The 72,089-nt window shown below is 43.0% G+C and overlaps 1 protein-coding gene and 2 pseudogenes across 1 annotated transcript; all 3 read right to left on the bottom strand.

Moving 5' to 3' along the window:
* Window positions 1-4,604: 4,604 nt before the first annotated feature.
* On the bottom strand, window positions 4,605-5,306 carry LOC118997494 (proline-rich protein 23A-like; annotated as a pseudogene).
* A 20,636-nt stretch (window positions 5,307-25,942) lies between these two features.
* On the bottom strand, window positions 25,943-26,755 carry LOC118997483 (proline-rich protein 23A-like). The gene has a single exon (XM_037061164.1). The coding sequence runs from the start codon at window positions 26,753-26,755 to the stop codon at window positions 25,943-25,945; it is 813 nt and encodes a 270-aa protein (XP_036917059.1).
* A 22,529-nt stretch (window positions 26,756-49,284) lies between these two features.
* Window positions 49,285-49,865, bottom strand: LOC118997482 (ferritin heavy chain-like; annotated as a pseudogene).
* Window positions 49,866-72,089: the final 22,224 nt, after the last annotated feature.

Here is a 72,089-nt window from a genome sequence, read left to right as displayed (position 1 = left end):
AGAAAGAGCATCAGGTTTGGTACGGTGCCTTGGTAGGGTAGGTTTTCTAGGAAGTGTAGGGGAATGCGGCTTGGGTGTTTGTTTGGGGCCCGGTGGCCTTTATTCGTGAGGGGGAAAAATAGCCAAAACGCAATCTCATAAATTGCTTGCTTACTTTTAGAGGTAGCGTATGTCTAATGTCTTCTAAGATTTTTCCCGGACGCTATGAAAAGCCTTTACCCCATCTCCCACCACTCCTAATGCAAATGGTTCTTGAAATTCTTTCCATTCAGGAGAGAAATTAGAAATGCAATTTTTTAAAAATAGAAAAGCCCTTACAATATTTAAGTTACATTTTGTTTTGTGAGCAGTCAGGCTGTGGTAATTAATAACAGCAAAATTTATCATGAGATTAACTTTTTGTATTCAAACTTGCTACCTGACCCGTATTACATTGTGTGCTTAAAAATTAAGTTATTCAGTCCTCATTGGTGAGGATCAGAGGAGAGAAGGGAATTTTACAAAATTAAATATTTGGTATGTGTTGAATTAGGGAATTAAATAGTATTGATAGGTTTAACTTTAAAACAGAGATCTTTGACTTTTTACCTATATACTTTGTGCAAAAAATCCAGGTGTGAAATTGTTGGGTTGTAAGTGTGTGGCACCCCAACAATAGTAGATAAGTCCAAACTGCTTTCTTAAGTATTTATCCTAATTTATATTTCTGTATCTGTGGGTAAGTTTCCCTTTGCACCACATGCTTGACAACACTTAGTATGGTTAGATTTCTAAGCATTTTTCAATCTGATGGTGTAAAATGGATTTTCATCATGTATTTGTTGTATTTCTCTGATTATTCACGAGGTTTTCATATATGTATGGCCATTCATATAACATCTGTGTGATGTGCCTTTTCATTGTAGTTGTCTTTTCTTTCTGCATATGAAAATTATTCTCTTTGAATTTGGTATTTGGTGGTCTTACAAACACCAAATTCATAGAATATGACTATATATTTTATATAAAAATAATTTAAAATATATTATATATATTAAATATATATATTTTAAATGTATCAACCTTGGAAGTTGTGTTTCCTGAATGAAGAAGAAAGTTGTGCTTCTAGGGCATACCATAATATGTTCCAGAACTTTCTATGTTCTTGGAAACATGCTCCCTTTACCCTCCGGTGCTGGAAGTCTTACCACTTCTGTCTGCCGTAGGGTCATGAAGACTGATCTCCTCATGCCTTTTATTCTTGCTCATGGTAGGAATCTGTTCATCCCTCAGATTTCAGATTCAAATCTTCAGGTACTCAGTTTATGGTATTTTCTCACTACCCCCTATCTTTATCTTCTACATCTTTTCATCTGCACTCTGAGGCTCATAGCCAATCACAACACTCAAAAAATCTTCACCTTCCCTTTAACTTTATATTAAAATTGAAACCTGCTCCTTCTGAGTACAGTGTTTTCTCTGAAGGCTTCTCAAGTGAAGGCTGTTCTCTCTCCCACACCTTAGTGAAATGTCTGGAGGTATGATATATACATATTTTTTGCTCCTTATTGGTGCTTTCCAACCATTTCTCTATTCTTTCTGAATTTCATGTCATCAGTATAACCACCCTCTATTCTGTCTTGGTGTAGTGCTTTACTCTCTTTCCAACTCCGGGGCTTGTCTCCCACACTTTTAAAGTATGTTTATTCTTGGGTTACTGTCACTCTCTCCCATATTGGTGCCATCCTAATTCTTGGTGATTTCAAAATACACTTAGGTTTCTTGAACACTTAGGTGGTTGTTCCAAAACACTGGTATATCTCCATCCTCTACCACTCCCATGCAATCCAGACTTGCGTATCTTCAAGATAAATTTAAGACTTGGTATATTTAAGATAAATTTAAGTCACATTTTCTTTTGTATTATGAGTTTTTTCTTTTGCTTGTTAGATTACCTATTGGGGGAATTCACTTTCCTCTCTGGATTTGTGATATGTCATCATTTTTGGCATTGGAGGATTTCTGATACACTTACAAGCTGAAATATGCCTTTAAAATGTTAAAGTGATTTTTATGTATCAGTTTCAAGAATGTTGTTCTTGAGGATATTTGGACTATTTGGCTCAGATATTGTTGAAAATCGATGTCCTTAGTTATTTCTAGTATAGATAATGAGGCTTTTGCAGTAGTAGACAGCTTTTCAAACAGGGTTCTCTTCCCTCTTCAGAATAGAAGATACTTTGGCTGGCTATTAATTGATGTGGAATGGGGGGAAGGAGGAAGGATGGTTGCGTTGTGGTGGGAATTGTGGACAAGATGCTAGTACAGGGGGATTCCTTCTATTGGAAGCAGAGATAGAAAATATTAAATCATATTAAACATAGACATTTACTTTCAAAAGCAAGACACATACCTCCAGGAACAAGAAATAAAATAGAAAATCCAGTCTCTGAATGGACAGCTGATATTTGGTGTGTTTGTGGCACTGAGACTAATGGGATTTCTGCTCCTTTGAGAGGGCTGAAAATTGGCCTACTGCCAATCATCAGAGTTTGAAAAGGCACTGAGCGCTATTTTATGGCAGTGCCTGTGGTTGATCAAGGAAAGCCAAGCTGAAACTAAAAACGGCCACTGGGTGATTGCTTGGGGCTTAGACCTATGGCTTTCCACAGAGACGAGTTAAAAGAGTCCCGAAAGCCGTGGTGCTGAGCTGTGGTCCACTAGGAAGTGGAAACTAAAAATTATAACTGTGGAATGCAGAAGATGAATTCCCACTCAAAATGTAACCACTAATGAAAATTGAGGCAACCAACAACATGAGGCAATCCAGTGTGATTAAAATGAAATAATAGACTTTACCTGTGAGGAAATTGAATTAACTGAGCTATTAATTAATGTTAAAAAATTTTAAAACATAAAGGATGGAATACCTTCCATGAAACAAAAATAGGAGTTTATAATACTAACTGGAGAAGTTTGAAACAAGATGAAGGAAGTAAAAATTTTGAAAAGGAAAAAATATACCATCTACAAATGAACACTTTTAATAGAAGTATACAAGAATACTGGAAACAGTTAATAAAATTAGTTAATTGGGTTAAAGAAGAAAGAAAGCTGGAATTAAGGCATACACACATGATACCAAGATGTTAAGAGCAATGGGATATTGAGCACTACCTTATATATACTATATCTGATTGGATTTCCAGAGATGGGTGTGTGTGGGATATTCCAAGATATAGAGCCTAAGATTTTGTGGGATTTCAGCCAAGAAATAATTTCCCATATTGATAGTTAATCAAATTCTACCCAGCTGAATAAAAATAGAATTTACCCCAGAGACATTATAATAAAACTGTAGGACCCCAAAGGAAAAGAAATATTTTAAAATATGCTAAAATGAACAGCTGAATTAAATTTAGAAGGAATAACATTGATTGGCAGGCTTTTTGCTTTCAAAATCAACAAAAATGGCATAGCAATGGACTAACATATTTAGTTAAACATCATGTTATAATTAATGAATAAGCAATAAAACATTTTCAGACGTATAAGACTAAGAGAGTTTACCACACAAAAACATGTTCAGGTTTACAAAACCAAGACAGTTTACCATACATTGGACATGGTGGAAAGAACTATTAAAGAATATACTTCAGCAAGAAGAAAATTGTGGCTAGACTTCAGGAGTGGAATGTAAGAGTGAAAAGGTATAGAAGAATTGGTAAAACATGTTGGCAACTCTAAATAGTATTGATATTAAAAAGATAAAATCATGTTGTTGACTTCAGTTTGGCCACCAGTATTTTATTTTTTAAATAAAAATGTGAAGCAAATATGATAAATAAATTTTTAAAAGTTAGAAGTTTGGTTTACATAGGGAAAAACTTGGGGTAGAATTTTAAAGTTATGAAATAATGTGGAATAGCAGAAATGCAAACATTTTACATCAGTCTATAGGTAAAAATCACCAGATGAACAGATTTTTAAAAGGAAATATATATCCCAAATGCACGCTTGAAACATCTGATTAAATCCAACAGCTATTCATAATGAAAAGTGAACTGACTGGAAGAGAACTTCAGCAGGTTAAGAGGTAACTATGAACAAACATCATGCTATTATATCAAGTAACCATTATACTATTTTGCAGTTTTCCAGAAGAGCAGCTGGACACATCAAGAAAGAGAAAAGCCATAACCTAGAATATAAATTAATGGGAAAACATACAAAGAAAATATAAACATGAGAAATCCAGTGGTTTCTTGATTTGGGAGAAACAGGAGTAACAATATGGGGATGGAGTAGAGTTTGAGGGAAAATAACTGATACAAAACGAAGGGGAATGGAGGTGCCTGGGAATGGTCTTGTGAAAAAGCCCAGACGTATGAGAACAAATTGTCTGTCTGGTATACCTGGGCAGATTTTCTATTTCAAAGACGAAGTCTCGAATCTGCTTTCTCTTCCTTATGACTTCATTTGCGTAGTATAGCCAGTCTGCGGGGAGGGAACTTTTGCAAATGAAGTGCTCAGTTTCGAGGTTGTAGGATAAACGATGTTGGAAATCCCATGGGGACTCCAAGTGGGTAGCTAGAATTGTGTGTGTGTGGGGGGGAGGAGGCAGTTCATTCCTGGAACAGGCGTCTCCGGGCCTTGCGCGCTGGACCGAGAGGACGCTGGGGTTGCACGTGGGGACCTGGATTCAGAAAGGAAGGTAGAGGTCGGAGCGATGAGCTGGGAAAGGGCTCCAGAATGTGGAAGTCCAAGTTGCCGTAGGGACTAGGAGAGCGTTTCAGCAGTGGATAGGGGTGTATTCCTGAAGCGAGGGCGCTCTGGAGGGACTGTGCGGGTTGGGGCCGATCACCCCTCTAGCGGACCGGCGGAACCTAGCGACGGAGTCTGCTGCAGCGTCCATCCAGGGAGGTAGGAACTCGGGCTCCTCATCTTCATCCTAGGCCTCTTTTTGGATGGCGATCTTTAGGACACAAGCACGGAAGAATCCCTGCAGGACGGCGACGTCTTCCCTGAGAGCGTCCAGGAGAGCGCCGACTTCCAGGCTGTCAGGCTGCCCTACCAAGTATTCGTCTCCGAAGCCCAAGAAGACCAGGGGGCCAGCATAAGTGTGTGCCCCCCCCCCCCCCCCAGAGAGACTTGCAGGACCCACGTTGGCTCAGGCTCCAGCACAAGGTAGACGTCGTCCAGGGGCAGCTGCAGAGCACAGCCCGGAGCCAGGACCACCACGGAGGTGAGCGTTCCCGCGGCTGGAGGCCCCGCGGGATCTTGCAGGCTGGGCGCAGCCTGGAGTCGGGGCCTGCGGGCTCTTCCATTCAGTGGTGCTTGGCGGAGCCAGGTCCTTCGGGCTGCGGTCCCCACCGGGGCGCAGGACAGGCCCTGACGCTGGCCATTACCTCCGTGGCGCTGCAGGTGGCGCTCTCTGGGCCTGGCACAGGGGGAGTGTCACTCAGTGACAAATCTCAATGACAGGTGAGGCGGGCGGGGGGCAAGTCCTGAGAGCTTGAGGGTCGCCTGCCGGGAGGCCAGCATTCCAGCTTGTAGGAAACCCACTAATCTTTTCCAAATCTTTAGCTCCTCACGCTGACCCGTGCGCGCAAGAGGTTGCAAATGACACGCTGGGAACCAGAGTCTCAAAACTTCATGCTAGGCTCCGCCCCCTCAGAGGCTCCGCCCCGTGGAAATCGCGGTATCTTTGCCTAGGCTATGGTTGATAGGTCACTGTAAGGAAATACTTCTGTAGGCCTCTAGGGGGCAGAACACTTGAGTAGCTCATTCTTTGGGGAAGACAAAATGATACTAGAACTTCAAATATTACTTACCTCTAGTGATGTTTGTCTGTGATTTCAGGCATTCTAGAGAAAAGAACACTCAAATAGACCACTCCTTTCCCAGCATAAAATGGACCCACCCAATGCTCCATGAAATTCCTTTAATGCTTGTTCTTTAATTTCAGGTTAAATGGAAACTATTGATTTCTTCTTAAGAGGATTTCTGTTTTAACACTAACGTAAAATATTTGTGGCAGTTTCTTCTTGAAGGTTAAGGCTCTTGTAAACTATTAATAATACCAATATAATTAAAACCATCTTAATACAACCAAATCATTTTATTGAGCATTTATTAGATGTCCATCATTTTATTGAATGTTTAAAATGATTTTTTAAAAGCAAGCATGGTTGACATACAAGAAACTGTACATACTCAATGCATGAAACTTTAATTTGGAAATAAGTATATGTCCCTGAAATCATTACAGTAAATACCATAAACATATCTACCATCTCCAAAGTTTCCTCCTGCCCTCTTTGAAAAAAAAAAAAAAGATCTATTTCAGTCTTCATGACAGGTGAAGCTCAGAGTGTAAAGCAAGTTATTAAAAATTAAATAACTAGTTTGTGTTAGATGTAGGAATCAAATGCAGACTTATCTGGTTTTAAATCATGGACTCATTACTCATATTTATTGTGTATACCTAGGAATGGATTGCTAATTGGTACTATGTATTCCTTTTCAAGTTAACAGGTCATGCTTCCCCCTTTTTTCCCCACAATGTTTTTCATAGTTTACACTCCTGTGACCAGAGCATATTTCTGTTTCATTACATTCTTGCAAATGTTTCTTATTGCCAGCTCTTAAAGATTGTCCATCATGGTGTACGAAAATACTATTTTACTGTTTTCATTTTTCAATTCTGAATGCTAATCAAGGTAGATAATTTTGTCATATGCTTATTGGTCATTCTTATATCTTATTCTTTGAACTATTTCTATCTTTAGTCTGCTATTTTACTTAAAAAATTGGATTTTGACTTTTCCACCAGTTTATAGCACAGGTGCCTTCTTCAAAAACCAACTCAGCACCTTCTCAAAAAGGCCATTGCTGACCATTTTATTTCAAATGGCTTTCCCTACTTACTATCTCATCACTCTCTCTCTCTGGCCTTAATAATATTACCACAATGTGTAAAGAAACAAAACATTGTTTAAAAAATGGGTTTTGGACATGCTGTATACCAGTCATTTGTCAAATATATGTGTGGCGAATGTCTCTGTCATAGTTTTGAAGACTTCAGCACTTGATTCACTATAATTCTCACACATTTTATACCTGGCAAAATTTGCCATGACTTTAATTTTCCCTGCATCTCCTCTGCCCCAAATCTTGGCCTCTTAGTTCCCTTTCCCTTCAACAGTTTTGTCCTCCCTCCTGTCTCATGGATTCATACTCTGGATTTTGTCATTACTTCAAATGGTAACTCAATTTCAAACATTTTATTTTCAGAGCAACCCCTCCTAACTTTCTAGCACAGGTCTCTAAATATTCAAACTCTCCAAGACCTTCCTCCCCTGGACAAACCCAGGACCCTGCCACTCTTTCCCTGAAACTGACACCGGCAGGTCCTCACTTCCCTCCTTACCCAGAACTTAACTTCCATGGACAGTCCTTGTAATCATTGCCATGGTCATATCTTCAGCTCCCTTTCTTCTCTGCTACTTTCCTGGTTAATGTATCTGCTACTCTGTGCTTGCACTTGTGCAGCTGCATGGGGCTGGAGAAAAACACTCAAGTCCGTGGACCAGTCTCACTTTACACTCATGATTGTTAACCTCAAGTGGGCCCCAAATGCTGCCCAGTGATCTTGCTGTGATGCTCTATTTCAGTCACTCTCACTTGTTCTAGATGAACATTGCATGCTTTCTCCTCTCTCTGCAAATCTCCAGTGCCTCACTCCTGATGTTCTCCTACATGGTCACCTTGCTGCTTTTTCCCTGAAACAATAGAAGCAATCATAACATATCTCTACAAATTCCTTTTATTACATCTCACCATGCCCCGGGGTCTATATATTCTGCCTTTTCTCCTTTTCCCATGGATGAAATATCTGGGCTCCCAGCGAAGGTCACTTCCTTCCCTTGTGCAATTGATCTCATTCCATGTTACCTCCTTAAGAACATCACTCTAGAATTACCCCATCTCTGCCCAGCACCATCAAATTTTAGCTACCTTCTCTGAATCAATATCTTCAATGTATAATTGAGAGGTAAACGCTCCCATCTTAAAACAAACAAAAACTTTCTTGACATGACTTTCTCCTCTAGTTTCTACATCAATTTTCATTAATTTTCTCTTTCTTTATCAACTAAAACTCTTGATTAGCCAACTACACTTGCATTCTCTCATTTCTCTCCTCTCACTCTCTCTTGACCCCACTGTAGCCAGACTTCTGTCCATGCCAGTCATCTGTAAACACTCTCATGGAAGTCACCAACGACCCCCCACATTATGAAATCTAGTGGTTAATTCTTTCTTCCCTTGAGTCATGAACATGTGAGACAGGCCATCACTCTCTTCTTTGAGGACTTTCTCCCCTGGCATCTTAGATCTCACACTCTTCCCGTCTGTCTCTGGTTTTTCCTTCTCCTAAGCTGTTTGCTTCTTATTCTGAAGGCTGGAATATCCCAGCACCTTGTTGTTGGCTTTATCTTTTTTCTACCAGCCATCACTTTCTTCCTTGAAGGGCCATGTGTAGGTTGGTAGCTCCTTAATATAAGTCTCCCTGCTGTTCCTTTGCCGTGAACATCCAACTGCACTGTCAGCATTTTCTCCTGGATATTTAAGTTGAATTATATTTGTATGTCAGAATAGTTGAAGATTGCCAGTTTTATACATATCCATCTAATAATAGGTATCCAAACTTCAGGTTCAAATTGAGCTCCTCTCATTTCCCCATTCCTGATCCTTTCAGAGGGTTTTCCATCACAGTAATTGGCAATTCCTTCCTGCTGCTCAGGCCAAAAACAATGAAAATTATCCTCGTGTGTCTTTCTTTGACATATCACCTCTATCCCACCTGGATATCCCGGAACATAGTACTTCTTACCATACCTCCTGCTACCACCCTGCTGCCACCTTCATCCTTTTCGTGAATTATTATAAGCCAGTACATCGTTTCCTTACATCTCTGCTTTGTCCTTTTTCAGGCAGTCTCCACACAATAGCTAGGGGAGTTCTGTTAAACCTCAGGTCAAATCATGTCATTCCTCTGCTCAAACATCTCCAATTGCACTCAGGGTCAAAGCCAGTGTTTTTATATCAGCTTACAGGCTCTGTATGATCTGGACTCCCCAGCCTCATTATGTCAGACTGACTCTCCCCATGCTCCTTCTGTTACAGCTCTGTGGCCTCTCTGCTTTCCCTAGAAATTGACAGGCATACTCATAGAGCTAACTATCGCTCTTCTACCCACCTAACTGCATGGTTCCTCACTTCTTTCAGACCAGTACTCAGAGGCTCCATCTCTGAGGCTCACCCAAGCAAACCATCTAAACAGTATTCTCTGAACCTTCCTTTTCTCCCTTAACCTTTAGCACTTATCAGTGTTTAATGCACTGTGCATTCTCTTGATTTATCTTGTTTATCCTTTGTATTATTATCTTCACCAGAGTATCAGCTCACCAGGGCAGTGATTTTTAACTGTTTTGCTCTTTGCTATATTCCCCATTTTGGAATGCTCTCAGCTCTATAGAGGACACTAAAAATATATATTGAATAAATGAATAGTTTTCATCACTTATGAGTATTTTCATTCATTATGAACCCCTTCAAATATTGTGCTCCATTCCATTTTCTGTTTCCTCCCGCAGGAATTCCACTAGTCACATGTTAGTACTCTGTTTTCTCTAAAAACCCTTTTTCTCTTTTTATTATTTTTATGTCTGTGCTCTTCTATGATGTATTATAGGTGGTTTCTGTAACTCTTCAGCTGTTTCCAATCTGTTTAAATGCATAAATTCGATTCCTATTTAAATGCTTATATAGCACAGCTCCTGATGTTCATTTTAACCAATTTTTTAAAGAGTACTTTGCTGTTTTGGATGGTTTCTTGTTCCTTAGCTAAATTTGTTCTCTCTTTTATTTTTTGAAAAGTGTATATATATCTTTACAGCCTTATGGATGTGGTGAATATTCTAATTGTCTGAGGGGGCTGGTTTTGTTATTTCTTTTTTCAGATCTCTCATTTATGTTGTCTTGTTTCCTAAGTCTCTGCTTTGGATTGTGACATTATGCTCATTGGAACTTTACTTCTGAAAGAACTTTGAGGTCTAGGAACAAGGGGCATGCTCTCAGAGAGGACTTGGGTTGCTGTGGGAAGTACATAGAAGCATTATCAAGTGGAGAACCCTTTAAACTCAATTCTCAGTCTCTCTCTCTCTCTCTCTCTCTCTTGTCCCAGCTGCCGCCTGTTGCCTTTCTCTACCTCTCCTCTCCTTTCCTTCACTTTTCCTTCTTTCCTTTCTTCTTCCTCTCTTACGTCTTCCTTTCATTTCTCATAAATACAGTGTGAGTTCTAGAGCAAAGTCACACGAGGGCCACCCTTGGTTTGCACCTCCACCCCTTGGTGGAGATTCAATGCCATCCATATCAAAATCCCAATGACATTCTCTAAAGAAGTAGAAAAAAAATCCTAAAATTTATATGAAACCACAAATGACCCCAAATAGCCACAGAAATCTTGAGCAAACACAAAGCTGGAGACATCATACTTTCTATTTCAAAATACACTACAAATCTGCAATAATCAAAACAGTATGGTGCTGGCATAGAAACAGTCATATAGACCAATGGAACATAACAGCCCAGAAATAAATCCCCACATTTACAGTCAATGGAACTTTGACAAGGGTGCCAAGAATACACAATAGGGAAAGCATAGTCTCTCTAACAAACGGTGTTGGGAAGACTGGATATCTACATGGAGAAGAATGAAATTGGACCCTTATCTCACAAGTATCCAAAAATCAACTCCAAATGGATTAATGATTTAAACATAAGACCTGAAGCAGAAAAACTACTGGAAGAAAACATAGAGGAGAAGCTTTTTGACATTGGTCTGGGCAATGATTTTTTGGATATGACATCAAAAGCACAGTAAAAAAAGGAAATATAATCAAGTGAGTTTGCATCAAACTAAACAAAGGAAAAATCAACAAAATAAAGGGCAACCTCCAGAATGGGAGAAAATATTTGCAAACCATATATTTGATAAGTGGTTAAAATTCAAAATATATAAGCAACTCAAACAACTCATTAGCTAATAATAATAATAGTAGTAGCAGTAATAACCTGATTTTAAAATGGGCGGGTCCTGACTGGTGTGGCTTAGTGGGTTGGGCATGGCCCTGCCAAGTGAACGGTCACTGGTTCAATTCCCAGTCAGGGCACATGCCTGAGTTGGGGGCCAGATCTCTGTTGGAGGTGTGCGAGAGGCAACCAAGCAATGTTTCTCTCCCTTTCTTCCCCTCTCTCTAAAAATAAATAAGTAAAATCTTTTAAAAATAAAATAAAAATGGGCAAAATATATAAATACACGTTTCTCAAAAGACAACATACAAAAGGCCAACAAACATGAAAGGTACTTAACAGCACTGGTTATTAGGGAAATGCAAATCAAAACCACAGTGAGATATTACTTTACATCTGTTAGAGTGGCTAATTGAAAAAGATAAGTATTGACAGGGATATGGGGAAAAAAAGGAACATTTGTACATTGTTCATGGGAATATAAATTGGTAAGCCATTATGGAAAACAATATGGAGGTTCTTCAAGAAATTAAAAATAGAACTACTATATGACCCAGCAATCCTAATCCAGAAATTAAACTCAGCATCTCAAAGAGATATACACACTCCCCATATTCATTACAGCATTATTCACAATGACCAAGCTATGGAAAAAAGCTAAATGTCCCTCAGTGGATAAATAAAGAAAATGTGATATATACACACTCTCACACAGTGGAATATTAATCAGTCTTTAGAAAGAAAAATCCTGCCATTTGTGACAAAGATGAACCTGGAGGACATTATGCTTAAATGAAATAGGCCAAACACAGAAAGACCAATGCTGTACTATCTCACTTATGTGTGGAATCTGAAAAAGTCAAACTCATAGAAACACATAGTAAAATGATGGTTGTCAGAGGCTGGGAGGGGGTAGGAAATAAGGAGACACTGAAGAATGAAAAGTTTCAGTTATGCAATATGAATAAATTCTGGAGAGCTAATGTATCCTATGGTGACTGTAGCTAACAATACTGTATTGTATACTTGAAATTTGCTAAGAGTATAGATCTTAAGTGTTACCACCATAAAAGAAGTAACTATGTGAGGTGGTGTAGTGATCATTTCACCCCATATTAAACATCAACTATTGACCTGAAATGTATACAATTTTTATTTGTCAATTATACCCGAATAAAGCTTAAAAAATTAGAAGCGGACAGCTGACCTAAGACTTTCAGAACAACCAGGTAACCTCAGATAGTTCCCAGCTTCTGCCCAAGACATCAAGCCAAGATTCCTGTCTATTTCCTATTTTCTTTCATATTTGTTTGCTTATAATCATTCTTCTCATTTTCTATAGTTCCCTGGTGTCATCTATTCATAATGGCCCTTTTTGTCTTTTCTTTTATCCTTAATATAATTGTTAGGTCAAAACAGAATCATTCCAACAGCATTCTTAGATTATCACAAACTATCTTCACTGCCTTTAATTGAACTGATTGCTGGATATACCATCCATCATCAGATACCCATGATAAAAAATCTGGGGCAATTTCAGTCTCATCAAATGAGACCATGGGAAATTATAGCCAATGATATTTCTAATTGCACCCACATGGACGAATTGTCTTATACAAATCAGTCTATGACTCTGCTAGTGCCCTTGGCTGCAGAAAAAAAAATTATAATCTATTAGTCAGACCCTGGGTAATTCTAAATTTAAATTCAACAACTTTGGTAGGGTGGCGAGCCAAATACCTGCTAACTGAAAGAAACTAATAGAGATCCAAATACATAACTCAGGCTAATGTAAGCCCTTGGTTTTGATATCCTGTTGTGAACAACTCCTTTTTCCTTAAATCTCCATATGACCCTACTTTGTCACAAGGGTGCCTGATCCTGTTTGTCTCAAGCTAATTCATCATACACTTTAGAAACAGTATTGTGAGACTTGTCTGTACACTGAGACCCTAATTCTGTAAATTACCCTGGGGAAATTTTGACTCACAGTTTATGCAAATAAGTAGAGCAATTTTTCCATTGGTGAGAATCATACAAATACTACAAGAAACTTATTAACTCTGGCAAAATCATTAATGATACCACCTCTATCCTAGATGGAATACAGATTAGTCTCAACTTATTGGCACAAGTGGTAATGGACAATGACTTTACTCTAGAGTTCTCATTAGCTGGTCATTATGACATTTGTACCATTGTTAATATTTTTGCTGTCCTGGGAATAACAAACAGACAAGGTGGAATAGGCTATATATCAAATCAAGAGAAAGCTACTTGGTTTTCTAAACCTGATCCTCATTCTATATGGGATTTGTTCTCTTGGCCTGAGCTGGGTAACTGGAGTTCCTGATTCTGAAACAAAAACAACTAATTATTTTTGTTTTTGTCACATTGGTCATGATGCTGTTCTGTTGCATCCTTTCCACAGTCTTCAATGCTTTAGCACAGCCACCTTCTCATCGATGATAGCCGTGATGATACAAAATACCAAGAACATCTTGCACTATGATTGAGTGTGGAGATAAAGGAACAACCCTAGCAGTGAATATCTGGATCTCTACCCTTCCCTGAATTGATCCCTCTTGCAAGCAAAAAAATGATCAAAAAGAGGTAGAGGAGGAAGTTGAGAGACTCAACATACAAATGAACAATAACCAGATCCACAACTTCTGCACCAACCAGCCCCAGAAGCCAAACCAGAATCTCTACAGCAACTAACCCGAAGTGGTCAGACCTGGTCCATGACTGCTGGCAAGGGCAGAATTTCCGCCCTCTCAAAGAAGCTGAAATCCCCACTGCCACCACATGGTTTTAGCTCCAGCTCCTTGAGGGAACCCCAGTGTCACCTATGCAGTTAAAGTTTGAACTCCCTCTCCATTTCTGGACCCTATAAAGTTATTTATTTTGAGAACTGATATCTATGTTAAATATTTTCCTTACTGTCTACAGGAGAGAATATCTCTCCCCATACTGACTATCATCTTGGCCAGAATTCATGAACACACATACACTTACCTATACCATGTGCCCTCCTGTAGCACAGAATAAAGAATCAGCAGTTAATCACCCTCAAGTTCCTGACCAGAATAATGATTTTATTTCTGCAAATAGTACTTTTATTTTTTCAAAGCATCGCACTCTACACATAAAGAAATAACTGAAGACATTTATTTTGGACTGAGTGGCCAAAAATACTCATGAACTAAAACATGTAGCCCTGACAAGGATGGCCTAGTGGGTTGAGCGTCATCCTGTAAAGCCAAAGGTCATCAGTTTGATTCCAGGTCAGGTCACATGCCTGGGTTGTGAGCCCGGTCCTGGTTAGGGCACGTGCAAGGGGCATCTAATCAATGTTCCTTTCACATATGGATGTTTCTCTCTCTCTTTCTCCATCCCCTCCCTTCTCTCTAAAAATAAGTAAATAAAAAGCTTTTAATGTAAAAGTAGTGGATACATCTTGCAAACATCCTATAAAATGGCAAATACCTAGCAAATAAAAGAAATATTGAGAGACCAAAATGATAAGAAGTCCATGGTAGCTTAGAGCTTTGGTTTTATTAACTAAATATGGGGATCAGGGGGCAAACCTGAGTATACACAGAATAGGAAACTGCATCAGAGAACCCCTAAACAGATCTCAGCTACCCAAATATGATTTCATCAATGGGTAAATGAAAGCACTCAATCTTCACAGAGAAATGGTAGGAACTTTTGTCTGTGTTTACCTTGTCTCTGAATGGAAGGTGAAATTAAGGCTCCTCTGAAAATTCACAGTCAAGGCAGGAAATACATGTTTGACACTCAGATGACCCATTGGGATAAGTAAGGGTCTTGGTCACTCCACAAAGTAAGGTGGAGGTGCATGGATAGTTCAGACTATCCATCACTTAGGATAGTCTGAACATTTTAATAATATTAATTCTTCCAATCCATAAACACGGGATATCTTTCCATTTATCTATCTTCTTTAATTTCTTTCATCAATGTTTTATAATGTTTAGTGTAGGTCTTTCACCTCTTTTGTTAAGTTTATTCTTAAGTATTTTTGCTTTTTGTTTCTATCATAAATTGACTTGTTTTCTTAAACTTTTTAAGGTAGTTTGTTGTTTGTGTATAGAAATGATACTGATTTTTGTATTTTGATTTTGTATCTTGCAACTTTACTGAATTTGATCAGTACTAATAGTTTTGTTGTTGTTACTGTGGAGCCTTTAGGGTTTTCTACATATATAATCATATAATCTGCAGCTAGAGATAGTTTTACTTCTTTCTTTATGATTTTGGATGCCTTTTATTTCTTTTTCAATTTTAATTGCTCTGGGTTAGACTGCCAGTCTATGTTGAATGGAAGTAGTAAGAGTGGATACCATTGTTTTGCACCAAATCCTAGGGAAAGGCTTTCAGCTTTTCCCCATTGACTAGGATGTTGACTGTAGGCTTTCCACATGTGGTCTTTATTGTGTTAATGTGTGTTCCTTCTATATCTATTTTGTTAAGAGGGTTTTTTTAAACTAGGAATGGAAGAATCGTGGTTCAATTCCCAGTCAGGGCACATGCCTGGGTTGCAGGCCAGTTCCCAGCAGGGAACGCACAAGAGGCAACCATACATTGGTATTCCTCTCCCTGACCCTTCCCCTCTAAAGATAAATAAATAAAATTTAAAAATTAAAAAAAAACTAGGAACGGATATTGAATTTTTCAAAAGCTTTTTATGTACCTATCGAGATGACCACATAGTTTTTATCTTTCATTCTGCTAATGTGGTATATATCACATTGACCGATTGGGATATGTTGAAACATCTGTGTATCCCAGGGCCAAATTTCACTTGGTCATGTCATATAATCCTTTTGATGTGTTGTTAAATTTGGTTTGCTAGTATTTTATTGAGGATCTTTGCATCTATGTTCATCAGGGATATTGGCCTGTAGTTTTCTTTTCTTGTGGTGTCTGCCCAGCTTTTGTATCAGGATTATGCTGATCTTATAAATGAGTTTGGAAGTGTCCCCTCCTCTTCTATTTTTTTGGAAGAGTTTAGGAAGGTTTTTATTCTTCTTTGAAAGTTTGGTAGAATTCACCCATGAAACCATCTTTGTTAGGAGGTTTTGATTACTGATTCAATTTCCTTATTTGTTATTGATCTGTTCTGGCATTCTATTTCTTCTTAATTCAGTATTGTATGTTTCAATGAGTTCATTCATTTCTTTTAGCTTATCCAATTTGTCGGTATATAATTATTCATAATAGTCCCTTAAGATTCTTTTTATTTCTCAGGCACCGATTATAATGACTCCCTTTTTATTTTTGATTCTATTTATTTGAATTCTCTCCCTTTTTTTCTTAGTCAAGCTAAAAGTTGGTCAATTTATTTTTTTTTCAAAAAAAGAACTCATAGTTTTGTTGATTTCTCTATTGTCTATTTGACTTGTTTGTGCTCTAATCTTTTTTATTTTCTTTCTTCTTCACTTTAGGTTTTGTTCTCATTTTTCTAGTTCTTTGAGGTATTAAGTTAGGTTTACTTATTTGAGATGTTTCTTCTTTTATTTTTTTTCATTATTTATTTATTTATCTTTTTAGAGAGGAAGGGAAGGAGAGAAGGAGAGAAATATCAATGTATGGTTGCCTCTCGTGAGTCCCCTGCTGGGAACTGGCCTGCTACCCAGGCATGTGCCCTGACTGGGAATCGAACCAGCAACTCTGATTCGCAGGCCGGCACTCAATTCACTGAGCCACACTAGCCAGGGATCACTTCTTCATTTTTTAATCATTGAATAATATTCCATTATTTGCACATACCACAGCTTGTTTATCCATCTGCCTATTGAAGAACATCTTAGTCGCATTCAGTTTTTGAAGCAATGGATTTTTGGTGGTTCTCATTAAGTTGAGTTAAAGTCTCAAGGGCTCGTCTAGATTACTTGTGCACAAATTGACACAAGAGCTTTTTGTAGTTAAAGTTGTCTAGAGAAAGAGGCTGATGAATAGCTGTTTCTAGGTTACCGAAACTGTTCACATTTAGGTTCCCCAGGAGAGGGACTCTTTCTGAGGACTTAGATCATAAAGAGGATTTCAACCTTAGGAAATATTGGTACCAGTTGTCTATAATATCCAGTTAAAGCCAGAAATACCTTCAATTGTATTTTGTGAGGGGTGTAGGATATGTTTGGATAATCTTTAGTCTGTCAGGAGAGAATATTTCCCCCTCCTGAGCTGGGTCATGCCCTAAAAATAATGGACTGTCGTTTGGCAAAATTATAACTTATCTTTGGAAACTTTGTCTTTTTTTGCTAAGCCTGGGGGGAAGTAAATGGAATCCTTTTACAGCCTTCATTGTTCTCTAAACAAGATAGGAAATTTTCTATACATTGTGTTAGAACTTAAACCACAAGAAAAATTTAGATCTTTTAAGTCTTGATTGAGGACCTGGGGAAAAAAGAGAGGGTCTTGAGTGAACTGCTGATGCATGACTGTCCAGGTGCATTATTGTTTTCTCCAGATGAAGGTAAAAAAATGAACATATTGTTCATATTGTTCATTGTTCATTTTCTCCCAGTATTGTTCCTATATGGAAGCATACTACAAAAAAATAGGCAGAGCCAAGAGTCACTACAGTGAAGAAAGTGGCTTCAGGTGGAATTGATGACAGGATGGTATTAGGGTAAATTTCCACCACAAAGTGAGGTGTACCTATTTTGTTGATGGCCTTAAAGTCTTAAATAAATAGACATATTCTTGTCTGGTTTCTTTCTAGCAAGATGAGAGTGTTACAGGGCTGGGTATGAGAAGCCTTTTATATATAAGTCCTTTTTAAATTTATTTTTTATTGATTCTAGAGAGAGGGGAAGGGAGGGAGAAAGAGAAACTTCGATGTGAGAGAGAAACATTGATTGGTTGCCTCTTGCAGGCATCCCAACTAGGGTCCAAACCCACAAGCTAGGCATGTGCCCTTATTAGGAACTGAACCAGTGACCTTTTGGTTTGTAGGACAATGCCCAGCGAACTGAGTTCCACCAGCCAATGCTGTATATAAGACCTTTAACTATCGGTTTGAACTCTTCCTTTGGCTTAAAGGGATATTACAGAAGTTTGGGTCATGGTTTGGTAGAATGTATCTGAACTTTAATAAGTTCTGCTCCCAGTATTGTTCCTATATCTGTGGAACTTCTAGCCCATAGAGGTTCAGGTATAGTGTCAACATCCTTATCAGGGGTATGGATCACATAAAACATGCAAAGGTATTTTCAGAAGACACAATTGCTTATGAATAAAAACATTCTCTGAAACCTCAAGAAATAGGTATGCTTTTAATATAACAATTCTGTGTGTAAAGTAAGTCTAGAGAAAGAGGCTGATGAATAGCTGTTTCTAGGTTACCGAAACTGTTCACATTTAGGTTCCCCAGGAGAGGGACTCTTTCTGAGGACTTAGATCATAAAGAGGATTTCAACCTTAGGAAATATTGGTACCAGTTGTCTATAATATCCAGTTAAAGCCAGAAATACCTTCAATTGTATTTTGTGAGGGGTGTAGGATATGTTTGGATAATCTTTAGTCTGTCAGGAGAGAATATTTCCCCCTCCTGAGCTGGGTCATGCCCTAAAAATAATGGACTGTCGTTTGGCAAAATTATAACTTATCTTTGGAAACTTTGTCTTTTTTTGCTAAGCCTGGGGGGAAGTACCTATTAAATCTATAGGTATGTTATCAAAGAGGGAATGAGGTAAGGGAATGTTTCTAGTCAAGGGCTCAAGGATTATAGTTAAAGGCTCAGAGATAGGGGAAATCTATGAGTTATTTGAAATATCAACCACCTGTGTGATACATTTTACTCCAAGAAAGTAGCTGAACAATGATGACTGGGTTTAATAGAGAAACAGTAGCATTTTGTCAATTTTTATTAGAAATGTTTCAGGTATAGTTTTTAGGAGACTTTGCCCAAGTTTTCAGGCTTGTTTTTGGACTCCCAGGTTTATTGTGATAAGAGAGATTCTGTAGGTCCTTTTCTGGGTCAGTCCAATCTGCTTTGCCATCTAGGAGTTAGCAACTGCAGTTCCGACCAATATGTAGATGAGCCATAAAAGTCAGGCAATTCTGGGTCTTATGCATCCAAAAGAATACTCAACTCTTCTATGAATATTTGCTGGTCTTATCTTTCCTAATAGCTCTCAATTCAGCACAGGTCCAGGGTTTAAACTCTACAATAGCCTGAATACCTGAAACATGGGTGATGGATCTTTAGAGGCAACTACATTATGGGTTCTTGCAAGAGTTGTTGAGAAAAGGTAGGGGCCCTGGACAAGGGGAATTGGAGGAGGACTCAATGGAAGTGCAGAAAGGGAGAGAATGGCAGGGTAAGGGAAAGAGAATTCTGGGATGGGGAAACAACTGGAGGGCAAGAAAGGAGGATTTTCCAGGGAAATGAGTCTAGTTTGTTGCTGTTTGCCAAATTGCTCTTTAACTTTGGCCAAAGAATCTATTAATAAAGCAGCTTTCAGTTCAGAGTTTTGTTTTGAGGCCTCTTTATTCCCAACAAAAAAGTCCTGCCCATTGAGCCTGAGAAATCCTATTCCCTTTCTTTTCTAAGGCACCTCTCAAATGAACAGTTTTGTTCAAATCAAATCATCCTTGGTGAAGTTATGCCACTTCAAGAGATAGGCACAAGATTAGGATTATAAAAAGACTACATAGAAGAAGCAGTTATTTTTCCTGGAGGAGGAGAGGATTTAGACTTAGATTACCCCACAAGAGCTGGCAAAGGTAGATAAAACATAGTGCTTGTGCGCCTTGTGTCTTTAGCCACCAACGCGATGGTTGGCTGCCTCTGAGCACACATCTGACAGTCTGCACCCCTTAGCAGCAGTCAAACTACAGAGAACATTGTTTATGGATCAACCCAAAACTTTCAGGCCAAAAAGTCAGGACAGACAGCTTCATTTGGTTTTATTGATGGGCCACAGCAAAGTTTCTCCAAAGGGAGGCCAGTCTAGTGAGAACAGCAAACTCACCAGACTGTGATGTTGGCTTGAACAACAGGCGTATAGGACCTGTTACTGTTATCTACCCTCTAGTTCTTGTTCTCATGACAGCATTTTCAGCCAGCACAGTGCAAAATGGAAACATGACAGAGAGCAAAAGGAGATGAAAAGCAACGGCTTGATTCCATCAAGGATGCCAAATAACCAGTAACAAAACCTGGTTCCACACTGAGAATAAATAGCCAAGGAACCAATGCAATGAGAGAGTTCAAGCCTGGTGCTGACTTGCCACATTGCTATTGACTTTATGACCCAGGAGTTGCAAGGTGCCTTCATGGGTCTGCACCTGGTTGAAGGCTGAGGTCCATGGCAATGGACAGTGCAAGACTATATCACACTGGAACTTCCAGGAAAACTGAAAATAAAGAAAGCCCCCTTAAATGAGAACAAGCAGAAGCTACTTATTTAGAGCTTGTTGCAGCCATAGTGTCAACCCCATCACCTGCCTTTGACAGAGACTTATAGGCAGGCAAGGGAGTAGGAAAGCTCTAGAGTGGAGAAAGGGAAGACTTCAGGCAGGTTTGACTGGAGGTTGTTGGCAGGGGGAGGCTGGAGGCAGGCTAACTAGAAGCAGGGCATCCTATGTCATTGGTTTGGTTTGTGTGCTTTGTGTCTTAGGCATAGTGTATTTGGCTTTCTTAAGTTGGTCCTGAGTTGGAAGTGGGGATGAAAATTAGAAAATCTCACCAAGTCCTAACCATTTGGGGCCAGTTTCTGAAGAGGTTACGGTTTTCTTTCTGGGTTGCTACAAAGGTTGTGGGTCAGAATTCTATTGTCATGTATGGTCTGGTCATTGTCTTATATATTCATTCTTTTTAAATCCCATTATCCCCATGGCTACCCTGGAGTCCAGCTCCCTAATGACATCCCCTATCACCACTGGCCAAGGCTGCCCTACTGAGTTTCTCAGTGATACTGGTGCTTTCTAGTGCATTCCTTTTTTTAAATTTTAAAATTTTATTTATTTTAGAGGGAAAGGGAGGAAGAGAGGGAGAAACATCAACATGTGGTTGCCTCTCACACGCCCCCTATACCTGGCCTACAACCCAGGCATGTGCTCTGACTGGGAATCGATCTAGCAACCCCTTGCTTCTCAGGCTGGCACTCAGTCCACTGAGCCACACCAGCCAGGGCCCACTGCATTTCTTATTGTATTGCTACTCAGTGTCCCTCTAGGCACTCCCACACTTCATAGTGGCTGATATATTATCCGGCCTTAGGTAGTATATCCACTGTATCATACCCACTGCTCTGAACCTTTTGATTCTTTATTCTGTCTGCCTTTCAATTATGACATTTCTACTTAAGTTTGTGTTGGACATCCTTTTATCCAAGCTTCCAAGAGTCACATATCCGAATGTGAATATTGTCTTCTTACAGGTCCTTGCCAGGGTGTTCATTCCTGTGTCATGAGAGAGTGCTTCTAAAATGATAAACTCTCCCTTGCCCAAGCTGACATTCGGCACTCTCAGTCCTATACTGGGCTTCTGCTGGTATAGGCTGAGTGAGTTCTGTAGCTCTTCAGGCTATATATATAGTCCCCTTCCTTATGTACAGGTCTAGCATTTCCATGGCTGGATTAGATTGTGCTTTAGTTATTGGCTTGGTGGCTAAGAGAGGAGATGAGGTTAAATCTTGAGGTTGGTGCATATTGTCTTGGCGGGCATCATTTTAAAACAAGGGAGAATGGCCAACTCTTTACAGAGAGGAGTGGGACACTTCTGTGGGCCAGGAGGATTGAGAAGGATCTGTGGATTTATGATATTCATGTGTATCTTACCTGACTGTCTCTATGCAATGTTTCAGGACCCAATTAGGCTGCCATTTCACCATCACAGTTTGCGGAGTTTGAGAATTCAATCTTTTATGATTCTCCACTATTTACAGTAAATCCTCAGCCAGATCCTCAGTTTTTTCACCCCCATAGCTCCAGGAGACAAAAGGCTATAGGTATGTCACCAAGGAGATTGTCTTGATCTCATAAGTAGGTTTTTATTGGTAATTAATCATGCTCAGCCTTTCATTTTTTCTCAAATGCATTAATTGCTTCAGCAGCAGCCATAGAAATCCATGCTACTTATCAATATTAGTTCTTGTAATTACTATTGCCAAATTTCTCAAATGCCTGGGATATTGCCAATGTTGGGATATTGCCAATTCCTTTCTACTAGTATCCCAGTAAGTTCACCACTGATTAAAATCTTACCTGATTTGCTGGAACATCTATGGGCTACTATTGCTCCATGATTCAACTCTGAAATCCATTTCATTGGCTGCTTCCTATGATGACTCCTGGCACCAGCTGTCTTAAATTGATTTGGGAAAACCCTAAGATGGGGATTTGCATGCAGGAACTTAGAGGAACAAAGAAAATACAACTGGACAGGTGAAGAAGTTGAGCTAGGATGTAGTTGCAACAAAGGCCTCTGCCAACCCACTGAGATCTCTAGAATTGGGATGGTCCTTCATTGTTGTCTTGAACCAAGTGAACTGGGCCTGCGCACCGCTTGTTCGAACAGTCATTGGCATGGACTATTCAAGGAAGTTGAGGATAATTCCTGGAGAGTGACTCAGCTGCATTAGCTGCTAATAATCCTAGCAGTCCTAATGGGGTGGGGATATGGACATTTCACCCCAGTATCACTACAGCACTAAAATTGGAAATTGGGCCATGAGTGATTGCTTGAGGATGGGAACTGTGATTTTTGAGTGGCAAATTGTATGAACTCCATTTGGGAGGTTCTGAGTTCTGGATCTTAGGGAACCATGAAGAAGTAAAGGAAAAATCTCTACTGTGGAACATAAAATGAACTCCCATTTAAAATATGTCCATAAAACAAAATTTCTTTGCTTAGGAGAAAATCAGTCTCATTAAATGTTGCCAAATAATTGGAGATTTTATGTCTGAATTAATGGAATTATTGATACGAAAATTAAAATAAGAGTGTTTAAATTCTTCTAGCGATAAAGTAGGAGATAACATTCACAAAACAAGAAGTTTATATGACATTGACCAAGAGGTGTGAAAGAAAAGGAGCAGGTAGATATATAAAAAAAAAAACCCCAAGTAATTAGAAGTCTTGAAAAGGAACAATGCAGTACTTGAACAGAATTTAAAAATAGAAATAACAGAATTAGTGAATTGGAAGAGAGAAAGTAGATTATTATAAAAGGCACAAAAACATAATTTAGATATTAAGAGGCACACTGCTAGGAACATTAATTAAGCAGCTCCAACATTTCTTTACTGGAAGTTCCACAGATTGGAGAGGGGTTCAAAAGTTCAACCCATATTAATCCATTCTTTTTTTAAATTTTAAGAAAAGAGTTAATTCTCCAGATTTAGAAAGCTCACTAAATTGTAGCAGGCAAAATTTCTGCCATTAAAACACACCAGGTTGAAACTGTACAACACCAACATCAAGAAAAATACCAAAATAAACAGCCTAATTTCATACAAAGGAATGGCAATACAAATAACAGAAGACATCTCATCTGTGACAATAAATGGTAGGGAAAATAATGTAGTGAGAGACTATAGGCATCATTTTAGAATTCCAAACCCAGCTAGAATATTACACAAGTTAGAAGGTTTAATTGAAATATGTACAGACATATAAAACTAAGATTTATACACAGGCCACCACTGAAAGAATTTGAAAGACTATATACCTTGATAAGAAAAAAAAACCCCAAAACAACAAAAAACGAGGACATAATGAAGGAATGGAATGCAAGAACAGAAGGTGAGCAGACATTGGCAAAGCATTTTGGTAAATCTAATAATTATTAATGTGTGACAGAAAAAACTAGCATCTCGACATTAGCTTTATCATTAATTTGTTTCATTATAAAATATGAGGCAAATATGGCAAAATAATGACATTTTAAAATTAGAAGTGGTGTGTATATGATTGGAACAAACAAACAAAACAAAAAAGAACCAAGGGTAGAATTAGAATTGTATAAAATAATGTGGAATAAACAAAATGCAAAGATACTTTATCTTTAGAAGATCTATCAGTGCAAATGAACACATTAAAAAAAAAACTACAAAAAGTCATCGTACACATACAGAAAAATTTGTTTCAAAATTTAACATCTAAATGACCCTGCAGTTAATGCCTTTCCCTTTTACATTCTCTTCTCAAGCCCTCAGAAGGGCATGCAATTTTTAAAATTCCTGAAGCCCCAAGATTGATCTCATTTGCTCTGTTGCCAGGTTTCTGTATGTACCCAAAGAACCAAAGATTCTATGTGGCTACTTTATGTATACACATAAACAACAAAATGCCAACACTTACAATAACCTGAGAAAGTCTTTGTAGTCAGTCCAAAGCAAACAAAACAAATATTCAAAATTGTTATGATCTGAAAGACAAAAAACTAACTTTTTCAATAGGATAAGGGTTATCTACCAACCATGTACAGAAAAGATGATAATTTATGGCAAAATTTAGAAGCATGTGAATTAACACAAGTTATAAGACAGGGATGCCCCTATTTACTGTTCAATCTGGACTTGAAGTAATATCTAATAAAAAAGACAAAGGAAAAATAAGATGTAAGAGGCTTGTCAAAAAAGAAAATTTCTCATGATTTGGAGAGAGTATTGTCTTTATCAGTCAAGCAAGAGAATCTACAGATAAGCCATTAAAGAAATTAAATATTTATGGTGATACCAAATGACCACGAGAATAAATTATTTCCATATGCCAGCAACAATGTACAAAATACATTTGGGATCTTAGAACTATAAAAACACAAAATCTTTAGAATTACTTTTCCAGGACAGAAAAATTATATGAAAAATATATAAGAAGAAAAGAATGGAAAGGATTTGTTTTTTGGGGGGAAAACCACCCTGCCCTCCAAACCCAACAATATAGTTAAACCATTTGCTAACCTAGTCATTAAAAAAAGAGGAGGGAGCATGATCATTGTTCCCCATTCTGTTTGTTTTGTATCCAACACACATTTGTTCACATATAACTATTTGCTAGGTGCCCCCCAAAGGGGCTAGAGCCATCATAAAGAAAAGTTCAGAATGGTGAAGCTGTCGTAAACTAGCCATGCACACGAAGACTAAAACCCATTAAACAAAAGAAACACAGTAACTACTCTAATTTGGGAGAAAAGAGGTACAGTGGTAGGTTGCTGGAGAAAGAAAGGATTTTTAAGAGAAAATTGCTGGTCCTGAAGTTTGAAGCAAAATTAGGAGAAATGGAACTGCTTAAGGGTGACCTATATAGAGAAAACCACCTAAGCAGCCCTCTAAATGTCTAAAAGTACATTGTATTTTTAAAAATTAAATTTACTGGGGTGACATTGGTTAATAAATTATATAAGTTTCAATTCTGTAATACATCATCTGTATTGTGTGCTCACCATCCAAAGTCAAGTCTCCCATATTTCAAGCAGCATTTTTTTGCTGCTTTGTGACCTTCCTTCCAAATGTTTTGCCCAACTATTGACACAAAATTCTGCAAAGCAGCCGGCAGAAAAGGAGCTGGCCCTGGCCGGGTGACTCAGTTGGTAGGAGCACGCCATTCTGTACACCAAAAGGTTGTGAGGTTGGATTCCCATCAGCGCGCACACCTAGGTTGCGGCTAATCTCATCAGGCGCCAAACAGAGGCAACCAATCGTTTTTTTTTTTTGTCTCTCTCTCTCTATCAATATCAATAAATCTATCCTTGAGTGATGATTTAAAAAAATTAAGAGCATTGTCCATCCTTGGTGATTCTTGTAGATCGTGCAAAGGGCACACAGCTGGTATCAAAATACCTTCTCACGGTCCTGAGCGGGTACGGAGGGGCGGTGGGGGAGTTCATTCCTGGAACAGGCGTCTCCGGGCCTTGCGCGCTGGACCCGGAGGGCGCTGGGGTCGCACGTGCGGACCTGGACTTGGAGACGGAGGTAGAAGTTGGAGCGGCGAGCTGGGGAGGGGCTCCAAAAGGTGGAAGTCCAGGTTGACGTAGGGACCAGGCGAGCGTCTCAATGGACTAGGGGTGGAGGCCTGAGGCGAGGGCTCTCTAACGGGGCTGTGCGGGTAGGGGCGGAACCCAGCGACGGAGCCTGCTGCAGCGTCAACCCAAGGCGTCAGGAACTCGGGGCCCGCATCCTCGTCTTCGTCGTAGGCCTCTTCTAGGACGGCGATCCCTGGGCCACATGCGCGGAAGAATCCCTGATGGACGGCGACGTCCTCCGCGGAAGCGCCCTGGAGAGCGCCCGGTTCCTGGCAGTGAGGCGCGTGGGCCTGCCCTCCTGAGCGTTGGTCTCCAGGACTCAACAGGGCCTCCGGGACCAGCAATAGGGTGTGCCCCCCGAGAGACACTTGCAGGACCGACGTTGGCTCGGGCTCCAGCACCAGGTCGACGTCGTCCAGGGGCAGCTGCAGAGCACAGCCCGGAGCCAGGACCACCACGGAGGTGAGCGTGCCCGCGGCCGGAGGCCCCGCCGGATCTTGCAGGCTGGGCGCAGTCCCAGCCCGCGGGCTCCTCGGTTCGGAGGCGGGCCCGCGGGCTCCTCGCAGGCCTGCGGGCTCCTCGATTCGGCGGCGCTTGGCGGAGCCAGGTCCTTCGGGCTGCGGTCCCCACCAGGGCGCAGGATAGGCGCTGGGGCTGAGGAGCCGACCGCCCATCACCTCCATGGCGCTGTAGGTGGCGCGCTCTGGGCCTGGCAGAGGGCGAGTGTCACTCAGTGACAGGTCTGGATGACAGGTGAGGCGGGCCGGGGGCGGGTGGGGTGCAGGACCGAGCGTCGCGGGGCGAGTCCTCAGAGCTCGAGGGTCGCCTGCCTGGAGGCCCGCAGTCAGCTTGTAGGAGACCCGCGCCTAATCTTCGAATATTTAGCTCCTCACGCTGACTGTGGAGCGCGTGGCACCGCTGAAAAGGTCGCAAGTGGCTTCCCGGAACCAGTCTCACCTCACGCCAAGCCACGCCCCCTCAGAGGCACCGCCCCGTGGAAATCGCGGTATTTTTGCTGCCCAATGGCTGGGCCTGTGGTTGGTAGGTCAGAGTAAGGAGGCCTCCGGGGGTCTAACAGCCCTGACACTCTAGGCCCGACTTCCAGTGTCAAGTTCTCCTCTTCCTTGAGCTGACCTCAGACGCAGAGAAAGCGATGAAGCCCCACCAGTAGAATACTCTCCTGTCCGACCTCTTCCTGTGAGGCCCCCTCACGGTAGTGACTTGCGCTTTTCTTTTGGTCCAATAGTTGTGCGCATTTTTGGATGATATCATTATTCCTCAGTTTGCCTAAATGTAAATTACGAAAAAGTAAATTACTAATAAATTGTAAGTGGTAAATTACCTTCCAGCTGTGTCGAAAGGGAAAGTAACGTAGAACCGAGTGTGTTAATGCAGCCTCTGTATGATCAATTTATGACTATACTAGATACTATATCATTGCAGTACTATAGTAATTATTATACTACCGTAAACTGAAGAGTTTGGTTTAAGCAATAGTTGTGAAGTGTATCTGTTTTAAGTCCAATTTACAGGTGTAAATGCCATGCAGACGGATTTTGTCCAGGAGCTGAATGTAGCAGAGCTTTTGGTCTGACATACATACCAAATTCCACTTAAAATGTTGAAGGATCGGGGCTTTTGATCTTAATGTCAGTTTAAAGGTGGTGTCAGTCTGCATGGCTTTTGGCTGCAAAAGGGAAGGTGTGGCTCAACTCGTTATCTAGTATTAATAGCAGTGGACATGCGACTCTGGTTTTGGAATATGTAATACAAAGGACAACGAAGTATTTCCTTCCATCCGTATCTCTTAACCACACGACTACCCTCGTTGTCCCTTTTTATAAAATAGCATACTATATAGACTTACATTTTTAGGGCTGCATAGTATTCCTTTGCTCAGAATTATATTTAAATCAGACCTCTCTTGGTGGACATTTAAGCTAGTTGTCTGTGACTTGGCAGCATTGACATTCCCTGGGGAGTTTGTGGAAAACACAGATTTTTTTGCCCACCCCTTAACCACTGAATCAATTCTGGGAGCGTGAGGCCTAGGTATTCTCTTTAAGTACTTCCAAAAAATCGTTTTATGAAAGTGTAAGATATCTGAATTGATTTTCATTTAGCAGTTGAGGGCTTCAGGTTTTGGGTTCGGTTTATGCTTCCTGTCAGTTCCCTGCTTGTTGGTGGCAGAGTCATAAGGGAATTTAAGCTTCTTGGGCAGCATTTTGGGTTTTTCCCTGCACTACTGACCAGCATCTACTCTTACCGCTGAGTTTCCCATCTTCCTGCCTGCGAGGTCGGAAATTCCCCAGAGGCGGTGCCACCTTGTGCGGGGCACTGGCTGGGAGAACCTGCGTGGGCCCTGCTGGGGTGGGCCCGCCTGGCCCTCCTGGCCAGGCCCCAGCAACCCGTGTTTCCACTTGGCAAACGTGAACACCGCTGGAACCTATACCTAGACTCCCAGGTGATGGGAACAGCTGCTTTTTTCCTGGTATCTGGGCAGAAGGTGGTCGTGTTGGGAGGAGCTTGCAGGAAACAGCTACTTTGGCCCTGGAGAATTCTGTCTGCGATCATTGAACATTCCACATTCAGGGAATAATGAAGGCAACATTTAGGAGAGTGAGGACGGGTATGACATGGCGTAAGGGACAGATTGACGAGCTCAGCGCTGTCCAGGACTCCAGGAGGAGCTCTGTGTTCCTGGCCTACCCAGTACTGGGGCTCTGAACTGCGGTGGCGCCTCTTTGGTTGGTGCCACCTTGTGCCTGCTGCTATCCTGTGAGCTCCTCATTGTTCTGTGCCCTGTGAATCCTTACTGTGAACTCCTCTTCCAAGGAAATGTGGTCCCAGCCCCAGGACAGAAGCAGTTAGTAAGGGTCCTGGAGTAGATGCACCAGATTTTCTCTTCTTGTAAGGTCAGCTTTTTAATTGGGCAGTCATAGCCGAGTCGTTTCGTCCTCTAGGCCTCATTTTCCTTATATTATAATGGGGAGAATGCTGTTTACTGTGTGGGTAGCAGTGAGATAAGGTATGCAGAATATCTTTACACCATAGTATGTGCTTAGTAAATACTAGGTATTTACTGTTTATTATGTTTATAAATGTTTAAATGTCTGTCTCTCCCACGACAGTGTCAGCTGTGTTCCCCAGCATCTTAAAGAGTGCCTGTAATGTAGCAAGTACTTGATGAATTGTAACAAATATCACCATTATCATCATAGTAAAAGGGGATCTAATCTGTTACAGAGTACTCTTCTAGGTGCTTTCATGGCATAATATCTATGATTCAGAAATGGCTTGCCAAGCACCTAACTTTCGCTCTGCCTGATTTTGCTTTCCTCCAAGATGTCCAAAGATTGTCAGGGTGGATTATCAGACCCGACTATGTTTCTTGGATCACTTGAGAGTAAGTTCTATGTATTAAGCCTCTTTATCCCCTAATATTTTAGTATGTATTACCTAACAATAATATTATCTTACATGTTTTTAGTACAGTTATCAAATATAGAAAAAATTATTATTGATGCCATAATTTCCAGGGGTGTCCAACCCATGGTTCATAGAGTTTTGTATTTAATGTATGGCCCAAGACAATTCTTTTCCTCCCAGTAACCCAGAAATGCTCAAAAGTTGGACACCACAGTCCATTTTTTAAATTTGTCAATTTTACCAATAGTGTCCTTTATAATTACCCACCCCCCCTCTATCTATCTCTATGTCTACCTTTTTTTTTTGCCTATATGATGCAGGTCAGGATCATGTATTGCTTTCAGGTGTCATTTCTCTTTAATCACCCTTTACCTGGAACAGTTCCTTAGGTAGTTATTTCATAGAGTTTTCCTCAATTGGGGATTCTCTGATGTTTCTGCATGGTAAGATTAAAGTTTTGCATTTTTGGCTTGAGTGCTAATAAGTGATCTGTATCTTTTTCTGTTCATTTGTCCCTTACAGGTGGTGCTAATTTTTTAACTTTATTTTTATTGTTGACACTATTACAGATATCCCCATTTCCCCCCTGTGCCCCCTCCACCCAGCCCCTGTCACTCCTTCTCTTCGGCCATTACCAGACTATATTGTCTGTGTCTATGGGCTGTGCATATACATTCTTTGACTAATCCCTTTACCTTCTTTCATCCAGTCCCCCTTCTCCCCTCCTCTCTGACAGCTGTCTGTTTCATATATCTATGCCTCTGTTTCTATTTTGTTTGTCAGTTTATTTTGTATATTAGATTTTACATGTAAGTGAGATCATATGGTATATGTCTTTCTCTGACTGGCTTATTTCACTTACCATATATTTTCCAGGCCCATCCATGCTGTTGCAAAGGTAAAATTTCCTTTTTTATTGCCACATAGTATTCCATTGTGTAAATATACCACAGCTTTTAATTTTTTAAATATTTTACTTATTTATTGTTAGAGAGAGAGGAAAGGAGGGAGAGAGAGGGAGAGAAACATCAATGCATGGTTGCCTCCCCGCCCCCCACCAGGGACCTGGCCCACCACCCAGGCATGTGTCCTGACTGGGAATCGAATTGGCCACCCTTTGGTTTGCAGGCCAGCACTCAATCCACTGAACCACACCATCCAGGGCACCACAACTTTTTAATCCACTTACCTACTGAAGGGCATTTAGGCTGTTTCTAAATCTTGGGTATTATAAATAATGCTGCTATAAACATAGGGGTGCATATATTCTCTGGAATTGGTATTTCAGGATTCTTAGGATATATTCCCAGAAGTGGGATCCCTGGGTCATAAGATGGTTCCATTTTTAATTTTTTGAGCAAACTCCATACTGTTTTCTACAGTGGCTCCACCAGTCTGCATTCCCACCAGTAGTGCACAAGGGTTCCCTTTCTTCTGTATCCTCACCAGCACTTGTTGCTTGATTTATTGGAGGTAGCCATCCTGGCAGGTGTGAGGTGATATCTCATTGTGGTTTTAATTTGCATACCCACCATTTTTGTGTACTAATAAAAATAATCTGCCAATTAAAATGTGATATTCTATCAATTGTAAAAGGCACTTCAGTCTTAAAGATGTTAACTCTAAAAATTTGTACCTCAGAATTAATGACATAAAAGCAAAAAATGTTCATTCCCCCCCCCCACACATTTAAAAATAATGTAAGAATGTTGCAAATTTCACAGTAATCAACACTACTTTGAGGTGAGTTAGGCATCTTTCACATTTTTGGTGTTCTCTTTTTAGGCACATACACATTAAGGTGTTATGTTATGACTTCTTGGAGAATTGACCCCTTTATTGTCACGTAATATCCTTCTTTTCTGGGGGGAGGGTGTAAAATAAGGTCATTGCTGACCTTCCTTATTTTATTTTTAATAAACTTTTTTATTTTGAAATAAGTTTAGATTTACAGAAAAGTTACAGAACTAGTACAAAGAATGTCCATATCTTGAAAACATTTTGCTAACTGAAAATAGCTAGTATATGTGAAGAAAAAATTTTCCTCAACTCTCTTAGGGTCCCTGGGTGGATTTGAAAATAAAACTGATCTAACTTACTTTTTCTAAATTGAGATGTAATTTGACATATAACCGTGTATTTGTTTTATATATAAAACATAATGATTTGCTACATGTTTGTATTGTGAAATGAACTTTATTATTTATTTTAAAAAGGTTTTATTAATTATTTTTAGAGAGGGGGAGAGGGAGGGAGAGAAACATCAGTGCATGGTTGCCTCTCACACCCTCCCCACCAGGGACCTGGCCCACAATCCAGGCAAATGTCCTGACTGGGAATTGGACCTGTGACCCTTTGGTTCACAGTCTGGTGCTCAATCCACTGAGCCACACCAGCCAGGGCTAATCTTTATTTTTAATCAGTATCTTAAAAGGTGCTTTTTAAGGTATATGATTTGATGTTTTGATATACATATATAGTGAAATACTCCCAATCAAACTAATTAATATATCTATCACCTCACAAATTATTATTATTGTGATAAGAACACTTAAGGTCTACTCTCTTGGAATTTCAAGGCTATAATAACAGTATTGTTGACAACATTCACATTGCTATATATTCAATCTCCAGAACCTATTCATCCTGCATACCTGAAACTTTGTGCCCTTTGACCAACATCTTCCCATCCCTCTCTTCTTGCAACCCTTGTGCAGTACTGTCCTTTATCACTAATAATTTTCCTTGTTCTGAAGTGTGTTCTGTCCGGAATTAATGTAGATACTAGCTTTTTTTGATTCATTATAACATGGCATATCTATGTTCATTCCTTTACTTTTAATCTATATGTCTTTATATTTATGGTGGATTTCTTATAGACAACATAGAGTTGAATCTTTTTTTCATTACTTCTGACAATCTCTGTTTTTTATTTATTGTATTTAGATCATTATTATTTAAGGTACAGTTGGGTTACTATCTACCATACTCGCTATGGTTTTACCACATTTACTATTGTTTTCTATACATTACCTTTGCTCTTTGTTTATATTTTTGTCATGATTTTTGCCTTTTGTTGTTTAATTTGAACATTCATGCATTTATATCATTCCATTTTCTCCTTTCTTAGCTTATCAATTATACTTTTTTAATCTTAAAATTGTTGCCCTAGAGTTTGCAATATATTTTTACGACTATTCCAAACCCTCTTTCAATAGCACTATATTACTTCACAGGTTGTACAAATACCTTACAATAGCAAGGCATTTGTAATTCCTCCCTCCAGACCCCTGTACCATTGCTGTTATTCATCCCACTTAGATATAAGCTATAATCAGAGAATGCATTATTGGTATTATACTGAACAAATCATTCTCTATTAGATCAATTATGAGAAAAAAATTAAAGTCTTATTTTGCTTTCACTTATTCCTTCTCTTGTTCACATTCTCTTTATGTATACTCAAGTTTCTAACCTATATCATTTTCCTTCTCCCTGAATGACTTTTAACATTTCTTATAAGGCAGGCTTACTGACAACATATTCCCTCAATTTTTGTTTGTTTTGAGGAAGTCTTAATTTTCCTTCCTTTTTGAAGGATAATTTCATAGGATACAGAATTCTAGGTTGATGATGTTTTTCTTTCACCACTTTAAATATTTCGTTCTACTCTCTTGTTGCTTGCATGGTTTCTGAGAAGTTGAATGCAATTCTTATTTTTACTTCTCCATAAGTAAGCTGTCTGTTCCTCTGGCTGCTTTCAAGATATTTTTTTCCTCTTTGGTATCCTGTATTTTGAATATGATATGCCAAGGTATAGGTTTTTTCATTTATCTTGCCTGATATTCTCTGAGCTTCCTGGGTGTATGTTTTTATGTTTTAAATTAGTTTTGGGGAAATTCTCAGTCATTATTACTTCAAATATTTTATGCTTTTTTGCCTTCTCCTTCTGGTATTCTGTTATGGGTATTTTTAAAAAGATTTTGTTTGTTTATATTTAGAGAGGAAGGGAGGGAGAAAAAAGGGAGGGAAACATCAATGTGAGCGAGAAACATCAATCAGTTGCTCCTCACCTGCACCCCTACTATGTACTGAACTCGCAACCCAGGCATGTGCTCTATCCAGGAATCAAACCTGCACCTCTTTACTTTGTAGAACGATGCCCAACCAACTGAGCAATGTTGGCCAGGGCTGTTATGCATATTTTGTACCTTTTGTAGTTATTCCACAGTTTTTGGATGTTCTGTTTTTTCCTCCTGGTCTCTATTCTATTTGATTTTCAATTTTAGAAGTTCCTATTGGTATATCCTCAAGCCCAGGTATTATTTCCTCAGCCATGTCCAGTCTACTCAGGAGCCCATCAAAGGCATTCTGTTACAGTGTTTTTGATTTCTACCATTTCTTTTTGATTCTTAGAATTCCCCACTCTGCTTACATTACCCATTTATTTTTGTATGTTGTCTATTCTTTTCATTAGATTCCTTAGCATATTAATCATAATTATTTTAAGTTCCAGGTGTGCTAATGCCAACATCACTACTATATCTGAGTTTGGTTATGATACTTGCTCTGTCTCTTTAAACTGCGCTTTTTGCCTTTTAGTATGCTTGTAATTTTTTGTTGAAAGCCAGGCATGATGTACTAGGTAAAAGGAACTATAGTAAATAAACATTTAGTGATGTGGTGGTTAAGCTGTGGGGAAGGGGAAGCATTCTATATTCCTTTGACTGCGGTCTCCATCTTTTAGTGAACCTGTATCCTCTGCACATGCTTCTCAGTCTCCTCCAGGTGGGACAGGATGGCCAGGGAGGGGCCAAGTTGGGCATTTCCCTTTATCCAGGTTTGTCAAGTTCTGATAAATCTTCAGCATGTTAGACTCTGGTAAAATAGCTCCTCTTGAGGTCAGGTCTTGTTAAGGACAGAATGTGCTGGCATATTCTAAAATGGTTCTGTTCCTCTCTCTGCTGGAAGCAGAAATGGAATTTTCTCCAGTCAGTACTGATAGAGCTCCTGAATGTTAAACTCACAAAAATGTGGATTCACTCTCTAGGTTGTGATTCTCTGTATTTATCTCTCTTTCTAATTTTAGGAGTTTCTCTGTGACTTCACATCTCTGATGGATCTAAGAAGAGCTGATTTTCAGTTTGTTCAGCTTATTACTTGTTTTTAGGTTGGAGTGACAACTTCCAAGCTGGATAGGAGACTGGATGTCTCTCCATAACATTTTAATGTAAACCCACATATTTTCCAATTTAGTGCTCTTTCTTTTTTCCTGTGGGTTTGAGTTATTGTCTAGTGTCATTTCCTTTTACTTAGTGTTCTTATCAGGTAGGTATGACAGGTATAAATTTTCTTAGTCTTTGTGGGCAAATATCTTCATTTTGCTTTCATTTTTGCATGATGGTTTTGCTGGATATAGAATTCTTGGTTGACAAGTGTTTTCACTCATCATTTGAATATGTCATTTCATTGCCTTCTGGCCTCTGTTGATTAATGTGAGCAATTAGCTCTTAATTGTATTTGTGCCCCATTGTAAAAATCATTTTTCTTGAGAACTTCTGCCAAGATGGAGGCATAGGTGGAAACACTGTGCCTTCTCCCACAACCAAGTTTGAATACAAAAAAGATTTCAAAGACGCAACCAAAGAACAGAAAATTGAACTATACGGAAGTCCGACAACAATGAACAGTTCAACTGGACTGGTAAAAGGGGCGGAGCCAGCAGCGGAGCAGGGATGGGCGAGAAAGATTCCCTGACCCCAGGCGCCCAGGCAGCTGGGGTAGCGGGTAGCATCGGGAAGACCCACTGAGGACACAGGGTGGCGGGTTGGCCACAGTCACACATTCGCGCACAGATAAACCAGCAGAGGAGTGAGCAGTGAGATGGACCGTGCAGGCCCCAGTGGTGAACCCAGCGAGGACGCAAGGTGGCAGGCTGACTGCGGTCGCACATTCACTCGCAGTGGGATGGACCACGAGGGCCCTGGCAGCGGCGGGAGGCAGCAGAGGGGACCACCATTGCTTTCCTTTGATCCTGCCCCCACATACAGCTCACAACCCAGCAACTGACTTGCCCCACCCTGGTGAACACCTAGGGCTCTGCTCCTCATTTGTAACAGGCATAAACAGTCCAAAATATGGCTCAAGAAGAACTCAAAGCCCCAGAGCCGATAACTCTAAGTGGAAAATAAATAGCGAACTTCTCAGATGCACAGTTCAAAATACTGGTGATCAGGATGCTCACAGAACTGGTTGATTTTAGTCACAAATTAGAGGAACATATGAAGGCTAAGCTAATTGAAATGAAGGGAAATGCACAGGAAATCAATAGTGATGGAAAGGAAACTGGGACTCAAATCAATGGGTAGACCAGAAGGAAGGAAGAAATGACCAAACAGAAAAAAGTGAAGTTACAAGAATTCAAAAAAATGAGGAGAGACTTAGGAACCTCCAGGACATCTTTAAATGTTCCAACATCCGAATTATAGGGGTTCCAGAAGGGGAAAGAAACCGCCATGAGTGGAAAACTTATTTGAACAAATAATAAAGGAGAACTTCCCCAGTCTGGCAAAGGAAATAGACTTCCAGGAAATCTAGGAAGCTCAGAGAGTCCCAAAGAAGTTGGACCCAAGAAGGAACACACCAAGGCACATCATCATTACATTAGCCAAGATTAAAATGAAGGAGAGAATTCTAGAAGCAGCAAGAGATAAGGGGACAGTCACCTACAAAGGAGTTCCCATCAGACTGTCAGCGGATTTCTCAAAAGAGACCTTCCAGGCAAGAAGGGGCTAAAAAGAAGTATTCCAAGTCATGAAATCCAAAGACCTACATTCAAGACTACTCTATCCAGCAAAGCTTTCATTTAGAATGGAAGGACAGATAAAGTGCTTCTCAGATAAGGTCAAATTCAAGGAGTTCATCATCACCAAGCCCTTATTATATGAAATGTTAAAGGGACTTATCTAAGAAAAAGAAGATGAAAAATATGAACAGTGAAAGGACAGCAAACTCACAGTTATTAACAACCACACCTAAAACAAAAGCAAACCTAGAGGACAGCTAGATTAGGAGCAGAACCATAGAAATGAAGAACACATGGAGGGTTAGCAACAGGGGAGTGGGAGGAGGAGAAGGAGGAAGAATATACAGAAAATAAGTAGCATAGACGGTAGGTAAAAAATAGATAGGGGGGAGGGCAAGAATAGTAGGGGAAATATAGAATCTAAAGAACTTGAGACACGTGGTCATAAACTAAAGGGGCGTAATGGTGGGGGAGGGGGTGTGCAGGGTGGAGGGGAATGAAGGGGGGGAATAGAACAACTGTAATGGTATAACCAATAAAATATATTTTTAAAAAATCATTTTTCTCTTGACTCTTACAAAATGTTCTCCTTGGGTTTGGCTCTCAAAAGTATGACTGTGATGCATCTAAGGTATGGATATTTTGAATCTATCCTACTTGAAGTTCATTAAACTTACTGGATGTGGGTTGTTTTTCATCATGTTTGAGAAGTTATTTTGCCCCATTTTCTCTCTCCCCTCTCCTTTTGGGATTTGCATTACATGCATTTTGGTTTATTTGCTGTATATTCTGTAGTGAGCCTCCATTGATTGCAGTAGAAAAGCTGCTGGTAGATAGCCTCCGTCCCGCTGGCCAAATTCCTGTGTCCACTGAATCAGTAGTAGGAGATGGGAGAAACTCTGGACCAGAGTGCCACAGATACTCATTGTTCTTACCCAAATTTTAAAATTATAAAATTTTTTAAGCTTCAGAATGGCTAAAGAAAACAGGAAAATGAAAAGGGAACTCACAGTATGAGAAAAAAATATTTGCCAGTGATGTCTCAGACAAGGGTTTGATCTCCAAAATGTATAAAGAACTCACACAACTCCACTCCAGGAAGACAAACAATCAAATTAAAAAATGGGCAAAGGGCCTGAACAGACACTTCTCCAAGGAGAACATACAGAGGATGCAGAGACATGAAAGGATGCTCAGCATCACTAGCCGTCAGAGGGATGCAAATTAAAACCATAATTAGATATTACTTCACACCAGTCAGAATGGCCATCATAAACAAAGCAACAGCCCTGGCTGGTGTAGCTCAGTGGATTGAGCGCAGGCCTGCGAACCACACGATCATGGTTTGATTCCCAGTCAGGGCACATGCCTGGGTTGCAGACCAGTTCCTAGCAGGGGACTCATGAGAGGTAACCATACATTGATATTTCTCTCCTTCTCTCCTTCCTTTCCCCTCTAAAGATAAATAAATAAAAATTAAAAAAAATAAACAAAGCAACAAACAATAAGTACTGGTGAGGTTGTGGAGAAAAGGGAACCCCTGTGTATTATTGGTGGGAATGCAGACTGGTGCAGCCACTGTGGAAAACAGTATGGAATTTCCTAAAAATATTAAAAATGGAACTGCCTTTTGACCCAGCAATTCACTGTTGGGATTATACCCTCAGAATCCTGAAATGGTAATTCAAAACAACCTATGCATCCCAATGTTCATAGCAGCACAATTTACAATAGCCAGGTTCTAGAAGCAACCTAGGTGCCCATTAGTAAATGAATGGGTAAAAAGCTGTGGTACATTTACACAATGGAATTCTATGCAGCAGAAAGAAAGAAGGAGCTCCTACCCTTTGTGACAGCATGGATGGAACTGGAGAGCATTAGGCTAAGTGATTAAGCCAGGCAGTGAAAGATAAGTACAATATGATCTCACCTATAATTGGAAACTAATCAACAAAACAAGCAAGGAAAAGAGAACCAGAATCATTGAAATAAAGAACAAACTGACAGTAACCGGAGGGGAGTGGAGAGGGAGTTAACAGGGGAAAGAAGGGAAAGGGTCATCAAGGAACAAGTATAAAGGACCCATGGACAAAGCCAAAGGTGGGTAGGATTGAGGGTAGGAGGTTGGGGTGGGTGGGGTGGGGGAAAGTGGTGGTGTGAAAATGGAGACAACTGTATTCAAACATTAATGAAAATGATGATTAAGAGAATAAAATAAAAGTAAAAATTATAAAAAAGACTGATGGACAAAGCGAAAGGGGGAAGAATTGAAGGTGGGAGGTGGGGGTAGGTGGGACGGGGGGAAGTGGTGGCAGGGAAATGGAGACAACTGTACATGAACAATAATAAAAAACTAAAAAACTAAAAAATACATATATTAAAAAATAAAATCATAAAATTTTTTTAGATTGCTGTATACCTTTTGTCAACTTTTAGAGGGCAATGACTGCTTATGTCCATGTTGTTCAACTCTAAAGGTGTTTTTTCAGAAGATTTGCTAACCTCATTCAGTCATGGCCCTAAGTCTGCTAGTGCTACTAGTTTTGGTTGCTTGGCTAAGGTGTTGTCTTTAACCAAGGTGTGTCTTCATTGTAAATTTACTATTTTTTCTTTTGTAATTAAGTAATTTGTGTCCAGATACCTGGAGAATATATAAAGGTTCTGTTTCTTATTACACTCCTTACTTAGCATTCATTGATGTTTCCTGACTGATACAATTTTACGGACGATAGTAGCAAAATGGTAACTTTTTTATTTGGAATTGTACTGTGAGAAGGAGTTTTCTGTCTTTCCCTGTCCATACATCTGTCCATACATCTGTCTGTCTGTTCATCTGTCCATCCATCTATCCATTATATTGGTCTATTTCTAGACTATTATGTTCATTAATCTTTGACATACTTACTCCTAATTACCAAACTATTTTTATTGCTCACTTTTTGATGTCTGGTACAGAAAATGTGCTTATTATTCTTCTCTTTCAAAATTGTCTTGACTATTGTGCACATGTTTTCTTCCAGGTGAATTTATAGTCAGCTTATTAACTTCATTTTAAGGTCTATTTTATGATTTTGAGTAGGGTTACATTGAGTTACAGATTTATTTTAGGGCATTGACATCCTTATAATCCCAAATCTTCCTGTCTAACAATAGTACATCTACAGTTCATGCAGTTTTTCAAAATATAAAAGTATTAAAGCTTTCTCCATATAGGTCTTGTGAATTTTTTTAGATTCATTCTTACAGTTTTATTTACTGTTTTGCTGTTCTTGTGCATAGGCTATTTTCTTTTTCTATTACATTTTCTAATTATTTATTGCAGATATAAAGGGAAGCTACCCCTTACATTCTTTTCCTTTCCTTTTCTCTTTCCCAGATCTGAGGCTAAGTTAGCCCATGGTTGCTGAGTTTTGTAACTGTACTATGTGGTTATATGGGGGGAAGGGTGCTGTTTGGGAGATGTGTCACTTGTTAGTCTCTGGCTGTAGGAGCTCCCTGTTTTTCCTGGGAGTCTCCAGACCCTCTGTGTTATCCTTCCTCTTGGTCTCCCTCAGTGACCTATCCTGGGTCAGGTATCACTGTCTGGTACTAGCAGGTAAGAGATGAAGGAGAGGATGACCCATCTGGCTGCTCTTCCTGTGGCCTCCCTAACCATTTACCCAGCTGATTGCCTCAAGATTTCTCTGTTAAGAATTGGGAAGGTCTGAGGTTCTACCTGACTTGCAAGATCATAAATGAGCCTGCCACAGTCTCGTGTATGCCAGCAGAATACATGAGACTCCCAGATCAGAGACAAATAACTTTATTACTCGGGGCTCAGAGGTAGCATGAGCTTTATTATCATGTCAGTTCTGTTTGCCTCTCACCCCACAAGACTCATGGGGGTGACACAGCTGGCTCAGGTGGGTGCAGCTTCTGCAGTGCGTTGGTGTCATACTAAAGTACTCTGTACTTAAGAAACCCCAATCTTTTACAATGGGCTTAAACAAATTTGCTCAGCCTTTGCACCTGAAGGAAACTTTATTTATATTGTACTGGACAGCAACCTCCTTAATCTCTGCTTCTGGAAGGAGATACTGTCTCTGTTTTCTAAAGTTATTCTATATTCAAACATTCTTTTTTAATATAATTTTATAAAATTTAAAAAAAGATTTTATATATCTGTTTTTAAAGAGAGGGGGAGGGAAGGAGGAAGAGAGGGAGAGAAACATCACTGTGTGGTTGCCTCTTGCACACCCTGCACTGGAGACCCAGCCCACAACCCAGGCCTGTGCCCTGACTGGGAATCCCAACTATTTTGTGATTTTGTGACCCTTTAGTTCACAGGCTGGCACTCAATTCACTGAGCCACACCAGCCAGGGCTCTATTCAAACATTCTTGAAAGGAGCAGAAGCTGTCAGTGCCTCTCTTTATAAGACATGCAGAAATGTGGGAGACTCATGGAGAATTCTCTCCCCATATTTTCCTGCTCTTGTAATCCACTGCCTCTAAGGTTTGAGTAGTCTTGGGGTCCTGCTTGTTTTTATGTATCAAGTCCTTTTGAGATTTTTCTCTTTCAAACCAAATCCTCTCTGTATTATTTTATCTTTTAGGGAATCCTGAAATTTCATATTGGTAAAGAATACTTTGTCCAATTTTCTAATGCTTTTAAAGTGGGGGGAAGAGTAACCATGGATGCCAGAGGGATGACAATAAGAATTATTATGGGGCCCCAGGAGAGAGTGATCTCAGACATTCCTCCTGTTGCAATTGATCATTTAGCCATGTTGTATGTAGTTCATCCACTTAAGTCCATCCATTCCTCTCTCCAGTGCCTTTTATTTATTAAGACCCTCATTATGATCTCTTCCTAAGATTATTCCACTGGAAGTTCAGCTCCATGAGGGCAGGAATTTGTGTCAAGTTTGTTCATTCTTTCCTCATTGCCTAGAACAGTGCCTGGAGATTTATTTATTAAGTGAATGACTTTTTAAAATCCTCACCTCAGCATATTTTTCATTGCTTCTAGAGAGAGAGGTAGAGAGAGAGAAACATTGATGCGAGACAGAAGCATCAATTGGTTGCCTCCCATATGCACCCAGACCAAGGATTGTTTGTGCTTGGACTGGGGATGGAACCCGCAGTCTAGGCATGTGCCCTGACCAGGAATCTGACCTGCAACCTTTTGGTTATGGGATGATGCTCCAGACAACTGAGTCACACTGGCCAGGGCTTAAATAAATGATTTTTATGTTTTAATGACAACTTCATTGAAATATACAGTTGACATTTGAACAGTGCAGGGGTTAAGGGTGTTAATGACCTTGGCAGTCAAAATGCTGGCCCTCCACCTAGGCAGATGCAAAATGCAGTTGACCCTTGAACAATGCTGGCCCAGTTCAAACCCACATTGTTCAGGGGTCGACTGTAATTCACATGTCATAAAGTCCATTCTTTTGTGCATTAATCACCACTATCTAATTACAGAACATTTTTATCCTTTTGCAGAAGTCCCCATTCTTGTTAGCAATCACTTCACATTCCCCCCTCTCTGGGCCCCTGACAATCATTCGTCTACTTTCTGTCTCTATGGATTTGCCTCTTCTGGACATTCATATAAATTGGATCCTATAATATGTGTGCGTTTGTGACGGGTTTCTTTCACTCAGCATTATGTTTTCAACGTCATTCATGTGGTGTAGCATGTATTAGTATTTAATGATGTTTTTTACAGATGAATAATACTTTATTATATGACATACTACATTTTGTTTATTAATCATTAGTTGACGCACATTTGAATTGTTTTTACCTTTTCCTATCGTGAATAGTGCTACTATGAACATTTGTGTAGAGGTTTCTGTGCAAAAATACGCTTTCAATTCTCTTGGGTGGAATGGAGTGAAATTACTGACTTATATGGCAACTCTATGTTTAACTTTTTGAAGCCCTGCCACATTGTTTTTCAGAGTGGCTCCCTTTCACATTTTCACCAGCAATGTCTGAAGGTTCCAATAACCCCCATTCTCACCCACACTTGTCTGTCTGCTTGATTCTAGCCATCCTGGTAGGTCTGAAATGGAATCTCATTATGGTTTTGATTTGCATTTTCCTAATGACTAATGATGTTGAACAGGTTTTCATGTGCTTACTGTTCATTTATATACCTTCTTTAGAGAAATATCTACGCAAAACTCTTCATCCAGTTTTTATGGGGTTATTATTTGTCTTTTTATTGGCAAGTTATAAGGTTCTTTTTATATTCTTGATGAGTCTGTTATCAGATATATGATTTGCAAATATTTTCTTCCATTCTGTAGGTTCTTTTCATTTTCTTCATGTTGTCATTTGGAGCAAAAAAGTTTAATATTTTTGCTTCAAAAAGTTCAATTTCCCTATTTTTTATTTTATTGCTTGTATTTTTAGTGTCATATCTAAATTGAATAAACATTTAAATAGTTTTTTTATTTTTAAAAGTTATCAGTAAATATTTTGAAAACACAATCTGAAATACTTCAATTTTTCCAGTTCTTTATTTAAAAATTTTTATATTCTTTTTTCTTTACAATTTAAAAGTAAACTTGAAATGTAACATTGCATAAATTTAAGATGTACAGTGTGTTACTTTGACACATTTATATATTGTGATATGGTTGCTGTTTTAAGGATATTTACCACATTACAACAGTACAGTATTATTGCCTATGGAATAGATTTTTTACTCTTCCTCACCCCCCCTGTGTGTATATGTCTTTTCCATTATAACTGAAATGAGTATTTTAAAAAGAAAATTTACCAGTGGCTTTCTGTTTTAAATCCTGAGTTGGCTTTCAGTGGACTTCTGTTGCTTTCAGGCTAGAAGGTTCTCAGTGATTTGGACTTTGTCATTTGTCCTGGTGCCCTGCTTCTAGCCCTTATTGGATCAGTGACTCTTGTTCATTTTCCCTCTTTCTCTTTTCCTTTCTCATCAGGGCCTATCACTCTATGCACTTGAAGTAGAGTAACATTGTGGAGAGATGAAATTACATAGGACTCTGACAGCATGAAAAAATATCTTCAAAATGAGTTTTGTGTAATAGAAATAATATTCAGTCCTGGAAATCCCAAGTGTGTGCTAATAAGGAATGAGTTTATTTCAAAGGCTAACGCTGCTTTAGATGGTGATCCTTATGACTCCTTATCAACTTGAATGCCTTTTCCTGTGCAGTGTGCAGTTACTCTCGGGGTGAACACTTCTGAACTCCCTGGGAGAGCTGAAGGCATCTCTGGTTTCAGTATAATTTAATTTAAGCAACGCTGTCATAGCATCTGCAGCCTGAAGCTGTTTCCCACCCAGATATCACAGTTCAGGGCAGACATGGAGGAGGCAGGGAGAGGGATTACATCCTGAGTCTTTCTCCATGGGAGGTGGGGAAATGGGAGGAGGGAATTAAGAGCATGTACTTTATGTCTGGTAAGGTGCTCGCTGCTTTCTGTATATTACAGCATTTAGTTTTCACAACAGTCTAGTTGGGTAGGTATTGTACCCATTTATACTGGAGCCTAAGTTGGTTACCCACATTCTGCTCTCTTTGACCACTAGTTGCTCCATCTGAGAGCAAGAGAACGTGAAAAATGCTCCCATCTTGGCCCCACACTCATGTAGCCCAAGGTACTGTCATAAATGTGAACTTGCAGATGTGAGGAAAGTTGGCCAGACCAGGGGTCCTCTCCTGGAGCTGACTTCCAGGGCTTCTTTCTAGCATCCTGGAGTGTTTCTCTGTCCAGCCCTTGGTACTCATGTCTGCTTTGTGGCACTGGCCTGCCCTGTCACCCAGTGTCTGTATCTCTTTCTGGCTTCCCTGGAGCTCCAGGGGGCCAGTTGTGGGCCCAGCCTCATGGGATTTTTGGCAGGTTTGTAGAAGGGCCTCTGCCACCATTCTCTCAACAAGTCCTTCGTTTTGGTGAGCCTGCTGTGTGGGAGGTGCTGGGGTATGGTGGCGAAGACAAAAAACATGGTGTCTTCACCTCCTCATGGAGCTTACATTCTTATGTGGAGACCGTTAACCAACAAGTGAACAAACATAAGTAGTGTCATTACCCGTTTTGATAGCGGCTAGGAATGAGACAATTGGAGGACTATGCTCTTGATTAAGTGGTTGGGGACAGATCTCCCAGCTGAGGTGAGAAAAGGGATCAGGGTTCAGCTGGAGTTCCTTGTTTAGGAGTGGTACAAAGGTTTTGAAGACAGAAGGAGCTTGGTGTGTTTGGGGAACTGAGAGAAGACTTGTATGGGCATGGGGAGAATGCAAGATGAGTGGGCAGAGGTGGGCAGGGGCCAGGTCACGTGCAGTCTGTTAGCAAAGGAAGGGTGTTTGGGGTTTTTTTTCAAGGTGTGTAGAAAGTTGAAGCGTCTCAAGCAGGGAAGTGTGTGATCGGAGTTGTTCCCAAGAGATCAGCCTGGTCCTGTACGGATATGGAGGCTGTGTTGGAAGAAGCAGTACAAGTGGTTCAGAGGAGATAAAACTGGGACTGGGACTGGGTGATGGAGAGGTGGAGGGTCTGAGGGAAGTTCAGGAGGTGGGCCATTCAGAACGTGCTGTTGGGTTTGATGAAAATGACACAAATGAAGGAGGAAGAGCAGGTCTGGACAGGCGGATGGGGAAGCACTCTTCTTCCTCCAGATTGCCCTGCTCCCTGGCTTCCCCTCATGTTCCTTATCCTATCTACTCCTCCACAGATTCAGCTGTATTGATAAGTATTAACTTGCCCTCCTTCCCACTGCCCATGGACAGGTACCTACACAGCCCCACATTTGGGAATTTCAGGTCCCCCCAGCTAGTGATGCCAGCCTGGCCAAAGCATGGCAACCTCCTTGTCTATGTAGTTTGGCTGAGGCAAGGTTTATGTTTTTCTGTTAAAGGAAATGTACATGAAGAAACTAGGGAGAATGGGAAAAAATTACCTTACCAATAGCAGCAACAACAAAAATGATGAAACTTTTGCAAAGAAAGTTTTCAGAATGCAGATTCTTTTTTTTTAATATATTTTTTAAAGATTTTATTTATTTATTTATCTTTAGAGGGGAAAGGAGAGAGGGAGAGAAACATCAATGTATGGTTGCCTTTGGTGTGTCCCCTGCTGGGAGTAGGCCTGCAGGGAACTGGCCTGCAACCCAGGCATGTGCCCTGACTGGGAACCGAACCTCGATCCTCTGGTTCGCAGGCCTGTGCTCAATCCACTGAGCTACACCAGCCAGGGCTAGAATGCAGATTCTTTATGTAATTAGAATTCGACAAAACATCCACTGAATCCCTACACCTGGGCTGGTTGCTGGAATCAGAGATGAATTCCCAGATGTTCCTGGCTTTGGGAATCGCCAGACAAGTGGGGGAGACTGAGGAGAAGTCAGCCTCATGGTCAGGCTTTCTTAGGAGTGGAATGGGAGGAGCCCAGATGAGGTGGGTGTTGAGGGAGATCATCTTGTCCTATGTGACACAGAGCCAGGCTCTGGCACATCCAGCCTACAGTGGATTTACTGGTCAGACTGATGTGAAAAGACCAAAATCTCAGGTAATGGAGGCCTAACTTGAGCTTTGCGCAATCTATACCAGCTCAGTACTTACTCTCCTGGCTATTCTGGGCTGGCAGGACTCCTGATTTTGTTGGGGCCTGGAGGGATGACCAAAGACTTGCTGGCTGGTGGCCTCCCTAAGCAATGTGAGTCTTCAGGCTGGATCCTCCTTGTCAGAACCACTGCAGGGGTTCACTCTGAGTAGAGATATGGACAGCAGTGCCCTGGCCTGGTCATTCAGCCTGAGGAACTTGACCTGGGTCCACAGAACCGTGGGGTGAGTGTAGGCCCAGGGGATTGCCCTGAACTCTGGAGCAAGCTCCCAAGTGAGGTGGGCCACTAGGTGGGTGGCAGGTGAAAGGTTTGTTTACCCAGGGCCCTGGGCAAGGAGAGATGGGAACCTCTGCTGGAATGTTAGAACCACAACCCTCTGTCATGGCAGTCACAATGGCCATCTGTCCCAATATCCTAGGAAAATCCGCACTTCCCATAGTTAGCTACATTTGCAGAGAAGAATATGTTAAAGTCAAATGCTAGATCTGGTAGTTGGCTATGTAGATTCCTTCAAGTTTCTTTCTCTTTCTGAGCCCCTATTTTCACTCCCATACAGCGAGGGGATGGATCTAGATCGCTCATTGAATAGCATTTCATTCTGTAGAGCTCACTTCAGAGCCCACCTTCCCTTTCTGGCCTTTTGTCTCTTCTCCCCTTCCCATCTTAAATTCCCACCTATCTAAGGGGCCCCAAGGGCCAAGCTCTTTCCTGGTTCTATCCCAGGAGGCAGCTTGTTCTCCTGAAACAGCGTCTCTAGGACAAGCACACTCTTTCTGCTGGTCCTGATCACATCTCATGGTGTAATGTTGATGTGTATGTGGAGACACGCCCTTTTCTAGGGGTGAGGTGTTCCTTCATCCCCTTTGATGAGGAACAAGGTGGCCTAGAGGGTCTGATCTTCACACTTGCTTTTCTTAATCTCTTCTCTATTTTCCTGTCTTTTTTTGATGGTGTCTAGATTGTGGGTTTGGCAGCTGTACAGATTCGTGTCCTGATCCCTGCTCTGCTTCTTCTTGGCTTTATGATCTCTCCAGAACAATTTATTGAAAAGATTTTCTTTCTGTGTTCTATTACTTTGGCATCATTGTCAAAATCAGTTGGCCATGTGTATGTGCATCTATCTCTGGACTTTCTATTCTGTTCTCCATTGGTCTATGTCTATATGGCAGTGCCATTCTGCCTCGACTACTGTAGTTTCCTAGTAAGTCTTCAAATCAGGGAGTGTAAGCCTTCCATCTTTGTTCATCTTTTTCAGAGTTATTTGGCTATTTTAGGTTATTCTGTATTTTGAAAAATACATATATAAATTTATAAATTTATAAATATATAAATTTTTGTTTTTAAATTTATGTTTTTTTTAAATTTATGTTTTTTTATATATTTATAAAATTTATATATTTTCAATATATAAATTTTGAAATCAGTTTGGCAAATTATTTTTTTAAAATCCTGCCTGGATTTTAACTGGGATTTTGTTGACTCTGAAAACCAATTTGGGAACAATTCCTATCTTAACAATATTGAGACGTCCAATCCATGAACATGGGATACCTCTTCATTTATTTAGGTCTTAGCTTCTATTTTTCGGGGTGGGGGGATAAATATTGTCTGTAAGTTTTTTGTTTTGCTAACTAAACACTTCCTGTTTTGATATGGGGATCTGGGAAGATTAAAAAGCTATGCTGCCATCTTCCCCAAATTTCTTTTACTAATTTCTTGAGAAAATTGCTTAATTCATTAATTTTTCATTATAAACATAGGCATTTGTGGCTATAAATTTTCCTCTAAGTACTGTGTTAGCTGTATCTGACAAATTCTGCTGTGTAGTATTTTTGTTATCACTAAGGTCAGTTTTATCTTTGTTTTAGGGCTTCTTTGATCCACTAGTTATTTCAAAATACATTCCTGAATTTCTAGACATATAAGTATTTTTTAGGGTTTGTTGTTGTTACTGATTTTAACTTAATTGCATGTAGTTGGAGAACATACATGATTTCAATACTTTTCTTTAAAAATTAAAAAAACCCTCAACCAAGGATATGTTTTTTGATGAAAGAGAGAAAGAGAGAGATGTGAGAGGGAAACATTGATTGGTTGCCATCTCTTTGTACCATGACTGGCAGTTGAACATGCAGCCGAGATATGTGCCCTGACTGGAGATGGAACCTGCAACCTTTTAGCGTACAGGATGATGCCCCAACCAGCCAAGCCACCCGGCTAGGGCTCAATGCTTTTCAATTTGTTCAGACTTGTTTCGTGGTTTACTATATGTGAATTTTGTCATTGTTTTGTGTGTACTTGAAAAAAATTTTATTCTGTAAGTGCTGTTCATTAGTTAAATATTGTTAAAATATTCTTTATCCTTACTGATTTTTTTATTTGCTTCTTTAAACATCTGATTATTAAAGCTCTCATTTTGAGACTTTGTTTCCTTTCTTATAGATTTGCTCATGTTTGCTTTATATATTTTAAGGGCATATTATTATCTGTATACACATTTAGAATTATTTTATCTTCCTGATGAACAGAACCTTTTGTCACCATGAACTGGCTGCCCTATTTTCTAGTAATGCTTTTTGCTTTAAAGTTTTCACTGACTAATAATAGCATAGCTACACTGTTTCTTTAGGTTAGTGATTGCATGGTATATCTTTTTCTATCCTTTTACTTATAACTTTTCTGTCTTTGTGTGTTTGGGCTGCTATAACAAAGTACCATAGACTGGCTGGCTTATAAACAATAGAAATGCATTTTTCACAGTTCTGGAGGCTGGGAAGTTCAAGTTCGTGGCACTGGCAGGTTAGGTGTTTGGTGAGGACCTGCTTTCTCACTGATGGCCATCTTGTAACAATAACCTCACATGGTGGAAGGGACAGGGGATCTCTGTGGGGTCTTTTTCATAAGGGCCCTAATCATCTCCCCAAAGCCCCACCCCCTACTACCATTACCTTTCAATATATAATTTTGGGGGGACACAAACATTCAGATCATAGCACCTTTCTATATACTTATGTTTTATATCTCTATCTTTTTAATTAGATACATTTAAGTTAAAATATTTCTGATAATCTTTTGTTGGAGTTTTTAAATCGGAACATTTAGTCCCTTTACATTCAATGTATTTAAATGTGCCATTTTATGATATGCTTCTTATTGGTCCCACACGAGGTTTCTTTTCTTTTTCTTGTCTTCCACTTTTGGATATTTTTTTGGAGGGGTGCCAAACTATTCTATTTGAAGGAATGGTATAAATGGAAGAACATAAGTGGATGATTTATTACAAGTCATAGAAAAAGTAAAGGTAACCCCAACATGCATGTACCTCTCTAGTGACCAGGGAAGTGCCCCCCAAGCCCCTGGCTATGGGACACCAGCCTAAGGCTTAGTTCTCTTCATTGTCTCCCAGGGAGTGCTTGTCAAAGAGATACCAGTTTCATGCCAGTTTCAGGGGTCCCCAACCTGTGCAAGTTAGTTATAGGGTCACCCAATTATTTGATGGATTTCACCTGCTCATCAGGTAGTGAGACTCAGTGGAGTCACAGAAATGAGGGTCATTTTTATAAGTGGCCAATTTATGCAAGTCCAGTATATGGACTTGGTTAAGTCCATGATTCACACTTTCTTCCAAGTGTAATGCACACTCCATGGCATTCAGCCCATTCTCCCAGTCATCATGGTCTGGTTTCTTGATATCCTCAAGGAAGATTCAGCCACCTCATTGGTTCTGCAGCTTCATCAGCTTCTCAGCACATTCCCTCTCCTCATGAGATTGGTGAAGAAAATATTTGGCAAAGTTCTTCAAAGCTACATCATCTCAGTCAAAGTAGTAAGACATGGACAGGTAGATGTAGGAAGCGTAGAGCTCCAGCTGATCCGGTGGTTGACCGTAGCCTTTAAGTCCTGGTGGTAGTTTTGATGCACCTGCCAGGTAGACACGGTCGTCATGGTGGGTGGCTGAGGGGAAGTGGCTGGGTGGTGCTGGAGTGGTGGTGAGGGCCTTGGTGGTGGGGTCCAAGGGTGCTTCGAGGAGGTGGCAGAAAACCGGATCTGGATGGCTGGCTGGGATGGGGGTGAGCACCAGGTTCCGTCCAACCATTGTTATAGCAGGAAACTGCTACAACTCTCCTCAAAGACTCTGTATTTGTTTAATTATTCCATTTTTTCTGTTAATTTGGAAATCACACGTTCTTTTACTGCCCTTTTAATGGCAGTTTTATAGACTGTAATGTGTAGAGTGCATTTATTTCTTTAGAGGTCTTGCTGTGGCTAAGTGCTTAGCCCTCTGTGTTTGTTTGCTGTGGGCATGTTTTGCACCTTCTCTTTTTTGTGTCAGTCGGATGGACAATGCCCCAATCACTTCACTCCCTACACCACCACCCACCCAAGGGACTGCCTATGTGGCAGATCCTATTGAAGGATTTAGGAAGTAGAGGAGAATTACATCTTGAGGGGATTGTCCTCAAGATGTAAACAGCTTAAACCTTTAAACAGCTTAAACCTTTAAACAGCTTAAAGGGGAATTTTAGACCCCTTCACTTTCAAAAGTCCCTTAATCATTTTAACCTTGGGAGAATTTACTCTGGTTGCCTGACAGTATTGCTTTTATCTCATCCCAAACATGGAAACCGTGTCCTGAGAGCCTCATCTTCATTATTAAACACGCCCATTTGTAGGGGTTTATACACATATGGTATAAATAACAATTACTAATGCTTACTCTGTGCAAATCAATCAGTCAGTCAGATATTGGTTAGTTGCATACGTTACGCTTCGTACAGTCTGGGCCCTAGAAAGGTAGCTTCCCCTCAGTATTGTGCTTAGTGCATCCTGTGTATCACCGGGTTTAACCCTCACAGTAGCTACATGAGATAGATTTGACCGTGATCCCCTTTGTGCTGAGGAAACTGAGGAAATGAGGCTTAGGGAGGTTACATCACTACCAACAGAGTTCTTTGCCTAAAGATATTCTGCCACCTTTTCATCCCATTACATATTGGAATCAAATAAGATAGTGTGTATAAGCCATCTAATTTGTAAAATCAAAGTTGCTCAATAAACGTTAGTTCCACGTAAACTGAAACAACAACAACAAAAGCAACAAAGCATGAAGCCTGGTAACCTGACCCTAATTGTTTTAACCAATTGTTTTTAGACCAAGGCAGGCAATAAACAAGCAAAAGACTACCTTAATAGGGGAGTAAAAGTGCTCCATAGAGGCATGAGCTGCACACACCTTTGGGGCAGGGATGTGAAGGAGCAGCGTACCCAGCTCCTGGTCTGGAGGACTGCATGGCCCAGCCCACCCAGTCCGACCCTCTAATGGCAGTGAGGCCCTTACAGGGTGTTTGGCACTGAAGCAGTCTCTACCTGCATACTCTTATTTGAATCTCAGAACAACCTCATGGAGCAGGTGGTTTTTCTTTTCAGATTAAGAATCCAAGGTCCAAGAACACCGATCACTTGTTCACATTCTTTTCCAATAGGCCTTGTGGAGATGGTCTGATTGGTTTTTCCAAATGCTAACTCACCCTTGCACTTGTGGTCAGTGTGGAGACTGGAACTAGGCTGATTTGGGGAGCTACCCACATGAATGGGCATAGAAGCAGAACATCTTTTTGCTCTGACCCTTGCACGCCAGGAATGGGCATGTCAATGGACAGTCAGCCTTTTGCAGTTGCTTGGGGCCAGAACAAACCAGCTGTTTTGAGTACATCCCTGGGCTCTGCAGTGCAAGCAGAGCCAGTTGTTACCTAGTGGACCTGGTGCATTTCTAGAATCACCCCATTGTCATGGTAACTTTGGACTGGGAGGTGAATTGCCTTGTGGAAAACAGGCTGGGTCTTGTGTCTGCCACAAGCTCCCATGGCCTCCTTCTCTCACAGTGCTTATTCTTCCATTCTGCCATCATCAGACTTACCTTTATGTCTTCCTTCATGCTGTGGACTCCTGCGGGACACAGACCAAGTCATAGTCATCCTGATATGGGGTCTGGAAATGGGCAAAGAAATGTTTCTTGGATGAACTAAATGCTAGTTCTGATCCTGTGTCTCGAAGATCTTTTATGTTCCCAGTCTGGTCTCATCTATCTGGGCAGCCTTCCTTAACCACTCCAGCCCCTGTGATCCTAGAGTCAGCAATATCTGGCCCTTTGTCTCTTTAAGCCTACGCTTTTCATAGTTTCTGTTGCCTTAGCTTGTGGGTGATCCTCAAGGCCTCTCTGGCCCCAGCCCAACCTTGTGGCCCTTTCCAGTCTAACTCACTTGCTTTTGAAACTCCAGTTTTCTAAAGCCAGACTCATCGTGGCCCTCTTCATCTTTTTACCAGCCAGCTAGTAGACTGGCCACTCTTGGCAGTGTCTATCTTGGTTGGACCAGCTGGGATTAGGCTGGGGGAGTCATGAGGCCCATGCCGTAGCAGCCCAGACCTGGCAGAAACTTTGTGCTGGCAGAGTCCTGCCGAGGGGAGCAGGGAGCAGGCAGACTCAAAGGTCTGTATCTCTAATTCACAGCTTCGGCACATGGCTCAGGGCAGTTCACTTGACTGTCCCCTGTCATCAGCCTGAGCTCTGTGGAAGCAGGGCGCTCACCTCATTTACAGCTGGATCTTCAGTGCTTAGCAAACAGCCTGACCCACAGCAACAGCCAGTGACCTGAGAACCATGGCAGCGAGGTTGATTCCTGTTGGAGTGGGCCACAGTTTTCTGAAGACCCAGATTGCTGTGGGGCAGAAGAGTCTGCTTTTTGACTGTGTCCACCTGAATGTAAGCAGTCAGAGGCTCAGCTCAATCCATCGGGCCTGGGCCTGGGAAGATTTCCGAGTGGCAGCTGTTGTTCAGGAAAACCTCGTTGCTTGTACATTGCACCAGTTCTCAACCTGCACAGCATTTGCTGGGAGCACAGAGGATTAACAGTGGAGCTGCCCACATTGCTCACCCCCTGGCCCCCTATGCAGGGCTCTCATAACAAAACATAGCAAATGTGGCAGAAGCCTAGCTGTCTTCTCACTGACACTCCCCCTTTGGCCCTGAGAGTGTTGTCCCAGAACTGATAATTTCTGCCTGCCACCAGCAGGAAGAGGAAGGGAGTGCCTGCCCCACACCTGGATGGCCTGCCTCCCCAGATAGTTTTGCTGTGCTCTCATCATCACCCCACCCCCAGCCAGCTCCTGGGAAGCTTCCCCTGGGGACCTTCCCAAGCACTGGCAGCTGCCCCAGGCAGTTGTCTCATGAGAGAATGCCTCCAAGGTGGACCTGGGTGGACGTGGAAGAGGATCAGTCCACTGGCCCTGAGGATTTGTTGTAATCCTCTGCCAGGGGATTTGGATGGAGAGAGATGGCAGGGTGTAGTGAATGGGTCGGAACGGCGATGGCTTGAACCTGGGCTTCAGGTGACTGAAGCACATTCCACTTGGAGCCTCAGTTTCCTCACTTAAGACTCTCCATCTTGAGAATGCAGAGGTATTTTAAGTCTGTACCACTCTGTCCCAAAGTGGAGTGGGGGTGAACTGCCATATGCTCCCTGGGCTCAGAGGCCTATGTGTAAGGCTGGGGAAGGGGGCTTCCTCCTGGGTTAATGGAGGGCCCATTTCTGAGTGTCTGCAGCCAGACTATGTACTGTCCACAGGGTGGGCATGGTCTGCTGTGAGAGCCCTGCTTGGAAGAGGCAGGAGTGGCCTGGTCCAGGGCAAATTGGTAGGTACTCTGTGAGCAACCACTGTGGTCCTGGCTCCTGCTGGGACCTCACAGACTCCAGTAGCTGCAGGTGAAATCTAGAAACAAAAGGCAATCCCAGTGACGTTAATACAAATATCATCAACTTGCATCTACTGAGCACCTTCTGTGTGCAGCAGGCAGAGGTAGGGGTGTAGCTATGAAAGATAGGAACTGATTCAGGTAGTTGGCAGAGGAAGGAAGCGCAGAAGGATTTAAAGCTGGGGGGGAGCTGTGGGTGGACGGTGGGGATAAGCATGTTGGGGGTCCTCAGAAGCTGATGCCCGTGGGGGCATTTGGGAGGGGTGGAAATCTAGAATATGCAAGATCAGGAGGGTGCTTGCCGTGATCCAAGGACTAGGTGAGGAGAGTTGGCCTAGGATGGCAACAGTGAGAAAGAAAGGTGAGAGGGAGGCAAGGAATTTGAGAATAGAAAACCGGTCATGGTCGCTGAGCAGAGAGGAACAAGGTGAGGACAACCAGAAAGAAAATTCCCACATGTTGTGTCTGGGTGTTGGGAGAGGGGCAGAGCTGACAGGACCAGGTGGGCAGCCCTCAAGTGAGAGGGTAAGACAGGAGGTGCTGAGAGTGCTTGCCGGTGGGCTAGTGGGCGTCTGGTTCACATCAGTGCCACTCACAGGGATGTGGAGGGGCGGGGAGGGGTGGGAAAGGGTGGGGAGGATGGGGAGGCAGTGTGGCAGAGTAGGGCCACATGGGCTTTGGTCCAGCCTTACCATGCCACTTTTAGCTGTGGGACCTCAGGAGCACTCCCTAACATTTCTGAGCCTGACTAAAACCTATCAGCACCTTCCACTGACCTTGAGATGGTAATGACAGCTGCTGCAGTCCAGTTTACTGAAAGAGGGCAGATTGAAAGGAACCACAGATGAATGGATAAGAAATTATGGCATAAATATAATAGAATATTATTGAGCCTTAGAAAAGAAGGAGAGTTTGCTACTTGGAATAACACAGATGATCCTAAGTGAAATAAGCCAGTAATAGAAAAATTTTGTGTGATCTCTCTATTATGTGGAATCTAAAAAAAGGTCAAATTCACATAAGCAGAGAGTAGAACAGGGGTTACGGGGGAGGTGGAGGAAATGGGAAGGTGCTGGTCAAGAGGCACAAAGGGGCAGTTAAGTAGGATGAGTAGGTGCAGCGTGATGACTGTAGTTAATGAAACTGTACCAAGTACCAGAAATTTGCCAGTAGAATAGGTTTCAGGTGCTCTGACCATGCACACAGGCACAAATGTAATGAGTGAGGAGACGGTGTATTAACTAGCTTGACTGTAGTAATCATTTCACTGTAAACATGCATATCAGATCATCATGTTGTACACCTTAAATATAGACAATTATTATTTGAAGAAGAAAAGAAACAAAGAAAGGCACCATGGCCAGACTGAGAGCAGATGGAGCAGGCCCATTTTATAGGCTGGAGAACTGAGGCCTTCGAAAGGCCTTCCTTACCCAGCTGGCCCGCTGTACTGGGCCCTGCTTATGAATCTTCATGTCATGCGGCTCACAGTGCCTGGTGGCCTTGTGGTGGCTTCTCCCACCCCCTATCATTTGTTGACATATAAATGTCCTCGTAAGGAAAATATTTTCATTCTTTTATAACGGCATTCCTGGGCCTACTTAATCATATTTCTCTTTGTCTTTGAAAACAAGCTCCTGTGTGGTTTTCTATTTTCTTGCTGCTCTTCTAAGGACATTCTAGAACTATCTGGCACCTAAGGCCTTTCCATTGTGTCACCGCCATCTGGCTACTCTAGGGAGGCTGAGGGTGGGCAGGTGCTGAGCCCCCCTCACACTGCACTTGATGCTTTACATCCAAGGATCTCTTGTCAACCTCACTTCCACTCCGGGAGAAAGATGTTACCTCATTTTGCAGAAGAAACTGATGGTCAGAGAGGTTAAGTATCCTGGCTAAGGTCACACAGCCTTAAGTGGTAAATAAAGCCAAGGCTTGAAATGGGAATCAAGCCAATCTGATTTCCAAGTCAGGGATTATTCTGTTAATAAATCTGTTCTGCTGGCACCTGGGTCCAATCTCTGGCACCACCTTGCTGTGGTGACTTCATGCAAGTTTTTTGGAAGTCTCTGAGTTCTCATCACACCCTCTGGGTGTGACAGTCCATCATGAAAACGAGGGAATGAGGTGGATAGTGGCTGTCAGTTGGCTGTATGAGTCATGAGTCAGACTTTGGGCAGATCCTTATTGAGGGCCCACTGTGTGTCTACTGAAGCCATGGTCCCCCCAGACTGTGAGCATTACACCGCCCACTTGTGGTGTCCACACTGACTCAGCTCACACCGGGGCTCAACAAAGACGTGCTAGATATTAGACCTCAATTGAATACACTGGAGCCAAGTCAGGATTGAAGGAAGACTCCATGGAAGTGTTTTCTGGAAGCCCAGAGATTGAGTTGATGGGTGGGGTGGGGAGATTCTTCATAACAAGGAAGAGGAGGAACACGTCGTGAATGGAGGCTGGCTGTGTCTTGGTTGCACATGTACCTGTCTCATCCTCCCCACTGTCCTCTGAGGGAGACACTGTTACTGCCCCCATTTTACAGATGGGGAAACAGCTCAGGGGACAAGAGCAGCGAGCCAGCAGGTATGGAGCTTAAATACAGGTCTGCACACCGGCAGACCCTGGTCTTTCTCCACCCCTCCTGTGGCCCCCCTTGTGTTCTCTGTTAGTGTCTGGGTAATGGGGGGTGGCCCCTCTCTGGGGAACTCAGGGGACCTGGCTTCTGGTCCATGACCACATCTCTGAAGGGAGGGAGGACCCAAAATCACAGGCTCACAGTGTAAAAGAGAAGAAAGTCCCAGGGCTGCTGTAGCCCCTAGATTCCTTGAATATCTTCTTCAGCTGAGTTCTGCTCAGTGGGCTTGGGGTCAGAGAGATACACAATTTTCAGAGCTGTGTGGAGGAATCCAGGCCTGGGAGCCCACCCCGGAGCAGCCTGCCCTCACTCAGTGGCCCTGAGCAAAGGCCTTCCCTGTCTGGCCTCGGTCTCCCCAGCACTGAAGTGTGGGTTTGGCTCGCCAGCCGCACACCCTTGTCCCTGGGTTGATTTCACTGAGCTCAAGCTTCTCGACCACCCCACCTGCCGCCCCTGCATGCTGACAGCCCCGCTGGGACCCCAGGCCTGGCGTTTCTCCCCATTCCCCGTCAAACACTCCTGTCTGGAGACAGGGGGAGGACAGTAGAGAGTTACCCTGTCTTATTGCTACCCTGCCTGCTAGAGTCCCCTCCATGTGGCTCATTGGTTTGTAGGGGGAAGTGACGGGTGGGGCAAGTGTTCTGTGGAGGGAGTGGAAGGGAAGGGGTTATTATTTGCTGCATAAGCTTCCTTAGATTTTGACATGGCTAATGACCAGTACAGCCACTGACCTAAACTGGGGAGAAGAGTTGATGAAAAGTGTGGGACCTTTCTACTATCTTCAGCCCTGCCCCTTCTTTTCAAGGTCCTTTGTTTGTAAATCAAGGCCTGGGGCCTTGACCGGCAAGATTAGCCCTGGAGATGGTGGCTCCCTCCTGTTCCCCGTGATGAAAGCCAAGCACACTTTCCTTTAGCAGTCCCCAGTCTCAGAAGCTGTGCTATAGCCTGTAATTACTGGAGGCAGCCCTGACCTGGGGATGGGAGCCAGTGGGCCTGTATTTGGATCCAGGTCCTGTCTCCTAATTACCTGTGTAATTGGGATAACATGGGATAACACTGATTACCTTTTAGAGGAACTAAACTTTAAGATGAGAAGGAATTGGCCAGGCAGGGAAGGTGTCCTGGCTTGGGGGCCTTCCTGGGCTTCGTGACCTTCCCACATAAGCCCAGGCCTCCAGCTGGTACCCTGGGTCCTGCCCACACAGGTGCCTCACCCTCAGGGAGCCCTCACAGTTTACACCTCGGTCCAAGTCTGCAAGACTCTCCAAGTCTGCCCAGACTCCTGGGGTTGCTGATGACTGCCACTCAGATACTGTGTTACAGACTTTCCCTAGTCTCCAGGCTGCACATTCTGCCCTGGAGAATGACCTGGCCCAGCAGATGTTCCTGATGCTTCAGAGGAAGAACGAGTCATCCTCCACTCACCCAGGGGCTTTTTAAATAATTGTCTCTCTGACATCAGATGCCTGGCTTTGATTGCTGTCCTATATACCCAGATTTTCATTTGGAGATCAAACCTCTTCATTCAAGCTGAAGTGGAGATATTTTAATAACTTTTTTTTCAGGTTTTTTTTTAATTTTTTACAAAATATTTTATTTTATTTATCTTTAGAGGGGAAGGGAAGGAGAGAGGAAGGAAACATCAATGTATGGTTGCTTCTGGTGCATCCCCTGCAGGGAACTGACCCCTGCCGGAAACTGGCCTGCAACCCACGCATGTGCCCTGACTGGGAATCGAACCACGATCGTCTGGTTCGCAGGCCCGCGCTCAATCCACTGAGCTACACCAGCCAGGGCTGAAGTGGAGATATTTTAGATGACAGACTCATTACTTGAAAATATATGTCTTCTTCACAGCCGTCTTAGCCAGGGAGTCTTAGAGGCTGAGATGTCTCTCCCAGGGTCAGGCTGCCTGCCACTTTTATACACACTCTTCCTTCTTCTATTTGCCCACCATAGCCTGTTGCTGCATTACTTCCCCCAGGAGGTCTTCCAGGATCCTCCCTATTTTTGTTTGTGCTGCCTATAGGCTACTCTATAAAAGTACCACTGCCCTCCTCAAGCCTTTGTTAGTCCTTACATCAGGATAAGCTTGATATTTGAAGCCAGGTCTGGGTTCAAATTCTGTCTCGACTACTCATTAGCCTTGAGAGTGGCCAAACAAGGTGACCATATAATTTATCATCTCAACTGGAACACTTTCAAGAGTGAACTGAACAGGGACAACAGGTATAAATCACAGTGTCATGGGCAGTGGGAATCTGTTCACTCTTTATCAGACACACAAAGGGGCAGCAGCTTTCCAAGGTAGATTTTGTTGGGGGCGGAAGCTGCTCTGGTCTGGTCTAGCCCCTGGTCACTTCCCAACTCCCTGTGCTGGTCACTATGGCTGTAAGTCAAGTAAGATTGGTCCCCAGCCCTTTTCTCCTTCACTCGGTGGGATCTGGCCATGCCCCACTGAGTGAAGGAGAAAAAGGTGGAGAGGGAGAAGGTGGAATTGCTGGCCTAAGAAGGCTCCACTTGGGGGCCCAGGAGGTGAGGCAGCAACCAGATGAACTCCCTGAGTGTCTCTCTTTGCTGAAGGGGAAGGAGGTAAGAGAGGGGGGGCAGAAGGACAGAGCTGAGTTAACAGACGTGCCAGTTGAGGCTGATTAAGGGAGACTGATGCTACAGAGACAGCCCTGAGGGCCTGGCAGAGCCCGGAGGCTGCTGTCTCTGCAGAGGGCCACTTCAGATAAGAAGTGCCTGTGATCTTTTGCATTTCAGAGGTCCGCTGAAAGCTAGGCTGGCACAGGTTCCTGACTCTGGGGAGGGGGGTTCAAAGCTGCCCCCACCCTCTAATGCAGTGAGGCTCTCTTAGTAGCCCTGCTTCCTACGAGTGATATTCTCAAGGCCAAGGACGGGCAAGGGGCTGGGCCTCAGTCTGCATTTTAACTTTCCCAGCATCTGGGGGCTGTGCCCAAGGCCTAGAGCTCACTCTGACCCCTATGTCCAAAGGCAGGGCAGACTGAGCTTGTTCTGGGGGAGTTATCAGTGGTATAAGCTGCTCCCTCCCCAGATTGTGGAGGCAAGAAGTGGGGGAGGGGGCAACAGGGCCAGCCGACTTCTCTCAAGTCTTTGGACACTGTGAAAACCTTTGTCCTGGGGACCAGGAGGTGAGGAGATGCAGTACTCTTCCAGGCAGCCTGCCTGCTCTCTCTTTGTCAAGTGGCATTTCAGATCTGAAGAGAGCCACCTCAGAGGACTGGCTCTCAGAAACGAGGACATGTCAGGGAATAAACTTGGGAGCAGGAAATTTAACTTACTCTTGGTCTTCTGCAAGGCAAGCCCTTTGTCCTGCTTTGGCCATCCCCCAGTATGCCTTGCTTATTCCCCGCCTGCAAATCTTAGTGCTGGCTGTACCACTGGCCTTCCGTGCCTTTCCCTTTTCTGCCTGTCCTTCAAGGACTGACTCCAGGCCTGTCTCTAGAAAGCCTTTATGCCTTCTCAAGCTCACTGGACTTTTTTTCACCAGAATTCCTCCTGTAATGTGTGATTAAGGGACACTCTATTCAGGCTTACGACCTGTGCAGTTCCTACACCATTTCACATGAAGTTCCAGCCTCTACCACCAGGCAGGAACCTGGAGCACCAAGGTCGCTTCTTCCCCACCAGCCCGCAGTGGTGTGCAGAGACTGGACCCAGCACTAAGTACAGGCTCACAGGAAGCCTTAACATCAGGGGGGTGATAGGCAGCTGTGATCTGGGATTGTTCTCTAATGGGGGCAAGGTGCACCGTGCAACCTCAGACCCCAAAGCCTGGAGGTGCCAGATTATTTTTATTCTACCTGGCATTTGTTGGCTTGTGGGGCAGAAAGCAAACAATCCCACCCCTACACGGTGCACTGAGAAGTGAGCCCACCATTTCCCAGTGCTCCAAAGGTGTGATTTGTCTTCCTGGCCCTGAGTTTGCATTGTCCCTATTGTGGCGACAGTGGCATCAGGCTGGCCAGCTTCTCTGCCCTCGAGGTGGTGGTCAGATCACAGGGACAAAGAGCAGCCTTGAAGAGTGATGCTTTGTTTTTTAGATTTCAGGGTTTCTTGGTCCATTTCAAGAAAATTAGATTACCCTCTATAGGACAAATCTATGCATATTCTCATGATTCTTATATATTTTTTCTGGCATTTATCAGCTGCTTCTTATTCATTGCCTTGATTTCTTTCCAAAAGACAGCTACATTTATTCCAAAATTCGAAGTTGGATCCAAAATGTCAAAGGATTGGGTTCTGCCATTGCCAAGCCATATGCCTGCATCTTTGATCATTCAACAGGCTCCCCTTATGATGTCCAGCAAGGGTACAGCCAGAATGCAAAGAGCTCCTGCGCCCTTCCTGTCAGAGTGTGTGTGAAATGTGCTTACCGGTGGGGCTCTCTGTGCAGCAGTGTTCCTGGCAGGGGCTCCAGAAGCACTTTCTAGATTAAGTACTTCAGGGCCACCTAGGGCCACCTAGAGCTCAGACCGTTAGTGCCCTGGTCTCTAACACCCCCTCCTCTCCTGAGAATGGCCCCTTTTAAAACATGCCTCGGGTGTCTAGATGTGCCAGGCAAGCCAAGAATCCTGGTGTGACCCATCTGGAGAACAGCTTACTCCCAGGCCTCACTTTACCGTCGTAGGTGGAGGTGACAGAAAAACCCATTTGAAAGAGTGTGTCCAGAGTGGTGACTTTGTTCTGTCCATCTCTGCTACTGGTTCTTCTAGAATCCCAGAGTAGTCTTTCAACACTCGCACACCCCAGACTAGTTAGAGGACCACCGTGGACTGCTTTGGAAAAGGGGAGAAGACCACATTCCAGGGGACACATGCCACTCTTGGTATCAATGTCTCTAGTGGCCGTTACCTATGTTAGGTTTCAGTTGCAGAGTTGAAGGCATTTCACTCAGCAATGTTGTTAAAAAGCTTCAAAAAATCCTCCTGTGGTATGTTTCTAATTTAAGACTGAAAAAATATTTCTATTTTGCCATATATGGAGAAACCTAAAACCAAATAAAAACTCTGAATTAGGCTGGACAGAATGGTTTGAATTAAACTCAGGTAGGGGCACGGACACTGTATCTGTCAGCCGAGGCTGCTGGCTCTGGGGCCGAAAGGCAGGTTCAAACGGGGAGGCTGGACCTTCTGCTCTGTTTCGATGCTCTTGGCCACTGACCCACAGGACTCTGATACTGTTGTCATATGCCTCTAGCCCAGGAAGGGCCTAGCTGTTGCTCTTCATGTCATTTTGGTTGCTTTGCCAATTTCTCATCGGGGCGTAGTGTATTCGAATTGTTAGTTAGTTATTTGTTTCTTTTCTGGAGGTACCTGCTGGCCTTTGCCCACCTCCTTTTGAGAAGCTGCTTCTGCTTCGGTCCTCTACCGAGACAGTGACTACGTGTTTCTGTGCGGAAGCTGCACGCCCTTGCCTGTGTCCAGTGTTCCAGTCAGCGTCCAGAAGCAGCCCATGCTGAGTGAAGGCATGGTGAATTATGCATCCTTAGCAAACAGCGAGTGAGCCAGTGAGTGAGGAACATGGTTTTTTAGGTCCTAAACAATACCGTATGAAAAATTTTTACACTCTCTATATATACATATATAGGAGGTGCTCGAATAACTTGGTTTCTTTTAAAGTGATTTCATCATAACATTGATGAGATGCTGTGGGAACTTAACTCTTATTCATATTGATTGACCTATGGTAAAACTGGTTTCCTTGTGCAGGTTTCGCCACAGTTCTAAAAACCTGTCTAGAACTTTAAGTGAGGACTTACTATGTATATGTGTGTGTCGACACACACATATGTATACATACATGCATACATAATATATGTAAAATACATATGATATATATCATGTTCCTTATGCCCCCACTTCGCACATTCTTGTTGCTCCATTTATGCCCCATGACCCAGCCCTCTCCATCCCAACCCCCTTTGGCCAGCCTACAGCTGTCAGCAGGTGAGGAAGCAGAAAATGTTGAGAGAGAGAGAGATTAACTAACTCCCATGGCCCCAGTGATTTGGCAGATGTGACTTTAATTCCAGTGACACCTTCCTACATTTTTTTTACCCTCAGATTCCCTGAGTTATCCCTGTATCCTTCCAAAAAACAAAACAAAACCATCCCTCCTTTTTGTGCCACTTCCTGATTTGAAGTCTTCTTCCTTCTGCTGTGTAGCTTCCCTGTGGGCTAGGCAAGAAGGTGAGAAGGTGGTTCGGTGGGAACCGTGGGAAGGGGAAATTGGAGTTGATTTTAATTGTGAGACCCCATCCTCCCCCAAGCCCTGCCCAAACCAGAGATCATTAAGCCACAACAGATCTTCCTACAGATTCTAAAAAGGCAAGGAGTGGTCCTCCTGGCCAGAGCCCATGCTATACTGAATTATTTAGAACGATGGTGTCCTACTCCCCACCAAAGAGGGGTGGGGCAGAGTTCCTGGTAGGGGTGGGGTAGAGAGACTGTCCAGGTATTCTCAGCACTGTAGGAATGAGTCCTGCCCTGGCCTCTAGCAGATGGCTTTCCTGACTACCTTCAACCATGGCCTTCCTGGGTGCTGCTGGGCTCTCTGAGACATCATGGACACAGCAGCCCAGTCAGGAAGACATTATTTTCCTATTATATGGAAGAATAAACTAAGTTTCAGAGGCAGAAAACTGGGGATCCTTGCCCACATTTTTGTGTCTGAATGCTGGGGAAGAAGCGCCTGTGGCAAGGACCTGAACTCAGGCCGTCTGTGCCCTTAACCCCTGCACTGCACTGTCTCTCAGGAGCATGGACATTTCTTTGCCTGGGTGAATGCAACATACCCTTTTCCCATTTTGCACAGAATGGGGCCTAAAATGAGTTTCCTGGAACTCATGGGCAGAGTTTGTCATCTTTGTTGGATGCAGGGCTTGACAGTGCTGTGGGCATTTGAGTGTGTAGGGGCAGGGGCCAGTTAGCACTCTGGGGAGGTAAGAATTGAGTGAGGTGGTGAGTGATCCCAAGGTAGTTAGTGTCATTGCTTCTTTTGTGTCTTTTCCCATAAGATACAGCCATGACCTTCAAGGCTCTGAATCTAGAGACCATCTCTCCAGGGCCCAGCGGGGAAACCTTGAGGCAGGACAACCCCAGCCCCCACTAGATGGCACTGTTGCAGGTAGTTTCCACCCAGAAGCCCTTCTTAGGGTGATGTGTGAGGGTGTGCATGCATGAATAAACCTAGTGGTTGGGGAGTATATGTGTGTGTTTTAGGCATCCTGGCTTGGTTCTTGCAATGTCCCAGCCCATCCTTTGTGCCTCTGCTTCTCTGGAATTGTTCATTAAGATAGAAATTACTGCTTCTGAGATATCTCCTATGAGCCCTGGGAAATGGGCACCTGACTCCAGGGAGTGACTGAGAGACCAGGACAACTCCAGCTCCCCTGATGGCCCAGTCATCTGTGGGAGGCTGGCGAGTGCTCCTGAAATCCAAGCCCAGAGACAGTGCAGAGCCCTAGCAGGCCCCGCACTCTGGGTGGGCAGCATTGGGGGATTTGGACTGGTGGCAAGCTTTCAGGCTTTTGAATATTTCTAATGCAGATAAATGTTATGTCTTAACTCTTGATGGGTGGTAATAGTTACGGGAATGCTATGTTGAGAAGACTTCTGAGGCTGCATCTAGCTTAGGAGGAAGGAAAGCTATTGCCAGTCAGTGTGTCTGCCCAAGGCTTAGGGCCAGACTAGCACTCATGACATTTTTTTCTTTTTTATCCTCACCCAAGGACATTTTTTTCATTGCTTTGAGAAAGAGGAGGAAGGGACGGAGGGAAAAAAGGAGGAAGGGGTGAGAGAGAGAGGGAGAGACATTGATGTGAGAGAGAAATATTGTTAGGAGAGAGGAACATTGGTTTGTTGTGTCTGGTATGCACCCCAATCAGGAATTGAACCCACAGCCTGGTATGTGCCGTGATTGGGAATCATACCTGCTACCCTTTGGTCTATAGGACTCGATGCTCCAACCAACTGAGCCACACTGGCTAGGGCATGACATTTTTTCTTGACGTAAGTGGTCACTTATCTATGAGGATCTATCTACCTGTAAGCCAGAGAATCCTAGATATTTAGGACTGGAAATTATCCAACTCTTATTTCATAGATGTAGAAACTGAGGTGCATGCAGACAAAATGAATCGCCCATGGACACGTGGTGAGGGGTGGTGATTAGAAGGTGGGTGTCTGGACACGAGCGCCAGTGTCTTCCTGTACACGCCTGCCTTTCCAGTTGATCTAGTTCCGTGTTCAAACAAGGTCCCCAACACCACACTAACTCCTTTGTCTGGTGTTTTAGGGTCTTCAGATATGGCTGTCAAAGCTCCAAAGTAATGCTTCTTTTTGTGTTTTTGTATTCCAGTTAGGATACAGAGGGCAGATTGTAAGCCTGAATATTGGAAAATAAATCTTAAGAAAGAAGAAAGAAATTGGGGTTCTGTATATGCGTATTTGAAAGAGAACACAGGGCAGCAAATTACACATGGCTTTGGCCAAGAGTCATGACTCCTGTTAAACCCAAATTGGCAGAATGAAAGAGAGCGAGAAGGCTCTCAGGTGAGACATGAGGAGGGATTGCCTGATGGTGGATGGGGCCGCCAGGTCATTGCCTCAGGCCTGAGTCTGCATGGGCTGCCTCACCTGCCCATGTTCAAGTGGACCCAGTAAAAACCACAGAGCCCTGGGGAGTAGGGCGGGCATTCAGAAGTTGGAGCTGGGAGTTGCAGGTTCTAGGCTCAGCTCCATCAGCAGATTAAGAATATCACATGTTGTCCCTTTGCTTCACTGTTCCCACCTGGCATATGGGCTGAGCTACCCAGTACTCCACAATCTAGTGAGAATCAAAGAACACAAGGCTGTCAGTCTCTGTGGATACAAGGAGTTGATTTGAAAGCCAGGTGAAGTCTTCTCCTGAGGTCTCCATGAAGAAAGCTGTGAGCCCTGCTTACTAGTCTCTGTGTGTATAAATATGAGGGTAGGAGCATCTATGAATCCTGTAAGTGAGAATAATATTACATTATTGGGAATCACCTACTGGGAGTAGCCAGGAGCTGTGCTGGGCATTCCATCTTATTTAACTCTCCCAGTAATTCTCTGAAACAGGCACTATTATTAATCTCATTTACAGGAAGAAGAAGCTGAGGCCAGAGAGGTCAAATCAGATATTCAAGAATGTGTACTCAGCAAGTGGCCAAGTGTTTAGTAACCACCTGCCTGCCCTCAAGGAGGTTGCCATCTGTAAATTAGTCTGAGGGAGGGCTGGCTTGGAGTATACATAACATACTCCATAACTGTGTATGTTATGGAGTGAGTATGGGTTTTTAGTACCCAGGGAGGGTGGGGTACTGCACATACACATGCACATGTGTGTATATGTATGTACATATGCATTTTAGAAAGTGATGCCCAAGGTAGAACCCAGAAAGTGGTGGCCCTTCCATGAAAGCAGCACCATCCCTGCATGGTACCCAAGCTAGAGGCCAGGCCTCCATCACTTTTGAAGAATTGTATTTGTCAGGGTTCTCCAGAGCAGCCAACAGGGGATGTGTGTGTGTATTTTAAAGGAATTGGCTCATGTAATTGTTGAGGCTGGCAAATCCAAAATTTGTGAGGTAGGCTGGCAGGTTGAGACCCTGGGAAGAGATGATGCTTCAGTTTGTGTCTGAAGGCTGTCTGTTGGCAGAATTCCCTCTTCTTCAGGGAAGGTCAGTTTTTTCTTAAGGCCTTCAAGTGATAGGATGAGGCCCACCCACATAGGGATGGTAACCTGCTCTACTTAAAGTCCACTGATTTAAATGTTAACCTCACCTAGATGGAAGGAGGCTTGACTTGGGGTGGCGAACACATAATGCAGTTTCCAGATGACGTGTTGTGGAATTGTGCACCCGAAACCTGTATAATTTTGTTAACCACTGTTACCTCAATAAATTCAATAAAAAGGAAAACAATGTTAACATCACCTAAAAATATCTTCATAGTAACACGCAGACAAGTTTGACCAACTATCTGAGTACTGTAGCCCAGCCAAGTTGACATGTAAAATTAACCATCACAGGGATTAGCTGGCTTATCTCCATCCTGATTGTGGGGAGGCTTAAGAAACCTCTTCTTTGTGAGGGTATCCCCCCGCCCCCCCCGGCAAAAATGCAGCAGGTGAAACAATATGGCTGACTTCCCCTACCCAGGGGAGAGCTGGGCTGTACGCCTGAGTCAGGAGAAGAGCCTCTTCTAGGGACATGCACACTGTAGAGTCCTCTGGAGTTGGGGCTTCTGCCTTGTTGGTGGGTTGGGTTGGGTGGGTTGTGGAACGCTGACTAGCAAACATATTCCTGGGGGGCCCCACTGCATTAATGGGAGGTCCGAGGAGACTTTTGCGTGTTGGCATGAATTGCAGCCCTTTCTGCCCCTCACAAAGATTTAATAGCACATGTAATTTCTAGCCCTGAAATCTCTTCTTTTCAGAATATTCTCCAGCCTTTCCTATTGGTGGCTGGTATCTGCTAGAGCTCCTGGTGGGCACTGATCTGCAGGCTCTGGTTATACCCTTGGAACTTGCTGGGTCCCCTTGGGGAACCTGGCCAGTCCCCCTCTAGGTAGAAGGAATGGCCAAAGGAGTGGAGAATAGCATTAGCTGTGGTGCTTGACTGCAAGGAATGGGGAGCCCCTACAACGTGGCCTGCCCAGTCCACCCCAGAGTCTTTAATTCTATGAGCCACTGAAGACAGATTTGGGCTCACAGATGCCATCCCTTTGATTGAAGGCTCAGTCATGTCCTCATCAGGTACAGACCTCCAGTCATCTGGTCCAGGAAGGGGCCTACTCCTATAAGTTCAACTCTTGATAGCAGGTGTGTTGGCTTGGGGAGCCCAGAAAGTGTGAAAGTGAGGCATGTATTGAAATCCGGGGGTTCAGGGAAGGTCATTTGAGAAGACGTAGAGACAGTGGTAGTCAGGTGAAGTTGTGCCTGTCTGAGTGTCTGTGTATCCTTTGCAAAGGCCTTGGCACAAAATAGAACGTGGCCCAACTAAAGCCCTGCAAGTGGTGCCATGTGGTAGGAGCTCAGAACTGTAGAGGAGAGAGGCAGGCAGAGACGGGCTCTTAGGCATGGGGTGCAAACCAAAGGAGTTCAGACTCCATCCTATGTGCGGCAAGACTGGCAGGTTTGTTTTCAGGCATTCGCAGTGCAAAGTGGGTGGGGTGATACTAGAGGTCAGTGGCCATGAGGCAGCTGTGGTGGTCACTCAGGTGACTGGGAAGAGGACTGTAGCCACAGAGGTCTAGTTGAGGGGCCAGAGTTGGAAATCATGGTTAGGATACATTTGTTGACTGATGGAGCATGTACAGCATGTATAAGGCACGAGGGGTCAGTGGTGATGGAGGCCTGGGCTCTAGCTTGGGTACCAGTGATGGTGCTGTTTTCATGGCAGGGCCATCACCACTCCAGGACCTGGGTATGGCACTCACAGGGACCTCAAAGAGGGGGTAAAGTCTTTGGATGGCCAGTTGTAAAGACTGGCACCAGGGAAGTGCAGTTCCCTGGCCACAAAGGTGGATAGTGTACAGCCTGGGTAGCTGTGGACAGTACTTGTCATCAAGTGGCAGCAGGGCTGACACCTGTGTGGGAGGCTGGTGGCTCACTCAGCCCATAGTAGAGGCAGGTGGGAGGAAGTCAAGGAGGGTCTTGGTTCATTTCTGAGATGGGAGAGGCTCTGGTCTGGCCATAACAGGGTGGATGATCCGGCGGGCTGAGAGGGTGTGGCAGGTCAGATGGGGCCCACCCTGTGCTGTTTCCCACCCGATTCCCATCTCCAGCTCCCTCCCAGTATATTGGCCTGCAGCCTGGGCATGTGCAGCTGGGCTTACCCAGGGCTGGGCTTGCAGGGCTGCAGAGAGAACCTGCCTCAGGAAGGAGGTCAGGGGAAGGGCTGCTGCACATCTCACTTGCCCCAGAGGTAACTTGATTCCTGGGCTTGAGACTTTTTTCATTTGTCAAATTGGTTTTCCCTTCTAGTTCCAGAGTGAAGATAAGCCTGGCCCAGCTGTCAGTGGGCCACCAGGCTGCCCTCCTCCCTTGAATGGCTGCCTCTGTCTTCTCCTTGGACACCAGAATCCCAAGTCTCACCTGTGCAGTCCCATTTCCTCACTCTGGCTGGAGTTATCTTCCTAAACACACACCTGAAATGGGAGCTCCTTAATGCTGCAGCCAGAGACCTGGTCCTGCCCAGGGCTCCTGCCTCATTACCTCTGAGCCTTTACTCATCCCATGCCATCTGCCCAGAAACCTCTCTCCTCATCCTCTGTCTCCTCCTCCAGGAAGCTGTCCCTGGTTTCCCCTTTCTGCTCTCCAAAGCATCAGTATACATGTCTTTCATTGCCCTGACCAGGAGGTATTGGGATTGCCTGTCTATTGCCTCCCTTCAGAGTAAGCACCCTGAGACCAGGGGCTTCGGGGGAGTTTTCTGAACTGAACCCTGGTGAATGGGACCAAGGAGAGGTGGGGGAAACCTCTGGTGATTGCTGAGTGGTCCTAGGAGAAGAATGTTCTATATCTCAGCCCTTCTCTCCTGAGACCCCAAACCATGCCAATGAGGGGCCGATGGACTCGACACTCACACCCGAGTGGAAAGGCAGATGGTAGTACGACTGAGCTTCCGCACAGTGCACCAGCTATGTGCCAGCACTGTTTCCCAATTTTAACGCATCTTGTCTCTAACCCTCACAGAGGCCTGTGAGGTGGGTAGTATAAAACATCCCTCCGATGGAGAAAGTGAGGTTCAGAGAGGTGGAGAGACTTGCCCAGAGTCCCACAGCTGGTAAGAGTTTGAGTAAGGATTAAGTTTCATGTGGGCCTCATCACAAAGCCCGTTTTCTTCCACGACTCCACCCTGGCCCTTTGTACGTCTGATCTGTGGGAGCTCGCTCGCTCTAGACAAGGCCATTCCAGCCTGAAGAGCCTGTGCTGTTTGTGTCTTACCCAGCATTCTGTCAGGGTCCCTGGCATGAGCATCTGACAAGTCATGTAAACTCTTACGGGCGTGAGCCCTGACGTCAGGGCCAGCTCCTCCTCTGTTAGTGTTTCCTAATTGGTATTATCTCAGCAGTTGCTTTAGAAATTGACTTTGATGAAAAAAATTTAATTACATAATGAATTACTCTCCGAGGAGCAGGCTGTTGTGTCATGGCTCAGCCACGTGTGGGGCAGGGAGCTGGCTGAAGGGGAGTGTTTGGGATGAGTTGATGTGCGTCCCCCCACAGCGTGCCTCTGCATTTTTCCCTGGTGACTATGAGATGGATTTGGGGACTTGAATGGCCTGCAGGGATAACGCACGAGTGCATGGGCCACAAGGAAACATCTGCGCCATTTTGCTCCAAACGGACCAGAGAAAGCTGAGTGCGTAAGAAGCCTTGTTTTGAAATGTGTTTTCAAAATAAAGGGCTTCATAACAACCACGATGCAGAAATAACTGCTGATGGGAACAGCTTCCTGGAAAGCAGAGGCCTCCATGAGAGCTGGGATTTAAAAGGCCAGGACCTCCCTCAGGCTGCAGACTTTGTTGTTAGCCCCTGATTTTCTGCCCCTTTGTAGTTTTGCCCAGAACAACTGAGCCTTTGTTTCAAGGTCTGGGGCAACAGTTGGGTGAGGCGGACTCCCCATTATCCCTGACCTCCAAGTCCTTGGTACAAACAGAGTGGCTGGAGGTAGCTCCTTCTGCATTGGCTGCCTAGAGCTGAAGTTTGTGCCCCTGCCCGCTGGCCACATGATTGGACCAGAAATTGAGGCTCAGCCAAAGGCAGCCTCTCATAGGCTAACAAGTGGCCCACGGGGGTGCCGTGCTACAGGATGCTGTCCCATAGACTCAGGATTTGGTATCATGGCTAGTAGGCCCAATCAGATCCTTTCCTCTCTAGGTATCAGGGAGGAGGGACAAATACCAGTGCATAAAGAAAAAGGCAGAAGTCAAGAGATTCTTAGGAGCCCTGGGATAGTAGGAGAGCAGGGACTATTGAGAAGGCAGTTGGTGGCAACAGGAGGAGACAGAAGACTAGATCATGAGAATGTCAGGACCTCAGAGCCATAGTGGTTCCAGAGGTGATTCCTGTTCCTCAGCTGAGCACCTACATGTCTGCACATAGCCTTACTATACACACACCTCACTGGAGAGCCTTTGAGCCCTTTTAGCTTCTTGCTCCCTAAGGGAACCTAGCCAGACAAGGGCCCACCCACATTCTTGCTCATGGAGGTGCTTCTGTTGGGCACCACAGACAAGCAAAAATAGGAGATTCTGCCAAGGGGAATTGCCAGGTTTGGCATGGTCTCCATCCCACCCTTCATCCAGCTTTTGGGTGGGGGAGGTGACAATAGGACCCTCTGCTTCCTGGTCAGAAGGAAGTGGGTGGGGGTGCTATGCTGAGGCTGGGGACACTTAGCAGCCCCAGGAGACCTGGCTTCCAGACGAGAGGGTTCCCACAGAGGTGGGAGGACATGGTTCTGCTTTGGATTTGGAAAGGGTCTTGCTGTACTTTTCCAATATTGGCTCAATGAAACTCAAAACTGTTTTTTCTAATGCTTTCGCCCCCTTCATTTTGAAGTCATTCTGTATGCGTAGAGAAAGGTACTGCATGTGCTTTTGATTCCTTTACCCTGAAATCATCACCTTTTCTCCCTTGAGAAATCCCGTGTCTCAGAAACCTTTGGAGACGTTTAAGCTCTTACACTCCCTCTTACAACCGGGACCCTGCAGGCTGCTAGAAGCAAATGGATGAGGAGGGTTTCAATTAAGACAAAAGGCATTCCTCCTGCCTGATCCCTGTGCTGTCAGGACCAGCCTAAGCAGCAGCCACGTTCCCAGGAAGCAAAGACCTTGGAGAAATCAGCACCTTGTGTGAGGATGCTGAAGGCTGAAAAGAAGAGCAGCGAGTGCCAAGTTGTAAATGATTATCAAAGGTCGACTTGGGTATTGAGTCCTTCAGCTGCATCACACCGTCTTTTCTCCAGCCCTGGGACTGGAGGCTCAGGCCCTGCATGCTGGCCCTACATTCTGCCCTCAGCAGAGGCTCCAGTGGACTTCGGTGCTCACCCTTCCTGCCTTGTGTCTACAGACAGCAGCTCCTCTTAGCTAACCTGATGACAATGGTGATGGGGCAGAGAAATGAGAGACGATAGCAGAGATGACAGGCTCTGCACGTGAACTGCTGGAAACTTATTCTGGGCCAGTTGTGTGGGGAGTGGGAGAAGGGCATTCACCCAGGCCGAGAGATGGCTGTGCTCCTGAGAAGTGGTGCAGTGCAGGGCATAAGGGCACAGACTGCCAGAGTTCAAGTTCCAGCTCTGCCATTTACCAGTTGTCCGGACAAGTAACTGTTGTTTCTGTGCCTCAATGCTTCTATCTGTAAGCTGGGGATAACAACAAGCTTCCCACGATCATGGTGACTGAAGCTGTATGAGTGTGTGCTTGTCACACTGTCTCTGCCTGGCATCTAGCAAAGGCTCTTCAAATGCTTCTCTTATCAAGAGTGTCAAATATATGAAAGACATGATATGATGTCTAAGATTTGCTTTAAAATAAAATATAGAAGCTGGGAAGTGGGTTGGGGTAAAGACGAAACAGGACTAGCTATGATTGAGTTGTTGAAGCTTGGTGATGGGTACACAGGGGTTCATCATATTATTATTTCTCCTTTTAGTTTTGAAACTTTTCGTAACAAAAAGTAAGAAAAGTTCTATGTACATGTGCCTGTGCATGTTTTTATATGTGAGAGAGAATAGTGTTTATAGTAGA

The sequence above is a fragment of the Sturnira hondurensis genome, unplaced genomic scaffold, assembly GCF_014824575.4.
Source record: "Sturnira hondurensis isolate 20B ecotype Veracruz unplaced genomic scaffold, ASM1482457v3 Scaffold0013299, whole genome shotgun sequence".
NCBI lineage: Eukaryota > Metazoa > Chordata > Mammalia > Chiroptera > Phyllostomidae > Sturnira > Sturnira hondurensis.
Note: the sequence above shows the minus strand (reverse complement) of the source record. Positions and strands in the feature narration are given on the sequence as shown.

What these genes read in the sequence shown, in the direction of transcription:
- LOC118997483 (XM_037061164.1), bottom strand. Translation starts at nt 26,755, where the DNA reads ATGGGCGGTCGGCTCCTCAGCCCCAGCGCCTATCCTGCGCCCTGGTGG.